This window comes from Geotrypetes seraphini, chromosome 1, assembly GCF_902459505.1.
Source record: "Geotrypetes seraphini chromosome 1, aGeoSer1.1, whole genome shotgun sequence".
In the NCBI taxonomy this organism is placed as follows: domain Eukaryota; kingdom Metazoa; phylum Chordata; class Amphibia; order Gymnophiona; family Dermophiidae; genus Geotrypetes; species Geotrypetes seraphini.
Window position 1 is genome coordinate 118,790,541 of NC_047084.1, and position 71,618 is coordinate 118,862,158.

The 71,618-nt window shown below is 46.2% G+C and overlaps 2 protein-coding genes across 3 annotated transcripts; both read left to right on the top strand.

Moving 5' to 3' along the window:
• The first annotated feature begins 952 nt into the window (after window positions 1-952).
• Window positions 953-20,382, top strand: RPS23 (ribosomal protein S23). Of its 2 annotated transcripts, none has more exons than XM_033936686.1 (4): window positions 953-1,070; window positions 2,997-3,156; window positions 10,559-10,679; window positions 20,196-20,382. In XM_033936686.1, the coding sequence occupies exons 1-4, from the start codon at window positions 1,067-1,069 to the stop codon at window positions 20,340-20,342; spliced, it is 432 nt and encodes a 143-aa protein (XP_033792577.1). In that variant the 5' UTR covers window positions 953-1,066; the 3' UTR covers window positions 20,343-20,382. The 2 variants fall into 2 exon arrangements, with proteins under 2 accessions (XP_033792577.1, XP_033792586.1); XM_033936695.1 differs by lacking the exon at window positions 953-1,070 and adding an exon at window positions 1,212-1,358.
• Window positions 20,383-27,776: 7,394 nt separating this feature from the next.
• On the top strand, window positions 27,777-60,627 carry GGT6 (gamma-glutamyltransferase 6). Its single transcript, XM_033929250.1, has 4 exons — window positions 27,777-27,898; window positions 52,500-52,894; window positions 54,326-54,439; window positions 58,080-60,627. The coding sequence occupies exons 1-4, from the start codon at window positions 27,807-27,809 to the stop codon at window positions 59,345-59,347; spliced, it is 1,869 nt and encodes a 622-aa protein (XP_033785141.1). The 5' UTR covers window positions 27,777-27,806; the 3' UTR covers window positions 59,348-60,627.
• The last annotated feature ends 10,991 nt before the right edge of the window (window positions 60,628-71,618 follow it).

The following is a 71,618-nucleotide window of genomic DNA, read 5'->3' on the forward strand; positions in this document are numbered from 1 at the left end:
ACCTTCATGGCTTCCAGATCAGTGGGTCGCATGCACGAGCCGCCAATTGTGGGTTCGTGAAGACCAGGGGACCATGTGCAAGAGCCATGTTGGGACATGGAAGGTGAGAGGAAGGAGATCTAAGAAAAGGAGAAATACATGACCATTATTGCGATGTAACAAATGTAATCAATGGGCTCCACAGATTATTAAATTAATTACTAACCCTGAAACATTCCACATTCATTCTCTCATATTTATATGTGGTACACACATTTGCCCACCAAAATGCGTAATTAAGTCTGTCATGGTTCTTCCAGTTATGTGTGACCATTTGGACAGCTATTCCCGTCATGATCAAGAAAAGACGGCTTTTATATTTGTCCAAAGTAGGCTTAACGTGTAGTAATGTACCACAAATTATGGCTTCATAGACTCAAGAATAAGATTTATTTCTCCCCAAATTGACCTCCAGAAATTATCAATGGACAAAAATATAACAGATGATCCAGTGTCCCTATATTAATATGATGACAAATGCCAGCATCTAATAGACTTAGAACTATCTAGTTTTTGTAATCGAACTGGGGTCCAAAAAGTCCTATGTAATAAAAATAACCATGTTTGTCTCATAGATGCTGATGCTGTACATTTCAACCTCCAAGTCCAAATTCGTGGCCATCGAGATACAGAAATATAGTGTCTGTAAGACTATTTTTTGGCTTCTTATTTAAAAATTCAGAAATCAGTTTGTTCCACTGGTCTGGTTTGTAAGTATGAGTTGAACGTAAGTTGAGCGTTCTTAAACCGGGGACTGCCTGTACTAGGCAAAGAAATCAAGCAAAGTGCACTAAAGTGCAGGCTGAGAAGTGGCGGGAGTAGGTGAGGTGGCGAAGTGAGGCACTTAGTTGTTGAGGGGCGAAGGCGCGCGCGCGAGGCCCACCGGGAGATGTAGTTCCCGCTCGCGCTTCCCCTCGGCTACGTGAAGCGGCGGCGTCAGGCGGCGGCGCGGGCAGCTCAGGCAGGGGTCCTGCCGCGGGGCACGTCGGGATCTCTTCCTTTCGGCTGCGGGCGCTGAGGCGACAGGATGGGTGAGTGCGGAGGGAGCGGCCGGGCCCCGGAGTAGTTCCCGCTCGCGCTTCCCCTCGGCTACGTGAAGCGGCGGCGCCAGGCGGCGGCGCGGGCAGCTCAGGCAGGGGTCCTGCCGCGGGGCACGTCGGGAGATGTAGTTCCCGCTCACACTTCCCCTCGGCTACGTAAAGCGGCGGCGTCAGGCGGCGGCACGGGCAGCTCAGGCAGGGGTCCTTCCGCGCACTGCTTGGCGCGGGGCACGTCGGGATCTCTTTCTTTTGGCTGCGGGTGCTGAGGCGACAGGATGGGTGAGTGCGGAGGGAGCTGGGCCGAGAGCGACGAGGGGGCGAGCGCGTGGCCCGGGCCTCTTGCTGGCTCGCGCAGGTTGCGGCGCTTCCGGCCCAGCCACGCGCTCCGGGGTGGGCGAGGGGCGGAGGTGGTTTTCTCTCCAGAAGAAGCCCTTTCAACCCCCATCCCCGGACTTGCGCGTGCAAACTGCTGCTCCCCGGCGCCCCCCAAAGGGAATGATGCGGACGAGCAGTGGCTCAGGCCCTTCCCCGCACCGTTAAAAGCAGGGGGAGGGGAGGGGGGGATTCCTGTAAAATCCCGACCCATAGCCCCACCTCCAGGCTCAATCTCGGAACACAAGAAAAGCCCAGTGACCAATTCGGCTCCCCAGTACCAGTGTCGGGACAAAGGCAGAATCCGACGGGGTTTTAACCCCCCCACTTTTTCCCTAAAAAACAGAGAAACAGTTAATGAGGGGGGTTACAACCCCCCACAACGCTGCCGTGATCTGTATTAAGTAAAGTGTGGGGGGGGGGTCCCCCATCAGAGCCCCTCAAAACACTCTTTTTCTTCGGCACGCCCTTCCGTCTTGCGCTCAGTTGTCGGCGCGCGCCTTTGTCCGTGAACCGTTGAGCCTAGTGAGTGTAGCTCAGGCGTATGGAAGGGCGCATGGCGTCATCCCGTCGATGTCCACGCATGTGTAAAGGCCCTGAGCCGCCAGTGGGGGCGCCAACAAGGAAGAGAAGGAGAGGAAGTCTGACTGTGTATTAGTTATTTAATTTCAATCTATCTAATATCCAATTGTCATAATAAATACATAACTACATTCATACCACAATATTACTCAATTAAATAATTAATTTAAATAGTGCTCAAGTGTAAAAACACACAACACCGGCTGCCATCAGACCATCATCGCACTATTATTGTCTACCACCGTTCAACAATCTAACATATTATTATATAAGGTTAACTTATCTTTTTATGGTAGTTGATATTCCTCCAATGGTCATAACAAAGGCAGCTTGGTGTGATAAAGTGCTCGTGCTGCTTCTAAATAACTACTACTCGAGTTTCGCCTTGTGCTTCCTCAGAAAGGGATTATCATAAAATCTCAGAAATCAGCCTCCAATGATGGACCCATCCAAGCTGCTCCTATCTGACATCAGAGAAACCACAAGGCAAAACTCAAGTAGTAATTATTTAGAAACAGCACGAGCACTTTATCACACCAAGCTGCCTATGTTATGACCATCAGAGGAGTATAAACTACCATAAAAAGATAAATTAACCTTATATAATAATATGTTAGATTGTTGAATGGTGGTACAGACAATAATAGTGCGATGATGATCTGATGGCAGCCGGTGTTGTGTGTTTTTACACTCGTACACTAATGGTTGTGGGTCTGAGCATTATTTAAATTAATTATTTACTTGAGTAATATTGTGATATGAATATAGCTGTGTATTAGTTATGCCATGTTTATGACCGCATTTTGTAAACTGCTTAGGTCAAAGCGGGTAAGACATTTTTAAATAATTTAATGATGCACATATTCTTTATGAAAGCCACAAAACTAGAGAGGGTGCTCTAAGCCCCCCTCTCCTGGTTGCTGTGTCTACAAGGAAATGTTTTATGTTCTGTTTGTCTTTTAGGCAAGTGCCGTGGTCTTCGTACAGCTAGAAAACTCCGTAACCATCGGCGTGAGCAGAAATGGCATGACAAGCAATACAAGAAGGCTCATTTGGGTACTGCCCTGAAGGCCAATCCTTTTGGAGGTGCTTCGCATGCCAAAGGAATTGTCTTGGAAAAAGTGTAAGTGCAAGAAGTGACTTTAAAATATAAAACCAATTGCAGGGCTAGTGTTTGGCTTGTCATCTTACTGTTATTCTTGGTCTTAGCATGTCTTTGTGTATCATATAGAAACATAGAAATAGACGGCACATAAGGGCCACGGCCCATCTAGTCTGCCCACCCCAATGACCCTCCCCTACCTTTCTCTGTGAATAGATCCCACGTGTCTATCCCATTTGGCCTTAAAATCAGGCACGCTGCTGGCTTCAATAACCTGAAGTGGAAGACTATTCCAGCAATCAATCACCCTTTCAGTGAAAAAGAATTTCCTGGTGTCCCCATGCAGTTTCCCGCCCCTGATTTTCCATGGATGCCCCCTTGTTGCCGCAGGACCCTTGAAAAAGAAGATATCTTCTTCCACCTTGATGCGGCCCGTGAGATACTTGAATGTCTCAATCATGTCACCCCTCTCTCTGCATTCCTCGAGTGAGTACAGCTGCAACTTATCCAGCCGTTCCTCGTACGGGAGATCCTTGAGTCCCGAGACCATCCAGGTGGCCATTCTCTGGACCGACTCCAGTCTCAGCACATCCTTACGGTAATGCGGCCTCCAGAATTGCGCACAGTATTCCAGGTGGGGCTTCACCATGGATCTATACAATGGCATAATGACTTCAGGCTTACGGCTGCCGAAACTCCTGTGTATGCAACCTATGATTTGCCTTGCCTTGGATGAAGCTTGCTCCACTTGATTGGCAGTCTTCATGTTCTCACTGACGATCACTCCTAAGTCTCGTTCTGCTTCAGTTCTTGTTAGGATCTCGCCATTAAGGGTGTAAGTCTTGCATGGATTTTGGCTGCCCAGGTGCATGACTTTGCATTTTTTTGCATTGAAGCTGAGTTGCCAGGACCTAGACCAACGCTCCAGTAGGAGTAGGTCGTGCATCATGTTGTTGGACATTGAATTTATGTCTGTTGTGCTTTTGCCCACTACATTGTTTAGTTTGGCGTCATCGGCGAATAATGTTATTTTACCTCGCAGCCCTTCTGCCAAGTCTCTTATAAAGATGTTGAATAGGATCGGGTCCAGGACCGAGCCCTGCGGCACTCCACTGATTACCTCTGTCATTTCGGAGGGGGTGCCGTTCACCACTACCCTCTGAAGCCTACCTCCAAGCCAGTTCCCAACCCATTTCGTCAATGTGTCGCCCAATCCTATAGAACTCATCTTGCTCAGCAACCTGCGGTGTGGTACGCTATCGAATGCTTTACTGAAGTCCAAGTATCAAGGGACTCCCCAACATCCAGCTTCCTCGTCACCCAGTCAAAGAAGCTGATCAGGTTGGATTGGCAGGATCTCCCCTTAGTAAATCCATGTTGACGGGGATCTCGTAGATTCTCCTCGTTCAGGATCGTATCCAATTGGTGTTTGATTAGAATTTCCATTAGTTTGCACAGTATTGATGTGAGACTCACCGGTCTGTAGTTTGCTGTCTCCATCTTGGAACCTTTCTTGTGGAGTGGAATGACGTTAGCCGTCTTCCAGTCCAACGGGACGTTACCCGTACTAAGGGAGAGATTGAAGAGCGCGGATAGCGGTTCCGCCAAGACATCACATAACTCCCTGAGCACCCTGGGGTGTAGGTTGTCAGGCCCCATTGCCTTGTTAATCTTAAGCTTTGACAGCTCGCAGTAGACACCGCTGGGTGTAAACTCAAAATTACTAAACGGGTCATCTGCGTCAATCCTTGTCTGTAGCTGAGGGCCGAGTCCTGGCGCCTCGCGGGTGAAGACTGAGCAGAAGTATTCATTTAACAGTTGGGCATATACAGTTGGGTTAAATATAGTCACTTCATTGGTTTGCATTATTCACACTTGCACAATATTTTAAGTGTACTACATAACTTAGAATTCATTCTAATTTCTGTGCAATTCTGAGGAACTATAATAAATTAATCCTTGTATTTAGTTGATTTGTAGTAAAGAGAAGAAACAGAAAAATAATGAAAGCAGCCCAGTCTGCTCATCCATGCCATCTAGAAACAGAGATCCTATGTTGTCCCAAGCTTTCATAAACACAGAAAGTGAAGGTACATAAAAGCTTTCATGGTTGTTCTTAAACATTATATGCACTATAAAGTCCATATAACATGACTCAATAAAACATGGTTTTGCTAATAGCACCACAAATTAATGCATATTATCTCAATATAATACAGATTTCATTTGTGATCAAATCTTTGACTCCAGCGTCCAACATAGTCATCTGTTGTCTAAACAGACTTGATCACAGTGAACAAGAATTAATAATTCTTAACAATTGAGTTTACTTCAAACAGTGCTTTAACTCATATTAGACCAACCAAACAGAGGCAGATACTAATCTAATCTTCTACACCATATCATCCCTAAAGAAATGAGGTTTGACACAATTTACAGTAAGACTAAAACCTAATAAACATCTTAAATAGTTTAAAAAAATCATCATTCCAAAAGGGTCTTCAGTTTCTTACAAAAGATTTGATAAGAAGTACAATTAGAAACCGTTTAGTTGTAGACGTCGAGATGTAGGTCATTTACCAGCCTCCTGATAAGTCCTTCTTCTTTCCTCATTGATTTTGACTTCTGATTCTCATTTCCTTTCCTCATCCTTGGTGACTTCAGCATCCATGGCGATGACCCCTCTGATTCCTATACTTCCAGATTTCTCGCTATAGTATCCTCATACCATCTCCAGCTGTGTTCAACCGCCCTACACACCAGAATGGTCACTGCCTTGGCCTTGTCTTCTCCACCAACTGTTTACCACCAAATTCTGCACCTCAACTCTTCCTCTCTCTGATCATCATTTTTTGACCTTCATAACTCATCACCTTCCCTCCCTAAACCAACCAATCACTACCTATACATTTAGGAACCTTCAGGCTATTGATCTTGACACTCTCCCCACCACTGTCTCTTTTCTCCCATCAACTACTATGTCATTAAAGTCAGTCAATGAAGCCATCTTCTATAACATCCTTCTCTCCTCTGCTCTAGATACTCTCGGTCCTCCCATTTCACATCTTTTAAGGCACGCCAGACCCCCCAGCCCTGGCTGACCTGTTCTTCTGTGTCCGATCTGCTGAACCACTTTGGCTTAAATCCTGAACACATACTGACTTCATACACTTCAAATTCCTGCTGACATCCAGTCTGCCCTCTCATTTGCCAAACGAGAATACTATGCTTATTTAACTAACTCTTATCTCTAACCCTTGCTGTCTCTTTGGCTCATTAAATTCTCTATTCAAAGTGCCCTCACCTTTAATCCCCTCTTCACTTTCTCCCCAGAGATCTATGATAAGATTCACCTTGAGTTACTACACTATTTCATCACTTCTGAAGTGATGAAATACATATGTAGCGCTGTACATTTTGACATTTAATAGACTGTCCCCCCTGTTTGGAAGAGCTTACAGTGTAATTCCCCTCACCCCCTTTCCAGCTGTCCACTCTTAGATAGATTGTGAGCCCACCGGTACAGAGAGGGAAAATGCTTGAGTACCTGATTGTAAAAAAACGCTTAGATAACCTTGATAGGTGGTATATAAAATCCTAATAAACTTGAATAAACTTCAACCTCTGCTACATTTTCCTCTTCTGAAATCACTGCACATCTTCTCTCCTCCAAACCCGCTACCTGCTCCTCTGAACTGATTTCTACCCACCAGCTCTGCGCTATCTCCCCCACTGTCATCCCTTCTATCTGTCACATCCTCAACCGTTCTCCACTGCAACTGTTTCTGATGTGTGACTATGGCATGTTTGAAGATCTCTCAAAAAAAACCCACCCTCACTATACCCTGTATCCTCCTCTAACTATCGCCCCATCCCCTTCTTCTTATCCAGACTACTTGAATGTGCTGTTCCCTGCCTTACCTTCAAGCTATTCTTGACCTTCTTCAATCAGGCTGTCGCCCACTCCATTCCACAGTAGCTGTCTTCTCTAATGATGTGTTCCTGGTCAGATCCAATGGCCTATACTCTATCCTCATCCTTCTTGATCTATGCCTTTTTATACTGTTGATCACCACCTACTCCTTGATAACGCTGTCCTCACTGGGATTCCAGAGCTATGTTCTCTCCTGGTTTTCTTCCATCGTACTTTCAGGTACGCTAGATCCACTGTCAATCGGTGTACCTCAGTGCTCTGTCTTGGCCCTTTCCTTTTCCCCATATATACCCACTCCCTCGGTGCACTGATCTCCCCTGGCTTTCAAAATCATCTCTATGCTGATGACTCCCAGATCTACCTTTCTAAACCAGATATCTCTACAGGAATCCAGACCCAGGTGTCAGCATTCCTGTCTGACACTGCCACCTAAAGCTGAATATGGGTAAGATTGAGCTCCTTATCTTTCTGCCTAAACCCCCTCTCCCTGTTCTATATTTCTGTTGGTAAAAGTCTCCTCCTCCCTATCCTGTCCTGCAACCTCGGGTGTCTCTCTCTCCACAGACTCCTTTCCTTCTGTCTTGCTGCGCCATATGCCTGGAACTGTCTACCTGAGTCAATATGTCAAACTCCATCTCTAGCAGTATTCAAATCCAAGCTAAAAGACTGTTTTTTTCAAGGCTGCTTTCAACTCCTAACTTCCACTCACCATAAGATAACTGTCCACCTTATTCTCTCTGCAAGAAACTCCCCAACCTTATATGTCTTGTCTGTCCAAATTAGATTGTAATCTCTTTTGAGCAGGGACCATCTTTTGCATGTTAAATGTACAGTGCATGTCTTTCAGCGCTATAGAAATGTTAAATAGGAGTAGAAGGAATAAGCACAAGTAGATCTTTGACTACTTTGTCTCAGAGATTCAGATAACTGACTATAAAATATTTTGAAAACCAAATGAGCACATTTAAGCTTCAACTCTAGATCGCAAAGGCAACCAATGATGAGTTCTCAAGAGGTGTAACATGTTCAAATTTTGTCTTATTAAAAATCAAGTGTGCAGCTGTATTGTATATCAACTGCATTTCCTTATGCCACAATAGAAACGTGATGGCGATAAAGGCCAAATGGCCCATCCAGTCTGCCCATCCACAGTAACCATTATCTCTTCCTCTCTCTAAGAAATGCCTATGCCACGTTTTCTTGAATTCAAATACAGTCTCTGTCTTCACCACCTCTTCCGGGAGACAGAATTGCAGTAATCTAATTGTGCCAAAATGACTGAACCATGATTGTGAAATGATGGTAAAATAAGGCACATACTTTAAGGAGCATAAACTCATTAATCTGCCGATGAAGAGAGAGTAGAATCCAAAATAATGCCTAGTTCTCTGGAAGATTTTTCAATAGGTAATAATGATTCAGTGGTATCCAAAAAGATTTTATTAGGAAGATCAGGGCATTCTGGTCCAAACCTCAATAATTTAGTTTTGGTAGGATTTAATTTCATCTGAGATCGGGATGAGCAATGGAATAATCTGGAAATACAGAAGCAAATACAGTGATACCTTAGTTTACAAGTGCACCGGTTTGCGAGTGTTTTGCAAGACGAGCAAAACATTCGCAAAACCGGCACCTCGGAAACCGAGCGTGCCTCGATTTGCGAGTGACGCCCCCCATCGATCCGGTATCCCCCGCCGCGATTGGGCACCCCCCCCGGCTTCTTACTGTCATCTGGGCCTGGGCACCAGCATCAGCATGTCCTCGGAGAGAGCGTTAATTCGCAGGCCTTGAGCATGCACAGATGCTCAAGGCCCAGCAAGAAGAGGAGGCCAATCTTCGGGCACCGGCACCAACGGGCCCAGATGACAGTAAGAAGCGGCGGGTGGGGGTGCCCAATCGCGGCAGGAGGGGGTGCCAGATCGCAGGGGGGGCCTTGAACCGGTTGATTCCAAAAGTTTAGTTAATATCAGAATATTGGTAATTGGACGAATCAGTAGGAAGAAGAGCTGTCTGAGGGGATGCTGATAAGTTTACTTTACCACAGTCTTGAAGAACCGCCATTAATTGGAGATCTGGAACCTATAAGTCTGTTTATTTTTGAGTACCAATGGTTCTGAGCAAGTTTCTGAGACGTTTTCCTATCTTTAAATTGAAATTGATCACTTGCGTTAACTTTTCTGCACACTCGTATATGTTTAGTTCGTATCATCCTGGGAGTTTTAAGGGTTAATGTAGAGTTATTAGAATTGCTTTTATTCCTTCTTTAACACTTATTCTAAAATATTGCAGTTAGTCACATCTGTTTTTCAGTAGCAAGGGGAGTGCTGAATCTTCTAACATATCCTATATACTCGAATATAAATGGGGGTCCGGGTTTATATTTGGGCCAACGGCCCCTCCCAGAATTTTTTTAGGCTGCCGTCACCACCACCAGCAGGCTCTGCCCCCTCCTTCTCCCCCCTGCCCTATCCTCATACCTCTGCCGATCCCTAGTGAAGGTGCAAGCTTTCCGAACTCCTGCCCCGCTGCTAACTGCGCAGATCCAGTTTCTTCAGCTGAGTGGCACAAACAGCAGCGCTGCTTCTCAGTGCCAAGCGGCTTCCTTACTGGCTCCCGTGAATATTTTGTCTTTACTTTTTGATATACTCTTGTATAAACATTTATATTTCTCCTAAGCCTTTTCTTCTCCGTAGGGAAGTCATCTCATTCTCTTTTTTTAAATCATTTTTCTCACACTTATGCACATTTTCTATTTCTGCTATCTTTTGAGATGTGATGGTCAGAATTGCACACAGTATTCAAGCTATGGTCCCCCCATGGAGTAATACATGTTTTCCATTCCTTTCCTAACATTCTATTTGCGTGCTTAGCCACCATTGCAAACTGAGGAGAGGGTTTCAACATATCACCAACGATGACTCCCAGATCCTTTTCCTGGGCATCGCATAGCTATAGTTCGGATTCCTCTTTCCCACATGCATCACTTTGCACTTGCTCACATTAAACGTCATCTGCCATTTTGACTCCCAGTCTTATCTCACAACTTGGAATAACTTTGTCATCAGTAAATTTAATTACCTCACTAGTTATTCCCATCTCTAGATCATTATAAATATGTTAAAAAGCAGTGGTCCCAGCACAGACCCCTAGGGAACCCCACTCTACCTTTCTCCATTGAGAATATTGACCATTTAACCTTGCTGTTTTCGAACCTTTAACCACTTTCCTCAGGAGTTGTTTGTGAGGTACTTTGTCAAATGCCTTTTGAAAATCCAGATACACGATATCAGCTTTATTCAGTGTCTTGGGCTAGTTTAAATTGCTCTGTTACTCTGTTATGTGGGCTGACAGTAGAGGGTTATTGGCAAATAGGTCACACTGCATAAAATGGGGCCTGGGAAGGACGTGTGACTGGCCCGTAATCTTGTATGTATTCATTTTTAAAGTTGATATTAGTTTGAAAACTTTTAATGTTTCTTTGTATTTTAGTGGTGTAGAGGCTAAACAGCCCAACTCTGCTATCAGGAAGTGTGTCAGAGTGCAGCTGATCAAGAATGGCAAGAAAATTACAGCTTTTGTTCCCAATGATGGTTGTTTGAACTTCATTGAGGTAAATCTTTTTCAAAACTGGCATGGCTATGGCTGCACTGATTCAATATTCTAGAATATATATATCTAATATAATAAAACCCTAAGCTGCGCAAGCGCACTCCCACCTGCGTGAGCCCGTTTTCTGTGAGCTGTAGGGACCCGCAGGTAGGAGGGCACATGCGCGCGGCAGCGCGGAGCCTGTCGGCCGTGGCGGCTCTTGCCGTCGGAAGGAAGGAAGGAGGAAACGGGATGCGATCCCCACCTGCGTCGGAAGTGCGATGCAGTCGGGGATCTTGAGAGGAGCCACCGCTGCGTACAGCCGGGACCGAAGGAGCCAACGGCAGAAATCTTGGAGAGCCGCAGCTCTGCCTCTTCCAACCCCACCGCTCCTCCTCTTCGGGCAGCAGCAGCGTTTAAAATTCGCTGCTGTTGCCGGCTTCAGGCCTTCCTCTCTGACGGGTCCTGCCTACTTCATGTTTTCATGAAGACAGGACCCGCCAGAGAGAAAGACCTGAAGCCGGTAACAGCAATTAATTGTAAATGCTGCTGCTGCTGCTGCCTGATGAAGTTCAACGAGGAAAGAGAGCAGAGGGGGAGAGAATGGTAGGGCATGGAGGTATGGGGGAAGGGGAGGAAAATGCTGCACAGGGAAGTGGGGTGGGAGGGAAATGTTGCAGCACAGGGAAATGGAGGGGCAGAAAAAGGAAGGGAGGCATACTGCTGGAAAGGGGGAGCAGGAAAAAGGGGTTGATGGACAGGGGAAGAGGTGCTGATGGACAGGTGGGGCAGAAAAAGTAAGGGAGGCGTACTGCTGGACAGGGGGAGCAGGAAAAAGGGGTTGATGGACAGGGGGGGGCAGAAAAATGAAGTGAGGCCTACTGCTGGACAGGGGGAGCAGGAAGGAGGTGATGACGGACAGGGGGGAGGTAAAACAAAGGGAGAAAGGCTGCTGCTGGATAAGGTGAGCAGTGATGGGGTGGTGGAGGACACAGGGGAGGTAAAAGGAAGGGAGAATGGACAGGGGGAGCAGGCAAGGGGTGGTGGTGGACAGCCAAGGAAAAAAAAAGAAATACAGAAAGCGGCTAAGGAGAAAGAAAAAGAAATAAAGACACACACACACACACATATATTCTAGCACCCGTTAATGTAACGGGCTATAAGACTAGTGTATATATATATAATTTTTTATTTTTTTTTTAAAGATGGTTATCCCAGGACAAGCAGGCATGATATTCTCACACATGGGTGACGTCATCTACGGAGCCCCAGCGCGGACAGCTTTTTCAGCAAACTTGCTAGAAGTTTCAAGTTTGCACACTGCACCACGCATGTGCTAGCCTTCTCGCCACTAGAGGGCGCATCCCCACCTCGTGGTCCTCAGTTCTTTTTCATCCGCGGAGCCAGAAGCCCTGTGGATAAATTTGTGCTATTTTTGCCTTCTGTCGCCGCGGCTGTGTTCGGAATTTCGACGCGGTCGCTGCGCTAACGTTGTTTTCTTTCTTTATTTTCTTTAATTCTCAAAAAAAAAAAAAAAAAAATACTCTTTTTTCGTTCGCTCCGGGGGCTCCCGGTAGCCGTGGCCGAGGAACCTCGTTTGTTCCCGGCCTTGTTTTGGGCCCATGTCCCGACCCGTTACGGGTTTTAAGAAGTGTGGTAAGTGTGATAGACTTTTGTCCATCACTGATCCTCACAGGTGCTGTATTCGGTGTTTGGGGCCCCATCACCCTACAGCATCGTGCCCTAAGTGTGCCACCTTCCAGAAACGGGCCCTTACTCGGCGCAAGGCCCGCATGGCGGATCTCTTTGCCGTCGACACCCCGACGGGGAAGGCCTCGAGCTCGGCTTCGGCCCCGGCCTCGACCTCGGCCTCGACGTCGGACCCCTCGGCTCCCGCGAAGCCGGTTGCCTCGCAGAAGCAAGCCCCGGGTAAGTCTCCACTTCCTTCCTCAGTTTCATCTGCCAGGAAGCCATCCTCGGGCTCGTCGTCGGCGGGACCGTCGATCTCGACCCAGCCCAAGGTGTCGAAGGGGTTAGCCCCGAGGGAATACTCGAAACCGAGGTCGCCCTCTGCGGAGCGCCCCCAGGTGTTGCCTCAGGGTCTCACCGTCCCGGCGTTCCAGGAGTTGCTTCGCGCTTTGATCTCCTCGGAGCTTTCCGGGGCCATTGAGACCTTGCAACAGGCTTCGGCCTCGTCTTCGGTCTCGGGGGCCCCGCAGGTGGTCACCTCGGCCTCGGGCACCGGCCTCTCAGCGGCCGAAGCTCCCTCGGCCTCGGCCTCGACGCTTCCCTCGGACCCGATCCGGGTGAGACAGCCCGAGGTCAGTGTGCGATCCCGAGACAAGCAGCGCCGGGTACGCCGGATCTCCTCCTCCTCGTCCCCGAGGTCGTCACGGGGTTCCTCGCCCTCGAGTAAGCCTCGGGCGAAGCACCGTCTTAAACGGTCGAAGCGGTCTCGAGCCTCGCCTCTGAGGAGCCGTCACTCGACTCCGCCCGAGACCGGAGCCTTGCGGGTCGAGGAACTCCGCCTCGACAACCCAGATCTTTTACGGTCCCCGATCAGGGAGAGTTCCCGTGCCTCCTCACCGAGACGGAAGGGACGGGCCTCTATACCCCGTACCCCGGGGGGTTCCCCACGGGGGTCCCTTCGCCGGACGGTGTCCCCGACTCCTTCGAGGTCACGGGATCGTGCCTCTTGGGGTTCGGGGTCCGGGGGTCAGGTCGGGTATTCTCGCCAGGCTTCTCCTTTCGGCTCGGTTGAGAAGTCTCGGTCACCCTCCCCGCCTGCACGGACATCTTCTTTTTCCAAGTTTGTCCATGACATGGCGAAGGCTTTGGGGGTGGACCTGTCGGCGGGCTCGCACTATACCTCAGAATTTTTGGAGGAACAAGATTCTCCTGCCCCTCAACGGGAATCTCCCCGCCTCCCACTTCACAAGGTCCTCCTTCAAACCTTGCTGCGGAACCTTGAGACCCCTCTTACAGTGGCGGTAGTGCCCACCAAGATGGAATCCAAATACCGGACCCTTCCCCCTAAAGGGTTTGAAAAGGGGCAACTCTCCCATCAGTCACTCTTGGTGGAGTCGGCTCTTAAGCGCACGCAGCCTTCTAGAGTCTCGGCTGCGGTCCCCCCGGGGAGAGAGGGTCGGACCCTTGATAAATTCGGCCGTCGGCTGTACGCGAATTCCCAGATGGCCTCAAGGGTCCTCAATTATGCTTTCGCCTACTCTTCCTACCTCAGGTCCATGGTCAAGGATCTGCCGGATTTTCAGGGAGTGATTCCGGAGTCGCACAAGGTTAAATTTGCCACCTTTGCGTCAAACCTGTCCCAGCTCAGATTCTATCTGTTTCATGCGGTCTATGACGCTTTTGAGCTTGCCTCGAGGGTCTCGGCTTGTGCGGTAGCCATGCGCCGGCTGGCGTGGCTACGGACCCTCGAGATGGACCCCAACTTGCAGGAGCGCTTAGCCAATTTACCCTGCATCGGGTCGGAGTTATTTGACGACTCCCTGGATGCGGCCACCAAGAAGCTTTCGGAGCAGGAACGCTCTCTGGCGTCTCTGGTTCGCCCAAAGCCTAAGCCGCCGGCTCAGAGGCCTTTTAAACAGCCGCCTAGGCGGTACCCTCAAAAATCTACACCGGCCTTTTCGAGGCCTCCACCCCGTCGCCCTACCCAACAGGGTAGAGGGGGACCCGCCAAAGCAGCTGCGCAGGGGGTGTCCAAACCGGCGCCGTCTTTTTGACGGGATGAGCGGCCGGGGGCTGGCCCCCGCCGCGAGGTCGCTCAACCCCCTACCCATCGGGGGTCGGCTCACGGCTTTTGCCGAGACTTGGTCTGGGATTACGTCAGACGCATGGGTGCTCCGGACCGTCTCAGAGGGCTATTCGTTAAACTTCTCCAAACAGCCTACAGACAGGCCCCCCGGGGCGTGCCCGTCCAATCGAAGCCAGTTGACCCTTCTTCGAGAGGAGGCCGGGGCCTTGTTGAGCCTTCGGGCGGTCGAAAGGGTGCCTCCCGACCAGCGAGGCAGGGGATTTTATTCCCGTTACTTTTTGGTCCCCAAAAAGACCGGGGACCTGCGCCCCATTTTGGACCTTCGGAAGCTCAACAAGTTCCTGGTCCGGGAGAAGTTCCGTATGTTATCGCTTCCGATTCTATATACCCTGTTGGACGAGGGGGATTGGATGTGCTCCCTCGATTTGAAGGAAGCGTACACCCATGTTCCGGTGCATCCCGCCTTTCGGAAGTTTTTGAGATTTCAGGTCGGGGATTTGCACCTCCAATACCGTGTACTGCCCTTCGGTCTGGCTTCGTCCCCTCGGGTGTTCACGAAATGCATGGTGGTAGTCGCGGCTGCTCTGCGTTCCCGGGGGTTGCAGGTCTTTCCCTATCTGGACGATTGGTTGATCAAGGCCCCGACAAGGGAGGGGGTTATTTCAGCGACCCAACAGACTATCACGTTTCTTCAGGGTCTGGGGTTCGAGGTGAACTTTCCCAAGTCGCACTTGCAGCCGACTCAATCCCTCCAGTTTATAGGGGCCGTGCTGGACACGGTTCTCCTCCGGGCTTTCCTTCCTTCCCCGCGACTGGAGGCCCTGCTCCACCTGGGCCGACAGGTTTCGCAACTGAAAGTAGTGTCGGCTCGACGCATGATGGTGCTTTTGGGGCACATGGCGTCGACGGTCCAGGTGACCCCATTTGCTCGGTTGCACCTGAGGATCCCTCAGTGGACCTTGGCCTCACAATGGCGTCAGGACCGCGACCCACTGTCTCGACGCGTGACGGTGACTCCGTCTTTCAGACGCTCGCTCCGTTGGTGGACCAGCTCTACCAATCTGTCCGGGGGATTGCTCTTTCGCGTTCCTCCGCATTGCAAGGTCCTAACCACGGACTCTTCGGAGTATGCGTGGGGGGCTCATCTGGACGGTTTACGAACGCAGGGCCTATGGTCGGCCGCAGATCGTCTGTGTCACATCAACGTGTTGGAACTTCGGGCCATTTATCTGGCCGCTCGGACCTTCAGTCACCTCCTGCACGATCGAGTGGTTCTCGTTCGAACAGACAACCAGGTGGCCATGTATTACGTCAACAAGCAAGGCGGGACGGGCTCTTGGCCTCTGTGCCAGGAAGCCATGCGGCTTTGGACATGGGCCGTCTCTCAGAACATTTTCTTGCGGGCGGTTTACATTCAGGGGGAGCTGAATTGTCTGGCAGACAAGCTCAGTCGTCTCCTCCAGCCGCACGAGTGGTCTCTGCACTCCCGAGTTCTACGCGAGGTCTTCGACCGATGGGGGACTCCTCAGGTGGATCTGTTTGCTTCACCCGAGACTTGCAAACTACCCCTCTACTGCTCTCGGATGTACTCCCAGGACCGTCTCGAGGCCGATGCTTTTCTTCTCGACTGGGAGGGGAGGTTCCTTTATGCATTCCCTCCTTTTCCTCTGATTTTGAGAACGCTGGTTCATCTGAAATCGACCAAAGCCACTATGATTCTCATTGCGCCTCGTTGGCCAAGACAACACTGGTTCTCCCTGCTTCTTCAACTCAGTGTCAGGGAGCCTCTGCTTCTACCTGTCTTTCCCTCTCTGCTGTCTCAGAGTCGGGGTTCGCTGTTACATCCCAATCTTCAGTCGTTACATCTGACCGCTTGGTTCCTTTCCACTTGACTTCGATTCCGGTGTCTCACTCAGTGCGGGAAATCTTAGAGGCCTCTCGCAAGGTCTCGACTAGGCTTTGTTATTCCCAGAAGTGGACCAGATTTTCTTCTTGGTGCTCCACCAACCACCTGGATCCGGATTCAGTCCCTGTGACTTCGGTACTGGAATATCTGTTGCATCTGGCGAATTCTGGTCTGAAGACGACTTCTATTCGAGTGCATCTTAGTGCAATTGCTGCATTTCATCATCATCTCGAGGGTCGTTCCCTCTCCTTACATCCTCTGGTTTCTCGTTTCATGAGAGGTCTTGTGAATGTTCATCCCCCTCTCAAGCCTCCCCCTGTGGTTTGGGATCTTAATGTGGTCTTGGCTCAACTGATGAAACCTCCCTTTGAGCCTATCGATAAAGCTCTTCTTAAATTTCTCACTTGGAAAGTAGTCTTTTTGATTGCGCTCACGTCCGCTCGTCGGATTAGCGAGCTGCAGGCTTTGGTGGCGGACCCTCCTTTCACGGTGTTTCATCATGACAAGGTGGTTCTTCGCACCCATCCCAAATTTTTACCTAAGGTTGTGTCTGATTTCCACCTCAATCAGTCCATTGTTCTTCCGGTATTTTTTCCAAAGCCCCATTCTCATCATGGTGAAACGGCGCTTCACACGCTTGACTGTAAGAGGGCGTTGGCTTTTTATCTCCAACGTACTAAGTCTCATCGGAAGGTTCCTCAATTATTTTTGTCCTTTGATCCTAATCGGATAGGACATCCGGTTTCCAAGCGTACCTTGTCCAATTGGTTAGCTGCTTGTATCTCTTTTTGCTACGCTCAGGCTGGTCTCCCGCTCTCGGGTCGAGTCACGGGTCATAAGGTCCGGGCGATGGCAGCTTCGGTTGCTTTCCTCCGTTCTACTCCTATGGAGGACATATGTAAAGCTGCCACCTGGTCTTCGGTTCATACGTTCACCTCCCACTACTGTTTGGACTCCTTGTCCAGGAGTGACGGCCGGTTTGGCCAGTCGGTGTTACGTAACCTGTTTTCTTAAATTGCCATCTTCCCACCTGCCCTATTTCTGGTTGGCTTGGAGGTCACCCATGTGTGAGAATATCATGCCTGCTTGTCCTGGGATAAAGCACAGTTACTTACCGTAACAGGTGTTATCCAGGGACAGCAGGCATATATTCTCACAACCCGCCCACCTCCCCGGGGATGGCTTTTCTTTGCTGGAATATGGAACTGAGGACCACGAGGTGGGGATGCGCCCTCTAGTGGCGAGAAGGCTAGCACATGCGTGGTGCAGTGTGCAAACTTGAAACTTCTAGCAAGTTTGCTGAAAAAGCTGTCCGCGCTGGGGCTCCGTAGATGACGTCACCCATGTGTGAGAATATATGCCTGCTGTCCCTGGATAACACCTGTTACGGTAAGTAACTGTGCTTTTCTTGCATAAGAACAGTAGACTGATCTTTGTATATATATATGTATTTAAATTTGGTGTATTGCTGAATGAGGCCCAGAGGCAAAGCTTTCTGTGGCTGTAAGAATCTTAAAGCAGCCTTAATGTCACGAAAAGCTCTCCTGCAGATGTACAAAAGGGTTCTCTGATGGCTACCAATTGTCTTAGCAGCCGCTAAGTACCCTATGCAAATGCATTGCATGAGCTCATTAGTATTTAAATAAGTTCTTCTTGCAATGCAAAAAAGGGACCCTCCCCCCCACACTTTTTTTTTAGGCAACATTTTGCCGGCAGGGTGCCTGTTATGCATGTGTTGTGTGCATAACAGCTGCTCCCCTTAAAAAAAAGAAGAAGCCGTTGTTCTTCCCTCTCAGCTGATGACCAGCAGAGGGGAGAGCGGCAGCAGTCAAATTAGCTGATCAGGATTTTCACTGCTGGCTCCAAAGCAGGGACTGGCAGGGGGAGCCCTGATCAGCTGATAGGATGCTTGCCCCTGAGATCCCCTCCCCCTTCCCTCAGGCCTTCAAGAATAGCCACACACACACACAGCAAAATCCCTGGTGGTTTAGTGGGCTGGGTCAGGCCCCCCTCAAGGACATGGGCCCTCTCAAGGAACTGCCCCCCAGCTCGACCTTCCCTCCCACTTGACTGTTGCCCAGGATCCCCTTGACATCCACGACCCCCCTTGAATGCCCTCCTGTACCTTATTTAGAAGATGTGCAGGAGAGATGCCCACTCCCTCCTGCCTCAGAATCTGCTTCTTCAAAATGGTGGCTCCACCCGTTGCATCCTGGGATGCATTGGGAGGGGCCTAAATACCTTTTCTGAGCGTTGATTGTCTGATGGTATTTATGCTTTTCCAGCACATTCCAGGATGCAGGGGCAGGGGCCTGCTTCAGAACTGGTAGCTCCGGAGCTGGTAGGGAAAGCTATGAATCGGCTGATTTGGCAGCTGCCACTTTCCTCTGCCAGAAACCACAAGACGCAGTAAAAGGTCTAATGAACTCACAGAACGACCTGCACCGTCTAAAGCACCAAATATAATTCAAAAGTCAATATAATATATATTAAGTATTATAATAACAAGTGAAGGAGAGGGTCCTCAGTGTGAAGGATAAGCGAAAGGAGAGTTTCTCCAGCGCTTTACACACACTAGTGAAGGTACAATAACCTCCACCTGCACACCATCACTGGACCCCTCCTGTGTGCCCAAAATAATCACAAACAGTGAACAACTAATTAAGTAACAAAAATCACAGCAAAATGGTGCTCAAAAAGACAGAGCAGGACGCTCTGGGAGTTCCCCAGCCAACTCCTAGATAGAAAAAAGTAACTTAGCTTGCAGGCATGGTCCAGAAAGTTGGAAGGCAAGAAGGACTAACGCCGGAGTGAATTCTACCAAGCCCGGTTTCAGAGACTAGGTCCCTTCCTCAGGAATCTATAAAACAGGACGGACGGCGATGATAGGCCATGAGCGGCACCAGCAAGTCAGCCAAGGAAAGAAGGAGGAGCTAAAAGAGCAGAGCGCAAAGCATGCTTAAAAACTGAGTCGTCAATAAACAGCCAATCATATTCCCAACAGCAAAAACTAAACAATAGTGTTCCACTCCATACCTTCATTGAGGCCGTGGGGATAAACAGCATTAAGCTCAAAAATACAGAATTGCTTACGAAGCTGGATACGAGCAAATTTGTCCCCTTTAAAATCCACAGGCAGTTGTTCAATAATAAACCAAGTAAGATTAAAAAATGTATGGCCTCTTTCCAAACAGTGGGGGACCATGGGAGAAGACATGGTAGAGGTGTTAACACGACTCGTGTTCAGCAAGTCTGGTTTAATTTTACGACAAGTTCGTCCCACATAAAGCAAGTTACATGGACATATGATGACACAGACTACCCATTGGGATAGACAAGTAGTATGTTGTCGTAGCTTGTACTCACTTGTTTTATTTGGGACGGACTGGGCCTGAGTGGCTCAGTGACATGCTGTTATGAAGAGGGTCCTGGCTTTGATTCTTGGCTGAAGTGTTATGCTTACTGGGTTGAGTGGGGGTGGGGTAAGGGATTGTAGTCATTGTGCACTGATAACACCTAGTGGCCTGACTCGGGTCCTTGATTCTTCAGTTCTGCAAAAGGCTTTGGCATGTGGCTCTAGCTGAGGAAATAAATAAATATAATGAGGGAAATCCCTAGGTAGTTTCAAACGAAGGCACAAGGTATCCGGTCCCACTTCAGTTTCACTTTGAGCTGGAAGCATACGTGAATAGGAGGATAGCTGCTGGGTCAAAAGCCTACATTTAGCAGAAGTGAAGCTGCGTTGAACAGGGAAAGTACTTGAAATACAATTGTCTCCATGCAGAGCCAGACCAAACATTTAAAATATTTCCTGAAGTGACACTAAAGTGTTTGTTTGTTTTTGATTCTTATTTTAGGAAAATGATGAAGTTCTGGTTGCTGGTTTTGGCCGTGCTGGTCATGCTGTTGGTGACATTCCTGGTGTCCGGTTCAAAGTTGTGAAAGTGGCTAATGTTTCCCTGTTAGCCTTATACAAAGGCAAGAAGGAGAGACCAAGATCATAAACTAATTTTCATGCTAATAAAACTCTTTCTTTCATGAATATTTGTCTTTGGTTTGGAAATACTTATTTAAGGTTTATTTTATTTGTGTTCTCAAAAGTTTTAATATAGCTGCAGCTAACTTTTCTCAATGTATGAAACTTTGCTGCCTCTATGTTCCTTAGTCACTTAGGAGGAAATTCTGTAAAAGGCACCTGAAGTTAGGGGCCTAATTTGACTTCAATAATGAGCGTTAACAAACTCATGATTGAAAAAACTAAACTTTAATTGGGAGATAGGCGTGATTCTATAAAAATAGGTGCTTAACATCTAAATAGGGGTTGAGAAAGACCTAGTTGCAATTCTCTACAGGACTTATGTGAACATAAGAATAGCTTTACCAATGGTCCATCTAGCCCAGTATCCCATCTTTGCAGAGGCCAATCCAGGTCACTAGTACCTGGCAAAAAATCCCAAATAGCAGCATTCCATGCCACCGTCCTTTGTCTGTCTAAACAGCAGACTATGGACTTTTCCTCCAGGAATTTGTCCAGCCTTTTTAAAACCAGCTACGCTATCCACTCGTACCATAACCATGTGTTCCAGAGCTTAACTGTTCTCTGTGTGAAAAAATATTTCTTCCTATTGGTTTTAAAACTATTACTCTGTAACTTCGAGTGTCCCCTAGTCTTTGTAAATCTTGATGCAGAAAAAAATTGCTCCACTTGTACCCATTCTACTTCACTCAGGATTTTGTAGACTTAATCATATCTTTCCTCAGCTGTCTCTTTTCCAAGCTGAAAAGCCCTAACCTCTCTAGTATTTCCTCATACAAGAGGAGTTCCATCCCCTTTATCATCTCGGTCAAACTTTTTTGAACCTTTTCTAGCATCGCTGTATCTTGAGATAAGGAGACCAGAATTGAGTGCAATACTACAGATGAGGTTGTACCATGGAGCGATACAGGGGCATTATTATAACATTCAATAATTCCTAGCATCCTGTTTTCTTTTTTGGCTGCCGCTGCAAATTGGGTGGAAGGATTAATTGTATTGTCTACGATGACACTCAGATCCTTTTCTTGAGCGCTGACCCCCAAGGTGGTCCACAGCATCCAATAACTATGATGTGGATTATGTTTCCCAAAGTGCATCACTTTGCATTTGTCCTCATTGAATTTCATCTGTCGCGTGGACGCCCAGTCTTAGAACATAGAGAAACAATATAAGATATGAGAGCTCTAAACAATTCAAACAACTATTTAACAGAAAAGGCTTAACGTGATTCCACCCTAGCTGGGCCCGGACGGAATCCACCCTAGAGTATTGAAAGAACTAAAGGATGAAATAGCGGAACTACTACAGCAGGTTTGTAATCTATCCCTGAAAACGGGTGGGTTGGAGGATTGGAAGATAGCCAATGTTATGCCCATCTTTAAAAAGAGATAGAGAGGTGACCCGGGGAACTACAGACCGGTAAGTCTGATCTCTGTTCCGGGGAAAATGGCAGAAGCGCTGAAAAAAGATAGCATCAAGGAGTATTTAGAGAGGCATAAACTTATGAAAACAAGCCAACATGGCTTCTGCAAGGGAATATCGTGCCTGGTGAACTTATTGCACTTCTTCGAAGGAATTAAACAGATGGACAAAAGGGACCCTATAGATATTGTATACTTAGACTTCCAAAAAGCCTTTGACAAGGTACCTCATGAACGCCTACTTCGGAAACTAAAGAACCATGGGGTGGCAGGAGACGTACACAGATGGATCAGGAATTGGTTGGCGGGTTGAAAGCAGAGGGTAGGAGTGAAGGGTCACTACTCGGACTGGAGGAAGGTCACGAGTGGTGTTCCGCAGGGGTTGGTGCTTGGACCTCTGCTATTCAATGTATTTATAAATGATCTAGAAACAGGGATGAAGAGCGAAGTAATAAAATTTGCAGATGACACCAAGTTATTCAATGGGGCTAGGACTAAAGAGGACTGTGAAGATTTACAAAGGGACCTAAACAAACTAGGGGAGTGGGTGACGAGATGGCAGATGAAGTTCAATGTAGAGAAATGCAAAGTCTTGCACGTAGGAAACACAAACGTAGGTACAGCTACCCAATAGGAGGGCTGTTATTGAGAGTTCCCAAGAAAAGGACTTGGGGGTAATAGTGGACATGACAATGAAGCCATTGGCACAATGCGCAGCGGCTGCTAAGAAAGCAAATAGAATGCTAGGAATAATCAAGGGTATTACAAGCAGAACGAAAGAAGTTATCCTGCCGTTGTATCGTGCGATGGTGCGCCTGCATCTGGAGTACTGCGTCCAATATTGGTCGCCGTACCTAAAGAAGGATATGGCGATACTCGAGAGGGTTCAGAAGAGAGCGATGCGTTTGATAAAAGGTATGGAAAACCTTTCATACGCTGAAAGATTAGAGAGATGAGCTTTTTTCACTGGAGAAGCGGAGATTTAGAGGGGATATGATAGAGACATAAGATCACGAAGGGCATAGAGAAAGTGGAGAGGGACAGATTCTTCAAACTTTCGACAACTACAAGATCGAGAGGGCATACGGAAAAATTAAGAGGGGACAGATTCAGAACCAATGCTAGGAAGTTCTTCACCCAACGGGTGGTGGACACCTGGAAGGCGCTTCCAGAGGGAGTGATAGGACAGGGTACGGTATTAGAGTTTAGGAAGGGATTGGACAATTATCTGAAGGAAAAGAGTATAGATAGAGGGCTAATATACAGGTCCTGGACCTGATGGACCTCAGGTCTGAGCCAGCAGAGGCATGGCTTATATTCTTATGTTCTAAAACATTCCTAGCTAATTTCTTATAAAGTAGGAAAACTAAGATATTTTCCTCGTGTCCAAGAAACTTCAAAGTTGCTCTAGTATAAAAAAAACCATTTAGTCTTGGCATATCTAATGAGACATTTGCATGGATAGTTTAACTGGAAGGTAACTTCTAAGTTTTTTGCCTCATCCCTCATGTGCAAAAACAACTTTCTATGGTCCTGAGTAGATTTAGTAACATCTGGGAATATCCATATTTTTTATACAGATTGAGATCTTTAAGTCTGTCCCCATATGCCATTTTAGTATCCTTCCTCTGGACCGACTTCATCCTTTTTATATCTTTTTGAAGGTGCGGCCTCCAGAATTGCACACAATATTCTAAATGAGGTCTCACCAGAGTCTTATACAGGGGCATCAATACCTCCTTTTTCCTACTGGCCAAACCTCTCCCTTTGCAACCTAGCATCCTTCTAGCTTTCGTCGTCATCTTTTCAACTTGTTTGGCCACCTTAAGATCATCACCTATAATCACACCCAAGTTCCGCTCTTCTGTCGTGCACATAAGTTCTTCACCCGCTGTACTGTTCCCTCAGGTTTATGCAGCCCAAATGCATGACCTTGCATTTGGTATCATCCGCAAAGAGGCAAATCTTACCTGACAACCCTTCAGCAATATTGTTTATAAAAATGAAGAACAGGCCCAAGAACAGAACCTTGAGGCACACCACTGGTAACATCCTTTTCCTCAGAGCGATCTCCATTGATTACTACCCTCTGTCGCCTTCCACTCAACCAGTTCCTGACCCAGTCCGTCACTTTGGGACCCATCCCAAGGGTACTCAGTTTATTTATTAGACATCTGTGTGGCAGAAAAAAGTATTTCATTCTGAATGTATTAATTGGAATGTTTGTGTGGAAATCTTGCCGCAGTCCTGTTATCTTTTCTCACTAGGTGTATTAATGTTTAAAATGTTTTTATATACAACTATTCTAAAACCAAAGCGGTTTACAATCAGACCGGAAAACTAAACTACAAATTGAAAGTTTGAAAAGGGAAGAAGAAGATAGAGAGGGAGGAGCTAACCACTAAAAGGATAAATGAGGGTGAGGTTTATCTCAAGCGTAACAATCTCAGCCATCCCATCCAAAAGCGAGCTTGAACAGGTAGGACTTTAATAAGCTACGAAATTTAACATAGGTGTTTTAAGACCTGGTTTAATACTTACAGTGCATTTTTCACACACAAGGTTGTTGCATTTTGAGTCCTGGGAGTTAGTGATAAGGTTACAACTTTTTTTTTTTTTTTTGCACAAGTGTGTGCATGGAGGGGCACAATTGAAAGAAACGTCCAAATTTGATTTGGACGTAGGGCACTAGTCACCCAGTCGGCAGTCTCAAAAGGTTCATTCTTGAAAAGTACGTTCCAAAAATTTTTTCCCCCAAAATCGTCTACCTGTGCATCCAGGCATTTAATCGCCCAGATCGCCATTACGTCTATCTCTATACCACATTCTCGACCAAAAATTCATCCATGTCCCAAGCACCCAGAACAAGACCTTTTAGATGTGGAATGCCCACTTCTTCCTGCTAGAACCCCTGAAGCTTCCCCCCACTCCCAAATGTCCGCAGCAGGAGGAGTGCCCAACCTGGCTGAGATCACCCTGTCTTGGGGTGAGGTGGCAGGAGGAATTGGGCACTCCTCCTGCCGCAGACATTCAGGGGTGGGGAGCGGGCTTCCCTATAGAAGATTAAATAAATAGTATGAAAAGCTTTACTCTCTGGTAACCAGAATGGTATTGTGATATCATAATGCCTCATTCCACCAATAGGAGCCAACCTCATCAGTGATGTCACAATGGTTTCATTGTCCTAGACTTACTTCACTTTTACTACATTTTGATTTCTAGAGTAGTGCTGTGGTTAAAGCTACAGCCTCAGCACCCTGAGGTTGTGGGTTCAAAGCCACGCTGCTCCTTGTGACCCTGGGCAAGTCACTTAATCCCCCCATTACCCCAGGTATATTGGATAGATTGTGAGCCCTCCAGGATAAATAGGGAAAAGTGCTTGAGTGCCTAAATGTACACCAGTTAGGTTATAAATGCTAAAAATAAATACAACATTTTTCTGTGTTTTAGAACAGGCTGTACAGTGGCAAATTCTGTTTTAAAATGCTGATGAAACTTAAGCCTCACAGACCTGCATGCAGTGGCATAGTAAGGGGATGGGGTGGAGGTGGAGGTGGGCAGTCCACCCCAAGTGCCGTTTTTGGTGAGGGCGCCAGCACCCACCCTCCACTCCTCCCCCACCGCACGCACACCTTCACTTTCCCCCCCCCCCCCCATCACACCTCTTATCTCTTCACAAGCAGCATTGGCTCTCCCTCTGACATCACTTCTGGGTCCCCTGCCTAGGAAGTGATGTCACAGGGAAAGCCTACACAGATGCGAGCAGCGAGTTGGCAATAGTGCTTGCACCGGGGAAGTTCAAAGAGGTACAGGGTAGGGAATGGCTGCATGCCCATAGCAGGGGACGTAGGGAGGGGGCAGAGGGCAGGGGAGGGGTGCCTCTCCCTCGTGACGCCACCGCCTCCTTTTAGGACTTGTCTAAAATGGGTTTGTTAAAGTGGCAGGCAGAAAAGGGGAAGCGCTGCTCCCTCTGTCACGTTATACTGTTCTGCCCCCCAGTCCTAATCACCCCCTGCTCTCTTGGTCACTACCTCCCCCCCAGTTTCCACTTACTTGAATCTGACTCCCAGACTCCCTTGCTTTCTAATCCCTCCATCATCTTTTGGCCAATCTCTCATTAATTGAAGCTGCGCCATCAAAGTATTGGATTATGAGAATTTCTGTTGCAACCATAACAGTTTCTGCCTGTGTCTTGCAGTACTGTAAGTGGAGTTTTATTGCATATAATCTCGTGGCATCTGCTGGCCTTTAGGAGTGAAACTTCCTAGGGAAGCTGGCACAGGGAGCCACAGACAGTCACAGATAAGAAGTTCTGTCAGGAGTTTCTTGCTGATGGCAGCAGAGAATAAGGACTCAAACCCTACCTCACCTGGCAAGCAATGTCCAACGTAATAATAACCTTGGTACTCTCAATCTTCGACTACTGCAATGCAATCCTACTGGGCATTGCAAAATACACGATTAAGCAGATTCAATGGCACAAAACGCAGCAGCAAGATTTCTGCTGGGAAAATCGAGGAAGACAAGTGCCACCCCGCTGATGAAAGAGTTTTACTGGCTCCCGATTAAAAGCAGGGTGAAATTCAATATCCTACTTCTGACGCACAAAATCATTCATCTCTCTGAACCACAATATCTATCGGCACACAACAACACGTGCACTACGCTTGAGCCAAAATCACCTGCTGGAAATTCCCTCCTTCAGAGACATCAAATACAAAAGCGTCAGGAAAAGAATGTTCTCGGTGATGGCTCCAAGGTGGTGGAATGCCCTTCCGAAGGAACTAAAACTAGAAAAGGATACCGGAAAGTTCAAGAAAGGGATAAAGACCATCCTCTTCGTAGACTACTTTGGCCAGTAAGACAACATAGAGGAGACAGTTGGCTAGTCCCCCCCTTCCCCCCCAAAAAAAAAAAAATTCAGGAACACATAGGATATAAATAGACCAAGGGCTGAAGCCCAGAAAACTAGACTGAGGAAGATAATACTTCAAAGATAAACATAAAACTTGATACAGATATGTGTATACAAAATAGATTATACTTAGTTAAACTGGCCAACCTCCTTAGCAGGTGTGTAAATATTGTGTACTTTGCAACAGTAAAGCTAGGATTATACGTGTATATACGTAGGACGACTGATTTGATAATTATAAACGTGTGTATATCAGTAGGATGATCAATTTGCCGGTAAATAGAATGATTGACTATGGCATAATCATGCTGGTATTAATAACTCCGTATTGTAACACCTTTACAGAAGCTCCTGCAAACCGCTCCGAATTGACTCCCCGCTCATTAGTGAGCAATAAGGTGCAGGTGGGGGCAAGGTGGATTCCCTAATCCAGTCCTGGGTTTAGCCACTAGATGCGGGACTTGTAGAGTGTATCTGATCTCCCTGAGAAAAGCAAGACTGCATACAAGTTTCAGCATGCAGTGGGGTAGTCCTAGGACTGGATCAACCTGTCGGGTAAGCCCCTGTCTTTCTTTCTTCAGTCCATGAAATTTGATTCAAAAGTTTTGAAAGTACAAATATAACCAATACAGATAACATCCAGTGCAGTAACTGAAAATAAAGCCAGGCATGGTTCAATTTACTTATTTTTCATTGCATGAAAAAAAAAGTGCCACTCAAAGGTCGGTTAAACTCTACCAATATATATAAACATTGAACCCAAATGATTTATTATCTTGTAAATATGTTTGCAAGGCAGACCATATTTCCATTTTACGCACAAGGGAGGAGAGAGTATACCTTCTTTCAGTGTGCCCCTCTTCGGAATTAGAAATGCAGAACTGATCAGGTTGTCTCAGGTGAGACATGTAACCTTGGCAATCAGTTAAGCACAGAGAGATGTGGCACTTGCTCTTGCTTGTACTGGATCCACTGGTCCTGGGCTTGGTGGCTCCTCCTTAGCCAGGGTGGAGTTACCTGGTGACTGTGGAGATGGCACTGCCCGGTGCGGGATAGCATTGGCAGAGTGTGCCCAAGAAGACCTGCAGGGGTGCAAATGGAGCCCTCTCACCCAGCCATTCATTACCAGAAGCTGCAGATTAGTGACAGCGAGGAAGGAGAGCAGGAAGTGACCGTGCACTTGCCCCGGTGAGTCCTTGAGACATCCCCTAGTCCTGCCATCTCCCCGGAGGACGTCTGTTTCCTTGTCTCATGTTCGATCTTTTTCACTTCTACTTGCACAGGGATGTATGTGCAGCTCTGAAAATGCATGTGTATAATTTCACAGGGTAGACGCGTAGCCTGGGAGGCATGCATGTCTGACGACTGGTGTAGCATTCGGGAAAGCTAGTTTATAGTTACACAGGTGCAGTCCCTGTCCAGGTGGCTTCTCCCAAAATGATCCTTGGAATAATGGACACATTGTGTCATACCTTTAGAGTTGCCTGAATCCAGAAAATCCCCCGGGGAGGGGGCAAGGAGACAAAGAAAGGGGCTGCATCTATTTACATGTATTTCTAAAGGGAAAGGGTTTGGGACGTGTAGTTTCACGACCACATTCGGTGCTTCAAGCATTTTCCCCGTCTGTCCCAGGGTGGGCTCCCAATCTATCTAATGCAGTGGAAGATCAAGTGACTTGCCCAGGGTCACATGGAGCAGCACAGGGTTTGAACCCACAACCTCAAGGCGCTTGAGCTGTAGCTCTAAGCACTGCACTACACTCTCCTAGTAATACATTTACAGCTTAAGTTAAAGAAGAAAGGAGAGGAAAAAAAAAAGCCAGAAGGTAAATGATTTACAAAGTAGTAATCACAGCAGCAAAGTAAAAGTGACAAGTTCAGTAATGAAACATTTTCCCAGGTTCTGGTACTGGTTCCAATTGTCCCTGGGCAGGTCCTGTTTTGCTGCTCTTAAGAACCTAAGAATAGCCTTCCTGGGTCAGACCCATGGTCCATCAAGCCCAGTAGCCCGTTCTCACGGTGGCCAATCCAGGTCCCAAAACCCAAGGAGTAGCAACATTCCTTTCAGAATCCCCAAAGAATAGCAAGATTCCGGAATCCCCAGAGTAGCAGCATTCCATGCTACCGATCCAGGGCAAGCAGTTGCTTCCCCCCATGTCTTTCTCAATAACAGACTATGGACTTTTCCTCCAGGAACTTGTCCAAACCTTTCTTAAAACCAGCTATGCTATCCGCTCTTACGAGTTCCAGAACATAAGAATAGCCTTACTGGGTCAGACCAATGGTCCATCAAGCTCAGTAGCCCGTTCTCAGGGTGGCCAATCCAGGTCACTAGTACCTGGCCAAAACCAAAGATGTAGCAATATTCCATGCTACCAATACAGGGTAAGCAGTGGCTTCTACCATGTCTCTCTCAATAACAGACTATGGACTTTTCCTCCAGGAACTTGTCCAAATCTTTCTTAAAACCAGCTACGCTATCCGCTCTTACCACAACCTCTGGCAAAGAGTTCCAGAGCTTAACTATTCTCTGAGTGAAAAAATATTTCCTCCTATTGGTTTTAGAAGTATTTCCCTGTACCTTCATTGCATGTCCCCTAGTCTCTGTAATTTTTGATGGGGTGAAAAATTGATCCACTTATACCCGTTCTACTCCACTCAGGATTTTGTAGACTTAAATCCTATCTCCCCTCAGCCATCTCTTTTCCAAACTGAAGAACCTCAACCTTTTTAGTCTTTCAAAGAAGTCAAGCACTTTCCTTTGCTTTGATTTTCTCTGTGGGCAGATAGTGGGGAGAAGAGCATTGAAGAGGAGAGGGAAAGGTTGGGAAATAGTGGGCGAGTGACTTTTCCTGATGAAGAAGGGGTGAGCTGGTTTTTCCTGCAGAACTGCAGCTCTTTTCTGAGGAATCTGAGTCACCTGCAGCAACCTTTGAGCCCTCCCCCCCCTCTCCCCACTTTCCTATTATAGGGGCTGTGGTGTCCCTTTGAAGAAGGTAGGCAGGGAGTGGCTCTGTTTCTTGCCGGCTGCCTCTGTTCTCAGCCCCTGGTTTTCCTCTCCTTTGGATTCTAATGATTACAGTACAGGGACCACCAGTGTTAATATCTATTGTATGTATAGACTTATTTGGCAAAAGTTAAGTTACATCGTGCTGTACTGAAAGACTGAACTCAACAGCACGAGATTCAGACAATAAAGTAGAAACCTAAGTTACTGCAAAAATCATGTTCATTGGCTCCTCTTGCTTAGTGTCCAAGCCACAACGCAGCCGAAGCAGGCGGCGGTTGAACTGCAAACCCCCTCGTTTCATCCCTCCCTTCCTTACCCAAAGCGGCAGCCGGTCAGCAGGAGACAGCGCTCAAAACAGGCTGCTCACAGCCTGCCCCGGCAAGAAGTGGTGCATCAGAGGAAAGGCCCTGCCGGGGCGGGCCGCGAACAGTCTGTTCTGAGCGCTGCCTCCTGCTGACCGGCTGTGCTTTGGGTAAGGAAGGGAGGGATGAAGTGAGGGGCTTTGCAGCTCAGGACCGCCACCTGCTTCTGTTGCTTGGGGGAGGGAGGGAGGTGGGGTTTGCAGTTCAGGACCGCCACCTGCTTCTGTTGCTTGGGGGAGGGAGGGAGGTGGGGTTTGCAGCTCAGGACCGCCACCTGCTTCTGTTGCTTGGGGGAGGGAGGGAGGTGGGGTTTGCAGTTCAGGACCGCCACCTGCTTCTGTTGCTTGGGGGAGGGAGGGAGGTGGGGTTTGCAGTTCAGGACCGCCACCTGATTCTGTTGCTTGGGGGAGGGAGGGAGGTGGGGTTTGCAGCTCAGGACCGCCACCTGCTTCTGTTGCTTGGGGGAGGGAGGGAGGTGGGGTTTGCAGTTCAGGACCGCCACCTGCTTCTGTTGCTTGGGGGAGGGAGGGAGGTGGGGTTTGCAGTTCAGGACCGCCACCTGATTCTGTTGCTTGGGGGAGGGAGGGAGGTGGGGTTTGCAGCTCAGGACCGCCACCTGCTTCTGTTGCTTGGGGGAGGGAGGGAGGATTTGCAGCGTTGGTGCTTCGGGTCAGGAGGGAGGTGGGGTTTGCAGTTCAGGACCACTGCCGCTGGTGCTTCAGGGGACTTTTTTCCCCTGCAATTTTTTTGCCGGTTGGGTGAGAGTGCCGGTTAACCAAGAACTGGTTAACTGAGACTCTACTGTATATAAATTTATGACTAAATACACAAAATTAAATACTGCTATTATTCTAAATAACAAAAGTAACGTTGATATTATCAAGGGCATAATCAAAGCTCTTGGACGTCCAAGAACCATAATAATAATAACTTTATTCTTGTATACCGCATTACCATGGAAGTTCTATGTGGTTAACAAATGAAGAGACTGTACATTTACAGCGAAATTACATTTTTGGCGATGCTACATTTACAGTGAAGTTACATTTGCTGTAAGTTACATACAGCGGTATTACATACAGCAGTGTTACATATGGCGGTGATACATACTGCGGTGTTCAATAAGGCAGAGCAGAGGCATTTAGTATGGGGAGTAACGAAGACGGGATAATTAGTTGGATTGAGTAATCCATTTTGTTAAGCCATTTAGTGGCTTAAAAGATTGGAGGAGTCGGAGAGTCTGGAGGTAAGTCGACCACCCAAAGCGTCCAAATGCCGATTTTCAAGACCAACTTTCTGGGCGTTTAGCTATAAGTCTTGAGTTCCAGTGGGCATATTGGGAGGTGTGTTATGGGCAGGATTAGATCCGGACATTACGTAGCTCTAATCGACTGTTTTGCAGGACATCCTAGATCAGTGTCTCTCATTTTCAGCTCTGGCACACTAAATGCAGCAAATGTTTTTTGCAGCACATTATTGAAATTATAAAATTGCAAAACCAACAAAAAATAAAATGTGAGCGTTATTTATTTAAAAGTCTTTAAGCTACATATGGGTAATTGTAACAATGGTGAAACTAAAGTAGCTAGAATAGAACTGTGAATCGATGCAATGGATGTGCTTGTTTTTGAATGCAAATTAACTCAAAATGTGGCTCGATAGTCGACAAGCAAGTCCGTATTTCATCATCCGCCATCTGCAGTTATTCTCTTTTTTTTTAAATTTAATTTCTGTCAGAGCTGAAAATCCAAGTTCGCAAAGATAAGAAGATCCAAATGGTTACAAAGCCTTGACTGCTGTGTGCTCAAGTTAGGATAACAACTGCATAAAAAAATAAAACTAAAATGACTTGTCATTAGATTTCTTGGACCAATCACATCAAAGAATGATGCTTGTCTGGGTGGTTGTATCCATCACGTACACAGATGCTTGCAGCATTGACAAGACTCTTGCATACACAACGTACATGTCATCTCTTCTAGTGTATGCTTATGAAGGGAATTTTTTAAAATAAGGTAAAATTCTGGAATCTCGCATGGCACACAGTTTGAGAGACACTGTCCTAGACAGAACTTAGACAGTCTAAGTTTATTCAGTACTGAGTGGAGTCAAACGGGTACAAGTGGATCGATTTTTCACTCCGTCAAAAATGACAAAGACTAGGGGACACTCGATGAAGTTACAGGGAAATACTTCTAAAACCAATAGGAGGAAATATTTTTTCACTCAGAGAATAGTTAAGCTCTGGAACGCATTGCCAGAGGTTGTGGTAAGAGCAGATAGCGTAGCTGGTTTTAAGAAAGATTTGGACAAGTTCCTGGAGGAAAAGTCCATAGTCTGTTATTGAGAAAGACATTGGGGAAGCCACTACTTGCCCTGGATCGGTAGCATGGAATATTGCTACCCCTTGGGTTCTGACCTGGATTGGCCACCGTGAGAATGGCTATTAAGCTTGATGGACTATTGGTCTGACCCAGTAAGGCTATTCTTATGTTCTTATCAAGAAATACCTGGGCTAGATCTGTTTTAGACATGTGCAAGTACTAAAAAGGTACCCAAACTAACTAGGTGACCACTGGGGGGATTAAGTAATGAGCCCCCCCCATACACCCTCAGTGGTCACTGACCCCCTCCCATCTCCCCAAAGATCTGAATGAAAGAGTACATACCTGTCTCTAGAACAACAGCGTCTGCTATGGGGAAGCCTAGTAGAACTCCACACAGGTGTCTTAAGTAGCCTGGGGAGTGGGCTAGTGAAGCATAGAGAGGAGAGACCAGGCCCATAAGACACTTTAACCACTACTTTTATGGTAAAACCCTACTATACTGCCATATAGGTGACATCTGTAGCCATAAGGGTTATAGAGGTGGTAAACGAGTGGGTCTAGTCGGTTTTAGGGGAATTTTGGAAGGCTCTGCATAAATTATAAGGAGGTTCTGGTGAGATATATATTTGGCACCAGGTGGAGTTCATAGCAGTGTCCTCTAAGGTATCCCACTGCTCTGATGGCAAGTCCGTCACACTGATGGCCACGCCCACATCCAAATGGTTGGACTTGGATGTTTTTGGGGTTGAAAATGGGGTATAAAGTTGGATGTTTTAGTGGCCTAGATGGCCAAGTAAACAATTAAAAAAAAAAAAAAAAAATATATATATATATATATATTTTATGTCTAGCGGTTCGGCTGTCAAAAATGGACAGTTTTGTGTTTCTGACTTTGGACGTTTAGCGGGAAGTGTCCAAATCACACTTAGACGTCCTTTTTGAAAATGGTCGACCACGTTACTTCAATAACCTCAGTTTTTGTTCCTACCATTTCTGCTTTTGAATCGGATTTAAAAATAGAAAGGGGAAGGCACGTGGAACATGCCAGGCTATTGGCTGGTACAGTTTTAAAACCGCTGCATCTTTAAATTAAATGTCCTCCTTTCCTATTACAACTGGTGTTTCTTTTTCTGTTGTATTTAAGAACATAAGAAGTTGCCTCCGCTGAGGCAGACCAGAGGTCCATCTCGCCCAGCGGTCCGCTCCCGCGGCGGCCCATCAGGCCCACTGCCTGAGCAATGGTCCCAGACTATCCCTATAACCTACCGCTACTCTTATCTGTACCCTTCAATTCCTTTATCCTCCAGGAACCTATCCAAACCTTCTTTGAAGCCCTGTAACGTGCTCCGGCCTATCACAGCCTCCGGGAGCGCGTTCCATGTGTCCACCACCCTCTGGGTGAAAAAGAACTTTCTGGCATTTGTTTTAAACCTGTCTCCTTTTAATTTTTCCGAGTGCCCCCTTGTACTTGTGGTTCCCCGTAATCTGAAAAATCTGTCCCTGTCTACTTTTTCTATACCCTTCAGGATCTTGAAGGTTTCTATCATGTCTCCTCTAAGTCTCCGCTTTTCCAGGGAGAACAGCCCCAGCTTTTTCAGTCTGTCAGTATATGAGAGGTTTTCCATACCTCTTATCAGTTTAGTTGCTCTTCTCTGGACTCCCTCAAGTACCGCCATGTCCTTTTTGAGGTACGGCGACCAATATTGGACACAGTACTCCAGATGCGGTCGCACCATTGCACGATACAGTGGCAGGATGACCTCCTTTGTCCTGGTCGTGATACCCTTCTTAATGATACCCAACATTTTGTTTGCTTTTCTTGAGGCTGTGGCGCACTGTGCCGACGCCTTTAAAGACGTGTCCACCATCACTCCCAGGTCTCTTTCAAGGTTACTTACCCCTAGCAGTGATCCTCCCATTTTGTAGCTGAACATCGGGTTCTTTTTCCCTACATGCATGACCTTGCATTTCCCTACATTAAAGTTCATTTGCCATTTTTTGGCCCATTTTTCTAGCGTCGTTAGGTCCCTTTGCAGATCTTCGCAGTCTTCCATGGTTTCAACCCTGCGGTAGAGTTTGGTGTCATCCGCAAATTTAATAACTTCGCAATTTGTTCCCGCCTCCAGGTCATTAATAAATATATTGAACAGGAGCGGTCCCAGCACCGACCCCTGCGGAACTCCGCTCGTGACCCCATGCCAGTCTGAGTAATGGCCCTTCACTCCAACCCTCTGTTTCCTGTCTGCCAGCCAGTTTTTGATCCATCGGTGGACCTCCCCTTGCACCCCGTGTCTCCACAGTTTTTTAAGCAATCTTTCGTGCGGTACCTTGTCAAAGGCTTTTTGAAAGTCAAGGTAAATGATGTCAATGGATTCTCCTTTATCCACCTGTCTATTTACTCCCTCAAAGAAGTACAATAAGTTTGTGAGGCATGACCTACCCTTGCAGAAGCCGTGCTGGCTCGTCTTTAGCTGTCCATTGTTTTCTATGTGTTCACAGATACTGTCCTTAATCAGTGCTTCCATCATTTTTCCCGGGACCGAGGTCAAGCTCACCGGCCTGTAGTTCCCTGGGTCCCCCCTTGAACCCTTCTTGAAGATGGGCGTGACATTTGCAATTTTCCAATCCTCCGGGATCTCTCCAATCTTTAAGGATAGGTTACATATTTGGCGAAGTGGCTCTGCTATTACGTTCCTTAGTTCCTTTAGTACCCTTGGGTGAATGCCGTCCGGACCTGGCGATTTGTCGCTCTTTAGTCTGTCTATCTGCCTGAGGACATCCTCTTGGCTTACCTCTAGTTGGACCAGCTTTTCATCCCGATCCCCATTTACGATGTCCTCCGGTTCCGGAATATTGGATGTATCCTCCCTCGTGAAGACTGACGTGAAGAACTTATTTAACCTGTCTGCTATCTCTTTTTCCTCTTTTACCACTCCTTTTTTGTCTCCATCATCCAATGGCCCCACTTCTTCCCTTGCCGGTTGCTTCCCCTTCACATATCTGAAGAACGATTTGTTTTATTTATTATAAATTGCTGAGCTCTGATTGCACCAAGAATTGGTAATCCATTACATTTTTAAATAAACATAAATATAATCCAGAGATTTATCCTTCCATGACCATAAGAAAGGGGGAAAAATCTAGAGGCCAAAAAAATCAGTGAGGAACATTCAGCTGGAAAGCCTTACACCAACTATGAATTTGAAAAGCGCAACATACAATCTGGAAAACAGGGCAACAGAAATCCTGAAGAAACTATGAAAGACCCTCCTGAGTTAAGCTGTTTATGCAATGAGCTGGGAACCCAGAGCCATTCCAGTCTGTGGCCCACAGCAAGTCAACAAACTGCTACTGCATTTTGGACAAGTTGAAGGGTCCCTTATGTGCAAACTGGAGTCCTAGAAAAAGCACATTGCAATCAACCAAGGGGGAATGAAACAGAAAAGAGGCAACATTGAACTATAGTAATGTTTGCTTGTAGGTAATAGTGTGGCCCAGTGGTTGGAGCTCCAGCCTCAGCACCCTGAGGTTGTGGGTTCCCTTGTGACCCTGGGAAGCCACTTCATCTCCCCATTGCCCCAGGTACATTGGATAGGTTGTCAGTCCATCAGGATAGACAGGGGAAAATTCATGTAAACAGTTCCGAGCTCCTCTAGGGAGAATGGTATAGAAAATTGAATAAATCAATAGTGTGAAAAGCTTCAGCCTCTGATAACCAGAGCTAGTATTGTGACATCATAATGCCTCATTCCACCAATGCCTAAGAGCCAACCTCAGTGATGTCACAATGGCTTCATTGTCCTAGACTTGGTTCACTTTTACTACATTGTGATTTCTAGAGTGGTGCAGTGGTTAAAGCTACAGCCTCAGCATCCAGAGGTTGTGGGTTCAAACCCCCACTGCTCCTTGTGACCCTGGGCAAGTCACTTAATCCCTCCATTGCCCCAGGTACATTAGACAGATTGTGAGCCCCCCTGGGACAGACAGTGGAAAATGCTTGAGAACCTGAACAAATTCATGTAAACTATTCTGAGCTCCTTTAGGAAAATCGAATAATATAGTAACTGAGAGCAGATAAATTCAGGATTAAATGATCTTCTTTCTGTGATATTTTGGGACCGGAGACTATAGAAGTCCGTCTGGTACTGTCCTTAGCTTCAAAGATTACTCCAGCCTATCCAAACCATGTCGTCATATGCGGGACATAGACTGTAAAGGTTTGCCCAGCAAATTTTCCCAAGCTAAAGGTGCAAGTACGCAGCTTTAACTAAAAAATGTTTTTAAAAATTCCAAAACCAGAAAGAAAAATAAAATGTTCTGTATGTCCTCAGAAATCAATAGAAATGAAAGCCTCTTTCTTCACCGGCTCACTGCTCGCTTGCGGTGGGCTTCAACGCCAAGAAATGTAAGGTCATGCATCTCGGTAACGGAAATCCTTGCAGAACTTACACCCTGAATGGAGAAACATTAACAAGGACTACGGAAGAACGAGACTTGGGAGTAATCATCAGTGCTGACATGAAAGCAGCCACTCAAGTGGAGAAGGCTTCATCTAAAGCACGGCAGATGATAGGTTGTATCAAGAGAAGCTTCGTCAACAGGAAACCTGAAGTCATGATGCCATTGTACAGAGCCATGGTGAGACCTCATCTGGAATACTGTGTGCAATTCTGGAGGCCACATTACCGTAAGGATGTGCTCAGAATTGAATCGGTTCAGCGGATGGCCACCAGGTTGGTCTTGGGGCTAAAGGGTCTCCCGTACGAAGAAAGATTGAGCAAATTGCAGCTCTACACTCTCGAAGAGCGTAGGGAGAGGGGAGACATGATTGAGACTTTTAAGTACATCACGGGACGGGTCGAGGTGGAAGAGGATATCTTTCTTCTCAAGGGACCCTCGACCACAAGAGGACATCCGCTCAAAACTCAGGGGAGGGAAGTTTCGTGGAGACGCCAGGAAGTACTTCTTCACGGAGAGAGTGATTGAGCATTGGAACAAGCTTCCAGTACAGGTGGTCGAGGCACGCAACATCCCAGACTTCAAGAACAAATGGGATACCTATGTGGGATCCCTACGAGGTCATGCCAAGGGATAGGGTCACTAGGACTTGAATTGGCGGGTCAGTAGAATGACAGTATAATTATTGTACTTTAGGGGTCAGTAGACTTAAGAGGGTGGGTAAATGGTGTGGGCAGACTTAATGGGCTATGGCCCTTATCTGCCGTCATCTTTCTATGTTTCTATGTTTCCTTTCAGACCAGGACCAAGAGGAACAGTAGCTTCAGCAGAAGAGTCACCCTCCCTCATAAAAATCCATTTAAATAAGGCCCTTTATGTCTTTGCAGTGTAATCTTTGTTGAAGGGAGGCCTAGTCGCGTTCAAGGAGATTTTCGACTAGCAGGGCTTGGGGGATCCCCACCAGGCGCAGTGGGTGTGCTGGAGCCCAAAGAGGGTGGGTCCCTGTTCACCCACATCAACCTGTGGCTATGCTATTGACCTGACCTTTAAATAATAAGTGACAGCAGATAAAGACCTGAATGGTTCATCCAGTCTGACCAACAGTCATGATTAAATTGTCTTTCTTTCTTTGGGCCATAGATCGTAGAAGTCCGCAGGTTCCAAATTTCTGGAATTCCCGTCAAAGCCCTTCCCTACTTATGATCAACCAAATCACTATATATGGGACACAGATTGTGCAAGACCTCCCAGAATCAGCCGTAGTTTGTTTTATGCCATTCATTTTCTGATTAGAGATCCCACGCTTGCTTAAATTTCATCACCACCTCTCTCGGGAGGACATTCCTGGCATCAACCACCTGCTGTAGGTGGATGTGGCTGTGCAGAGTCCGACTCATCGATGCAGGCGATTCAATGTCGAAACACACGCTTATGGGCAATTACTAAGAAAAAGTCTGGGCACACCCAGTTTTGGCTTAAGGCTGGAAGGTGTAGCTCTCTGGGTAGAGCTGCTGCCTCTGCAATCAGAGGTTGGGCTACTCCTTGAGACCTTGGGCAAATCTCTTAATCCTCCAGTGCCCACCGCTTTGAAATGCCAAAGCCCCCAAAAGGCCACCATTTTACACCCTTATATGTAATAAAATTGTGTTGTGCCAACTGGCTTTCCCATTGCTTTATTTTTGCTCCCCCAATGGCTGCAGCATCTCCTGGAAATCATCAGAGGGAATTTACCATCACGAAAGGTGTGAAAGCCACCGTTTCTAAAAGGCAGGTGAAAAAAAGTGACAAATATAATTCCCAAATGTCCTTCCTCCTAAATCAGAGCTCCATTATGGTTTTCCGAGGATTTAAGAGCACACTCTGATAAAGGCAGAGGTTGTGTCTCGATTGAACCATGTCCTGGACCCCTTTTCCTTGTTGGCTGGAGATGTTTTGCCTTTACTCCCTGTCTCACATGCACATAATTATTCATTTCTGTAGCCTGTCCTCCCAAAGGAGCCCAGAACGGGTCACAGGAGTATGGGTAGGACAAACTTAGTGAGAAATACACACTTTACAGCATTTACAGTAAAGACATAACAGACTTAGTAGGCATAGGGTGGATTAAATTGCAGCGTTGACTGTGTAGATAGAACATGGAGGTGGGTGTATCTTTGTTGTCGGAGAATGTGGTGGTAATTCAGGTTATATTTACGGTGGCCTGTGAGTTTAGAGATGGCGTTTGGTGTATTAGGCGGTGCCTTTGAGATCCATCCCTTGCCTTGGCGTGTGCTCGGTTCATGGTGGCTCACAGCTGATGTGGGTTTTCTCCAGTGATGCAGCTAAACCCTGCTGCTATCCTGTGCAGTATTTCTCTGTGTGATCAGCAGTAATTGACTCTGGAAAGAAGACATATGTCTGTCCCATGAAATCTGTGTGTTTTACTCCAGTCTGACTCACCAAGGGCGTGTTCCTGCCCTGCTGAGCTCTGTCCCATTCTCTTGGCAGTGCAGCAGGAATTAATGCTCTGGATCCTGTCAGAATGCGGATTGCACACCTCCTGTTCAATTGATACGCCAAAACCTCATGTGTAAGCCACAGAAAAGTTTCTCACAAACAACTCCTCCCTCAAAGTGCCAGGTAACACAGTAACACAGTACATGACGGCAGATAAAGACCCAAACGCTCCATCCAGTCTGCCCATTAGTTATACCCATTGAAAAAATACATGATTAGTTTAACTTGTCTCTTCTTTGCTATTTCTGGGTCATAGACTGTAAAGTCCACCTGGTCTTGTCCTGGGTTCCAAATGCTGAAGTTGCCATCTAATCAAGCCATTGTGACATCACTGCTGAGGTTGGCTCTTAGGCATTGGTGGAATGAGGCATTATGACATCACAATCTCAGCTTTGGAATGTTGCTACTCTTTGGGTTTCTGCCAGGTAACATAGTAAATGACGGCAGATAAAGACCTGAACGGTCCATCCAGTCTGCCCATTAAAAATACATGATTAGATTAACTTGTCTCTTCTTTGATATTTCTGGGTCATAGACTGTAAAGTCCACCTGGTCTTGTCCTGGGTTCCAAATGCTGAAGTTGCCATCTAATCAAGCCATTGTGACATCACTGCTGAGGTTGGCTCTTAGGCATTGGTGGAATGAGGCATTATGACATCACAATCTCAGCTTTGGAATGTTGCTACTCTTTGGGTTTCTGCCAGGTAACATAGTAAATGACGGCAGATAAAGACCTGAACGGTCCATCCAGTCTGTCCATTAAAAATACATGATTAGATTAACTTGTTTCTTCTTTGCTATTTCTGGGTCATAGACTGTAAAGTCCACCTGGCATTGTCCTAGGTTCCATCTAATCAAGCCATTGTGACATCACTGCTGAGGTTGGCTCTTAGGCATTGGTGGAATGAGGCATTATGACATCACAATCTCAGCTCTGGAATGTTGCTACTCTTTGGGTTTCTGCCAGGTAACATAGTAAATGACGGCAGATAAAGACCTGAACGGTCCATCCAGTCTGCCCATTAAAAATACATGATTAGATTAACTTGTCTCTTCTTTGATATTTCTGGGTCATAGACTGTAAAGTCCATCTGGTCTTGTCCTAGGTCCCAAATGCTGAAGTCACCGTCCAAGCTCACTCCAGCCTATCCAACCATCCTGTTTGCAGAATATCTGGCCAGTAACATCCTCATGCTCCAAATTAGTGGAGCTCCCTGCCTTCCCCAGCGCATCCTACACCAAATCATCACCTATGGGACACAGACCGTGCAAGTCTGTCCAGTACCGGCCTTAGCTCTTTCATGTACATTCTTCGTTTTGTAATTAGAGATCCTCTATTTTTATCCCATGCTTTTTTGAATCCCATCACTGTTTTCCTCTCCACCACTTCCCTTGGGAGGGCATTCCAGGCATCTACCACTGGCCTATTTTCTGGAGAATGTTTTCTTTCTCTGGCACATGTGTTTAACAAAGAAATAAGAAGCTGTGAGCCACAGGGCCAGCAGTGGTGACTAACATGATGCAATGGGCTCCTGGGCTGTGGCTGCTGACCCTCCCTTCTTGCTAGAATTTGTGGTATAGAATAAACTTTCCCACCCTCTCTTGAAGAGCTAGAGGAAGACCAGAGTAGGGTGAGGTGGGAGAAGGCCAGGCCACACTATAGGAAAACACTCAGGCCTCACCCCTCTATCTTTCCCTGTCTTCTGCTCCCCCAGCCAGTGCCACTGTGGCTGACATCATTACCTCTTGTCACTTTAAAGCTGGGTGAAAATGCCTCCCCAGCCACAGGCCGTCTCAAGGCTGACGCTGGCAAAGGACGTCACCGAGATGCCAGAGGCTGAATCCCAGCATAGTCCAAACTGCACACGATGTCCCTCATCTTCATTGAAATGGACAGAGCACCAGCTGGGCACAAGGAGATCTAAGAGGGTTTGGCAGGACCCAGAGTGGCAAAGACAGGTTTGGTGAATTCGGGGGAAGCAGGGAAGAGGTGCTGCTGGAAAGGGGGGAGGTAAAACGAGCAAATTACACTGACCAGTTATCAGGTGAAGAAATACAAAATCAAGACTAAATAATACTAAAATCCTGCAAAGTCTCTCCTGGCTAAACCTACAAAGAACCTAAAGAACAGGTTTCTTCCCACAGTTGTTGATCGAGTCGTATTTATACAATAAACAGAAGAGCTCACTGGCATTATTCAATTCTCCTCCCTTTAGATCCGAAAGCAAACAGTCAAAACAGTGCAGAGAAGAGATGCATCACCTGGGCCTAAACCAGAGCCTCCCAAACCTGCCCTGGACCCATGAATATAGGGTTACCATATGGCTCCAGAAAAAGGAGGACGGATTGAGACATCTGGGTTTTACTTCTACTGAATGCAATGGAAGTAAAATCCGGATGTCTCAATCTGTCATCCTTTTTATGGAGCCATATGGTAACCCTAAATATACATGAGATAGACTTCACACTCCACCTCTCTTGTCTGTACATCTGTCTTGTGGATATTCTGAACTCCCAGCCAGCTGTGCGGTCCCCAGGACAGGTTGGAGAAACGCTAGACCAGACACTGTAGTAGAGAGGTTGACTTAGCATAATGCCGTCATGCATTCGTGGTAAATTGGAGATAAACAGCAGATGTTGTGAGGAACTGAAAGAATGACTTTGTGTTTTAAAAAAATGCAAACAAAACACGTTCTCAAGGATGCAGGCTCAACCAGACTAGCAAGCTTGCATAGGTTCCCACAAAGATCTGTTGGTGGTTTAATCAACACAGCTGCTGGAAAGGGTCCACTGGCCCAAGAGGGTGATGACCTTCAGTGCTGTGTTTTCCGCAAATCGCCTGGCCATATGGAGTGATCAGCAGGGTGGACAGATGTAGAGATGCTGGGCCCAGGGCGCAGGGGAGAACAGGAGAGGAAGGAGCAAAGGGGGAAGGGCAGAGGGTGCAAGCAGAGGGAAGAAAAAAAAGTAAGAGACTTGGACCAAAGGGGAGGGGAAAGACCCTGGACCAAGGAGAGAAGTAGGGAGAGAGGAGAGAGAATGCCAGACCATAGGAAGGGAAAGAGAGAGAGAGAAAAAAAAATACATGGAACGAAAGTTGTGGAAGGGGAAGAGATGCTAGTCCTGGGGAGAGAGATACTTGGACCAAAGGGGAAAAGTAGATATGGAGTAGATGCTGCACTGATGAAGACACTGGGGAGGGGAGAGAGGGAAGAGAGACGCTGGATCAGGGAGGCAGGCTTAGTAGTAGAGGTGCAGGAAGAAGGGGAGGGATGTGGACACAAAAGAAATGCTGGGTACAGAGGCAGCAGGAGGACAGGGATGTGGATAGAGGGGGATGCTGGATAGAGTAAGAAAAGAGGGCAGCTGCTGGATAGGGAGAGATGATGGAGACACTGAAAAGGCAGATGCTGAAATGAGGGGAGACACTGGACATGACGAATAGGGATGTGGAGGAAAGGTGGATATTAGAGCGAGAGAGGAAAGAAATGTCAAAAGGACAGGAGACTCTGGGATGAGAGCTCAGAAAGGGACAGTGGGACCACAGAATGCAGAGGTTTTATGTCAGTTTTGGAATGTGTTTGCCTTTTGCGAGGTTTGTTTCCTGGAGTGCTGAAATGATGACTCATCTCGTCCCCTCTTCCTGGGCACCCACCACTTTGGCAGCTGGGGGCCCGTTAAGTTTCTCCTCTGCCCCGGTCACGCCACTGTTTCTGTGGAGCTCTTGGATTGTACAGACCCCACATTACACAGAGACCCTGGGCAGTGCAGCAGTTCATATCCTCTGCCCCTGCCTGATGGCCCCAGGTGACTGCCTGCCTTTCTCACCCCTTCCCACAGCCCACTTTCCAGAGTCCACTCGTAATCAGTTTCTCCTTAATTTAGGAGAAAAAATAATTGTGAGGCTTTATAAACCTCCCTCGTTTTAATAAATTGTTTGCTTTAGTTAGTTAGATGGCAGGTAAAACACACAATGAAAAGTTCCTGTTTAAAGTGTTTGAAAGTTTCTCTAGCTCAGCCCCCCCCCCCCCAACACAGACACAATATGAGAATCAATAAATCATGGAGGGATGGGAGAGAAGTGTTGCATGCCGTATGGGTACGTGTGAAGCAGGAATACAGCACGGACAGGTGTTGTGTAGCCATAAAAGAAGATAACACATCTACATTCCTCAGATGTGTAAATCTAAGACAAAAGAAAGGTGAACTGAGAATAAGAGCAAAAGAGATGTTTGAAGAGATGATACCACCTTTAATTTGCCTGTCTTCATTCTTTCACGCTTTCTTGGTCTCAGGTATGAGGTTAGTTTCTGGTTCTGTCCACATTGCGTTATTACAAACATCCACTGCATTGGGACGCTTCCATCATTCAATTTGGCAACCCCTGTCATTTGAGATGCTTCTGCAGTGCTGACAAACAGCATGGCGCAACCTCACCGAGAGTATTGCGTTCAATTTGGGTCTCCTTATCTCAAGAAAGATATAATGGCGCTAGAAAAGGTTCAAAGAAGAGCGACTAAGATGATAAAGGGGTTGGAACTCCTCTCGTATGAGGAAAGACTAAAACGGTGAGGGCTCTTCAAAAATTACAAAGACTCGGGGACACTCGGAACGCAGGACCCGGTCGACATTATATATCTGGATTTTCAGAAGGCGTTCGATAAGGTCCCGCATGAACGACGACTTCAAAACATGGCGAGCCATGGGATTGAGGGTGAAATACTCACATGGATCAAAAACTGGTTGGCGGATAGAAAACAGAGAGTGGTGGCAAATGGACAATACTCGGACTGGAAAAGCATCACCAGTGGAGTGCCGCAGGGTTCGGTGCTCGGGCCTGTGCTTTTCAAATAAATTTATAAATGACCTGGAAATTGGAATGATGAGCGAGGTGATTATTATTTTTTTTTTTATATTCAGTTTAAAACTGACAATAAGTGCAACATAATATAGAAACATTTTACACTTTAACAGCACTTAATATTCTATCAAATTATATTTCATATCAACTATCTATATCAAAACCCCCTCCCCCCAGTATATACCCAGCAATTGCCCTCAACCATAAGTAAAACAAAGTATCCCCACCCCCACCCACCTTGGACGTGTATATTGGACAAGCGAGGTGATTAAATTTGCAGACGATACGAAGTTATTCAGAGTAGTGATGACGCAGGAGGATTGTGAAGACCTGCAACAGGAAATAAACACGCTCGAGAAATGGGCCGCGACATGGGAAATGAAGTTTAACTTGGATAAGTGTAAGGTGATGCACGTCAGTAACAAAAATTTTATATACACGAATACAGGATGTCCGGGGTGGTACTTGGAGAGACTCCCTAGGAAAGAGACCTGGGAGTACTGGTCGACAAATCGATGAAGCCATCCGCGCAATGCGTGGCAGCGAAGAGAGTGAACAGAATGCTAGGAATGATTAAGAAGGGGATCACGAACAGATTGGAAAAGGTTATCATGCATCTGTACCGGGCCATGGTACGCCCTCAACTGGAGTACTGCGTCCAGCAGTGGTCGCCATACATGAAAAAGGACACGGTACTACTCAAGAGGGTCCTGAGAAGAACAACTAAAATGGTTAAGGGACTGGAGGAGTTGCCATATAGTGAGAGATTGGAGAAACTGGGCCTCTTCTCCTTTGAAAAGAGGAGACTGAGAGGGGACATGATTGAAACATTCAAAATACTGAAGAGAATAGACTTAGTAGATAAAGACAGGTTGTTCACCCTCTACAAGGTAGAGAAAATGAGAGGACACTCTCTGAAGTTAAAAGGAGATAGATTCCGTACAAACGTAAGGAAGTTCTTCTTCACCCAGACGTTCTTCCAAAGGCTGTTATAGGGGAAAACACCCTCCAGGGATTCAAGGCAATGTTAGACAATTTTCTGCTGAACTAGAATGTACACAGGTAAGGCTAGACCAGTGATGGCTAACCTTTTTGAGCCCGAGTGCCCAAACTGCCGCACAAAACCAAAGAATTTCCTCAAAGTGCCAGCACGTCAATTAAACCTTAATAACAAGATTTTAGTATTTAAAAACTCTTTATAAAGTTGCCTGAACTATGTAACATCATTTTTAAAGGTTGGAATCTTTGTATTGTCAGAGAATCAATTTGATTCACAATCCTTTGGTTTTCATTTCAATTTATTGGCAATTTATAATGTTTTAATGATTTCATTCATGGGCCGAATACACACATACTTTTCTCTGTCGCCGCACTCTTTGACCAAAAGATTTGTAAGCCTGCAACCACGTCAAGATAGACTCTTTCAGCAGCTCCCCTCCCTCCCCCTTACCTTTGTGGCCAAGTCAAAATGATCTACCAACAATAAAATTTTAAAAACACAAAGCACGCTGTACGCAGAGAAAATGTTAATTATCATTTATATTCCGCGGGTTTTCAAAGAGGTCAAGGCAGATGACTTTATGCAATGTCACCTCAGTAACAACTATACAAAAATAGACAAATATTCCCCCTCCCTTTTTACTAAACCGCGATAGTGGTTTTTAGCGCAGGGACCTGCGCTGAATGCCCCATGCTGCTCTTGAAGCTCATAGGCTACCTGCGCTAAAAAACGCTATTGCGGTTTAGTAAAAGGGGGCCATAGTGCAAAATATAGACAGCATATATAAATTCTCAAAACGGACACATTTTGATCACTAAATTGAAAATAAAATCATTTTCCTACCTTTGGTAATTTCATCAGTCTCTGGTTGCACTTTATTCTTCTGACTGTGCATCCAATATTTCTTCCCTTTTTTCAGCCTCCTGTATGCTTCCTCTCCTCCAGACCTCATTCCCTCCCCAAACTTTTTCTTTGTTTCACCCTGCCCCCTTCTTTCTTTTTCTCTCTCTCCATACCCCCTTTCATTCTGTATGTCTGTCTTTCTCTCTCTCTCCGTGCCCCATTTTTCTTTGTTTCACCCAGCCCTCTTTCTTTCTTTTTTTTTCTGGCTCCCTGTCCCCCCCTTTCTTTCTTTCTCCTTGCCCTCCCCTATGCCACCACCATTGGGAAAATGCTGCCACCGCCACTGGGGAATAGGCTGCCACTGCCGCTATCGGGAACAGGCCGGCGCCGAGTTCGCCCTGCTTCTCTTCCCCACGGGGCCGACCAACTCTCGCCACTCGACGTCAATTCTAACATCGGAGAGGACGTTCTGGGCCAGCCAGGCAGCGATTGGCTGGCCCAGAACGTCCTCTCCGACATCAGAATTGACGTGGGTGGCGAGAGTTGATCGGCCCCACAGGGAAAAGCAGGGAGAACTTGGCACCGGCCTGTTCCCAATGGCGGCGGTGGCACTCAAGTGGCTAAAGAGACGTAGTTTGCCAGCCTAGGGAGAACACTGGAGGGTGGCCAGCTGTGCACCCCCTTGGGGTGTAAAACCGGGGCAGACCGCCCCCACCCCCACCTTGGTATGCCACTGTCTGTACCTCACTCCCTCCCTATGACCAAAAATTCTCCTTTCTTCTATTCCCCGTGTACACAACCATCTCTTTCCCTCCCTTCCTCTCTCCCAAGTCCTTGCCTTCTATGTCCAAAAACACATTCCCTCCCCCACCTCAGCATCTCTTTCTCTCCCTTCCTCTCTCCCAAGTCCATGCCTTCTGTGACCAAAAACCCATTCCCTCCCCCACCTCAGCATCTATTTCCCTCCTTTCCACTCTCCCAAGTCCATGCCTTCTGTGTCCAAAAACCCATTCCATCCCCCACCTCAGCATCTATTTCCCTCCCTTCCTCTCCCAAGTCCATGCCTTCTGTGTCCAAAAACCCATTCCCTCCCCCACCTCAGCATCTCTTTCCCTCCCTTCCTCTCTCACAAGTCCATGCCTTCTGTGTCCAAAAACCCATTCCCTCCCCCACCTCAGCATCTCTTTCCCTCCTTTCCTCTCTCCCAAGTTCATGCCTTCTGTGTGCAAAAACCCATTCCCTCCCCCACCTCAGCATCTCTTTCCCTCCCTTCCTCTCTCACAAGTCCATGCCTTCTGTGTCCAAAAGCCCATTCCCTCCCCCACCTCAGCATCTTTTTCCCTCCTTTCCTCTCTCCCAAGTCCATGCCTTCTGTGTGCAAAAACCCATTCCCTCCCCCACCTCAGCATCTCTTTCCCTCCCTTCCTCTCTCCCAAGTTCATGCCTTGTGTCCAAAACGCACTCCCTCCCCCTTTTGTGTTCCCCGTTTGTCTCCCAGCCCATCTTAGCAACTTTCTCAGCAAAATGTAGCTCGAGCCGCGTAGGCTTGTCTTCTATTTCCTGCCTGTCCCGCCGCGCACACATAGCCGATTGGAAATATTCCCCGACTTCAACGCTGACGTCGGAGGGCGGGCTTTGCTTAAGCCCTCCCTCCGACGTCAAAGCTGACGTCGGGGAAGATTTCCGATCGGCTGTGTGAGCGGCAGGGCAGTCGGAGTAAAAGATGAGCCTCGCGGCTCAAGTTATATTTAATCCCGCGGGTCCCCCATCGTCCCCGTTCAGCTCTCTCTCCTATGCACCCCCTGGTAGTACTGCCCTGATGGCGGCCCTGCGTGTGCCAGCTGCAAGGCCTTCGCGTGCCACAGATGGCACGCGTGCCATAGGTTCGCCATCGCTGGGCTAGACTCAGTTAGGGCACTGGTCTTTGACCTAAGGGCCGCCATGGGAGTTGCCTGCTGGGCACGATGGACCACTGGTCTGACCCAGCAGCGGCAATTCTTATGAAGTTCCAGGGAAATACTTTAAAAACCTATAGGAGGAAAATTTTTTCCATTCAGAGAATAGTTAAGCTCTAGAACGCAATGCCAGAGGATTTGTGGTAAAAGCAGATAGCGTAGCTAGTTTTAAGAAAGGTTTAGTCAAATTCCTGGAGGAAAAGTCCATAGTCTGTTATTGAGAAAGACATGGGGGAAGCCTCTACTTGCCCTGGATTGGTAGCATGGAATGTGGCTACTCTTTGGGATTCTGGAATCTTGTTACTCTTTGGGATTCTGGAATGTTGCTATTCCTTGGGATTCTGTATGGAATATTGCTACTCCTTGGATTTTGGCCAGGTACTAGTGACCTGGATTGGCCACCATGAGAACGGGCTACCGGGCTTGATGGACCTTTGGTCTGACTCAGTAAGGCTATTCTTAAGTTCTTATCTCTCCACCTCTTTTCATGTTCATTAATTTGGAGTTTTGTGGGAAGATATTATGTGGTAACTTCAGATAACTATCTCTTTTAGCTGTGTGTTCCATGCCATATAGTGTATTCTAAACACCACATGGACCCTCCCCCTCCCCCCCCCCCCCCCACACACACACTGCTGTTATTGTCCGTCTATAGTTTGTGCTAGGGTCTGAGCCAATGAAGCCTAGTGTTACACAGTGCCAGGGGCAGAAGTGCTCAGAACAGCTATTTCTCACCTTCAGTGCGGGGGTCACCATCTAGGAATCCAGGTATAACCCAGCAAAGGAGGGGGATTGATTCACTTCCTCCAGAGACTACAGTGTATGTTGGAAACTGGTACTACTCTGTCCTGTTTGCTTGTTACCCAAATTAACTGCTCATTCCTCACACCCGGCCCTGCAGCAGAATGCCAGCTCTGAGCCGGGCCCTGCCAACTGCTGGCACAGGGAGCCCAGTGAGTGGAGCAGACAGTGAAGCAACAGAGCACAGGTTGCCCTCTGAACCTGGTTGCTTTTATGGTCAAGGGTTAAGCAAGCGATTAGGGGTATCTAATTGCACCAGGGTTCTTTATAAAAGCAGAGGGAAGAGCAGCAGCTCACTCACAGCACGGAGGAGTGGTTTGGTGGTTGAACTGCGACCTTTGACCCAGGGCAGTCACTCCGCCCTCTTTAGCCTCAGCTGCAAACTTCTGTACAAGTCCCAATCCCTATCCTTACCTGAATGTAACTCACCTTGAGCCTGGATTTGAAGACGGAGGGGGGCTAAATCCACAATGCCAGATGCCTGAACAGAATGCACATGGACATTAATAAGGAAAAAAGAACATATGAATTAGGCGTACTGGGTCAGACCAGTGGTCCATCTAGCCCAGTATCCTGTTCCCACAGTTAAGTTAGGCAGCGGTAGGGTTACCAGATTTTCCCAAAGGAAAATCCAGACCCATGGCCTTGCCCCCAGATGGCCTCCGCACATGCGCTGACGTGACACAATCACATCACGCACACGCATGCTTATGCGGGATATCACCGCGTTACGCTATCCCCACGCAATTTTGTCGAGAAGATTTCAAACCTGGACATGTCTGGGGAAATCCAGACGTCCGGTAACCCCAGGACACCTACTGCCATGTAACCTATGACTCCATTTGGAGAATTTGGCCCTTAGTGGAAGGTAATAAGAACATAACTGGGATAGACTAAAGAGATGGTTAACAAGTAGAGAATGACAAGGTGACATAATTCATCACCGTTCCCATCCCCACGGATAACCGCGGGAAACAATCCTGTGTCTATCTCAACCTCAATCCTTCTACACCAACATTCTTCAATGCAAGGCTTAAGGGTCTGTGGTTGAGCCCATTCATACTCTTGATTCTTCCCTCTCTCTTTGAATAATGACATCGAGATGGCTTCCCACAGTTATCCACGGGGACGGGGACGGTGATGAATTTTGTCACCGTGTCATTCTCTATTAACAAGACTAAGAATGTTATAATGCCCCGTATCGCCTGGAGTATTGCATTCAATTCTGGTTTCCTTATAAAAACATAAGAATAGCCCTACTGGGTCAGACCAATGGTCCATCAAGTCCAGTAGCCCGTTCTCACAGTGGCCAATCCAGGTCCCTAGTAACTGGCCAAAACCCAAGGAGAAGCAACATTCCATTCTGAATCCTAAAGAATAGCAAGATTCTGGAATCCCAAAGAGTAACAAAAGATTCTGGAACCCCATAGAGTATCAAGATTCCATACAGAATCCCGAAGATTAACAAGATTCTAGAATGAGAACATAAGAATAGCCCTACTGGGTCAGACCAATGGTCCATCAAGCCCAGTAGCCCGTTCTCACAGTGGCCAATCCAGGTCCCTAGTAACTGGCCAAAACCCAAGGAGAAGCAACATTCCATTCTGAATCCTAAAGAATAGCAAGATTCTGGAATCCCAAAGAGTAACAAAAGATTCTGGAACCCCATAGAGTATCAAGATTCCATACAGAATCCCGAAGATTAACAAGATTCTAGAATGAGAACATAAGAATAGCCTTACTGGGTCAGACCAATGGTCCATCAAGTCCAGTAGCCCGTTCTCACAGTGGCCAATCCAGGTCCCTAGTAACTGGCCAAAACCCAAGGAGAAGCAACATTCCATTCTGAATCCTAAAGAATTGCAAGATTCTGGAATCCCAAAGAGTAACAAAAGATTCTGGAACCCCAAAGAGTAGCAAAATTCCATTCTGAATCCTAAAGAATTGCAAGATTCTGGAATCCCAAAGAGTAACAAAAGATTCTGGAACCCCATAGAGTATCGAGATTCCATGCAGAATCCCGAAGACTAACAAGATTCTAGAATGAGAACATAAGAATAGCCTTACTGGGTCAGACCAATGGTCCATCAAGCCCAGTAGCAAGTTCTCACAGTGGCCAATCCAGGTCCCTAGTAACTGGCCAAAACCCAAGGAGAAGCAACATTCCATTCTGAATCCTAAAGAATTGCAAGATTCTGGAATCCCAAAGAGTAACAAAAGATTCTGGAACCCCATAGAGTATCAAGATTCCATACAGAATCCCGAAGACTAACAAGATTCTAGAATGAGAACATAAGAATAGCCTTCCTGGGTCAGACCAATGGTCCATCAAGCCCAGTAGCCCGTTCTCACAGTGGCCAATACAGGTCACTAGTAACTGGCCAAAACCCAAGGAGTAGCAACATTCCATGCTACCAATCCAGAGCAAGCAGTGGCTTTCCCTGTGTCTTTCTCAATAACAGACTATGGACTTTTCCTCCAAGAACTTGTCCAAACCTTTCTTAAAACCAATTACGCTGTCCGCTTTTACCATATCCTCTGGCAAAATTTCCTCCTATTGATTTAAAAAGGATTTCCCTGTAACTTCATCGAGTGTCCCCTAGTCTTGGTCATTTTTGACGTTGTGAAAAATCGATCCACTTGTACCTGTTCTACTCCACTCAGGATTTTTTAGACTTTATTTGGTTTTCCATCCTTTCCTCTCAGGAGTGCTCAGAACGAGTTATATAACATGACAAACATGGTATGGTATGACCAGTGGAGGCCCTATAATGAGGCCAACTGAGGCTCTGTAGGGAGCGGCAAATTTTTACTTCCCTCCTCTGAATCTCTCCCTCTTTAATCAGGAGCTTCAGCCGACACCTCTGCTGAACCCCTCCCTCAACATCTGTCTCCCTCGTGACCGAGAGTAGTATTTCTCAACTCAGTCCTGGAGTCCCCCCTTGCCAGTCAGGTTTTCAGGATATCCACAAGGAATATGCATGAAAGAAATTTGCATATAATGGAAGCAGCGTATGCAAATCAGGTTTATACAGATTCATTGTGGATATCCTGAAAACCTGACTTGCAAAGGGGCACTCTGGGACCGAGTTGAGAAAGATTGCACTGGATGAGGGGGCTTCAGGCAGTGGTTTTCAGCCTAGTCCTCAAGAGCCACCTGACCAGTCAGGTTCTCAGGACATCCACAATGAACATGCTAAGAGACATCTCATGCATATTCATATTATGGATATCCTGAAAACCTGACTGGCCAGGTGGCTCTTAAGGACTGGGCTGAAAACCACTGGCCTAGGGTCTCTGCATGTTCAAGTTTACAAGTTGGATTTGATATACCGCCTATCAAGGTTATCTAAGCGGTTTTTACAATCAGGTACTCAAACATTTTCCCTCTCTGTCCCGGTGGGCTCACAATCCATCTAACGTACCTGGGGCTACAGAGGACCAAGTGACTTGCCCAGGGTCATAGGGAGCAGCGCGGGGTTTGAACCCACAACCCCAGGGTGCTGAGGCTGTAGATCCAACCACTGCGCCACACACTCCTCCTGTATTTCTTTACGCTTTTATTGCATTACCAGATGTATCACATCTACCTAAAGTGAAACGAGGCAGGGACCCAGGATCCATCCGAGGACAGTGGCCAACTGCAGGCTCTCACCTGGTTTTTCCTCTCTTCACAGCCCTTCAGCAAAGAGGATCGTTCAGCAGAAGCAGAAAGAGACCTGTTGCCGCGTCTGTGCTGCCCTGCTGCTCCTGGCCGTAGCCCTCTCCTTTGTTTTCTTTGAGATTTTTTATGGGGGCCTGGGACGATCCCAGGGACAGACAGAGGTACTGGAGGACTGGAATAGTACAAAGGAGGGAGAGCTGGGAATCCATCGTCATGGAGAGGAAGGGGGTGGGCACCACCAAGGAGAGGAAGAGGAGGAAGGAGGTGGGCACCACAAAGGGGAGGAAGGAGCTGGGCATCACCACGAAGACGAAGAGGAAGGAGGTGGGTCACATCATGAAGAGGAAGAGCAAGACCACGTCCACGAACAGGGAGTATACCATCATGCCACTGTCATCACCGAGTCAGGTTAGTCTCAGAGCTGGTTTGTGGTCTGATACAGGGGAAACCACTGCTTGTCCTGGGATATCCCCTACCTCTAGTCCCTTATACAATAAGAAAGAGAGGTACTGCATGGGGGGGGGGACAAGGAGGGAAAGGGGTGCTGCAAGGAGGGAGAGAGGTGGTGGATAGGGAGGTCAGATAGGGAAGAGATCCAATAAGGGAGATTGAAGAAAAAAGGGGGCGCAGAGAGAGAAAAAGATACTGGATATGTGGGGGAGGTCAAGAAAGGAGAAAAGTTCCAGGACTTGGAGGAAACAAGGAAGAGAGAGAGGTGCTGGATCTGCAAAGGGGAGACAGAACAGGAGCGAGAGAAGAGAAAGGAATACATGCTGGACCCGGGGGGTGGAGGGGGGGGTATTCAGATGGAGGGAAGAAAAAGGGAGAGATGCTGGCACATGGCAGGGGGTATAGGGACCATACCAACATAAGAATCGCCCTACTGGGACAGACTGAAATTCCATCAAGCCCAGTATCCTGTTTTCAACATTGGTCAACCCAGGTCCCAAGTACCTGGCAGAAACCCAAAGCTGAGATTGTGATGTCATAATGCCTCATTCCATCAATACCTAAGAGACAGTGATGTCACAATGGCTTCATTGTCCTAGACTTGGCTCACATAAGAACATAAGAATTGATGCACTAGGACAGACCGAAGGTCCATCAAGCCAAGTATCCTGTTTCCAGTAGTGGCCAACCCAGGTCCCAAGTAACCAGCTAGATCCCAAGTAGTAAAACAGATTTTATGCTGCTTATCCTAGGAATAAGCAGCGGATTTCCTCAAGAATGGCCTTTTAGGAAATTATCCAAAGCTTTTAAAATCCTGTTAAGCTAACCGGTTTCACCAACAAATTCCAGAATTTAATTACATGTTGAGTGAAGAAATATTTTCTCCAGTTTGTTTTAAATCTAGTACTTAGTAGCTTCATCGCATGTCCCCTAGTCCTAGTATTTTTAGAAATAATAATTATGTTGAGATGTGAGATGCTTAACATAGCAGGAAGACTTGTTGGGGGGGAGGGGGGATGCAGAAGGAATGGATGGTGGACATGAAGAAAAAGAAGTGCCAAATGGACGAGGGGATTCTGTCAAGACAGTTAAGAAAAGAAAGAGGAAAGCAGAAACCAGAGACTAGAACCAACACAATACTAAAAATAAATGACCAGACAACAAAGGTAGAAAAACGAATTATATTTTCTATTTATTGATTGGAATATGTCAGTTTTTGAAAAGCGTATCTGCCGGGGCCCATGAGAAAAAGCTCACTCATTGGTCTTGGGATGGGCCGCCCTTGGCGACTCTGGCTTATAAATCTTTCTTTCCCATTGGCTTGCTGTTGTTGGGGGAGGGGAGGGAATTCTTTTGGCTCTAACGTTTCCCTTTCATCCTCTTGTACAGAGCTCTGCTCTACTATGGGGAAGGATGCACTGATAGCTGGAGGGAATGTCATCGATGCTGGGATCTCGGCCATGCTCTGCCTTGGGATTGTCCATCCACACGCTGCTGGTTTAGGTTAGTACCACCTGGAGCTGGACTCTGACAACTCATTTTCTTCGGTGCAGTATTACCATAAGGCTGATCTTGCCTTTCGGGAAAAGGGGTGGGGCTTAGTGTACCTTTCTGTGGTTACAATAAAAGCAGTTTATTTATTTAAAATAGGGTTACCAGATGTCCGGATTTATGTCTGGGGGGCCCAGACGGCTTTTCAAAACCCAGCACTTTGTCTGGGTTTTGAAAAGCTTAGAACAAATCACCATTGGGCAGGAGGGCATCCGTGCATGAGCGGATGCCATGCGATGATGTCACACGCACATGTGTGTGATGTCATCACGTCACATCCATGCATGCACGGATGCCCTACTGCCCGACGAGAGCAGGCAGTGGGAGACGGGTCTGGGTGGGGATTTAAGGCGGGACTGTGTGCAATTCTGGAGGCCACATTACCGTAAAGACGTGCTTAGAGTTGAGTCGGTTCAGCGGATGGCCACTAGGATGATCTCGGGGCTCAAGGGTCTCTCGTACGAAGAAAGACTAAACAAATTGCAGCTCTACACTCTAGAGGAGTGCAGGGAGAGGGGGGACATGATTGAGACATTTAAATACATCACGGGACGTGTCGAGGTGGAAGAAGACATCTTCTTTCTCAGGGGACCCTCGGTCACAAGGGGGCATCCATTCAAACTCAGAGGAGGGAAATTCGATAGTGACATAAGGAAGCATTTCTTCACAGAAAGGGTTGTAGATCACTGGAACAAGCTTCCAGAGCAGGTGATCAAGGCCACCAGCGTTATTGACTTTAAGAATAAATGGGACGTCCTCGTGGGATCCCTACGAGGGTCGAGTTAAGGAACTAGGTCATTAGTACTCAGACTTAATGGGGTGGGTCAGTAGAGTGGGCAGACTTGATGGGCTATAGCCCTTTTCTGCCGTCATCTTTCTATGTTTCTATGTTTCTATGACTGCGGTGTAACGGGGCAGGGACGAGTGGAGCCTATGGGTGGGGCCAGGGGGGTTTCAATTTTCCAAACAGAAAATCAGGTAACCTTAATTTAAAACATTTATATCCTGCATATTTAAAAAAAAAAAAACCCCACACATATATAAAACACCAAAATGCTGCATCCAAATTAAAACATCCTAAAAATATATAAATCAACATAAACCTACCTACAAATATTCAAAAAAATGAAATAAACTATATCTAATGCTTTTCATAATTTAGTACCTAGGACAAGGGAGGGTTAAGTGACTAACCCAGAGCCACAAGGAGGTGCAGTGGGAATCGAGCCATTAAGCTACCTGCCTAGCTAGATTTTGTTGCTGTTGGTTTGGTCTAGCTCTGGGAAGACTCTCGGCTGTGAGTCACTGAAGTATCAGCCACTATTACTGTGGTCCACAATGCCTACCAGGACAATGCATGGCCCGACCCATTAGCATCACCACCCTTAACTCCCAATCCTCCTGACTGCCCCATTTCAGCCGTGATTTTGGCTGCTTTTCTGATGCTGTATTATAGAGGCATAGAGACACGTTGTATGTTTAGGAACCTGCTCCAAAGTTCCTTATAGTTTGTACCCCAACGGATTCTGAACCACTCATCTTACCCTCATCTAATATCTGCACTTGGTCTCTCAGTTATGTATTGCAGAAAAGCATCAGCATCTTATCTGTTATCTGAATGCTCTGGTAGAGAATGACACGGGGACAAATTTATCCCAGTCGTCGTGGGGACTCATTTTCCTGTCCTGCCCCCGTAAGTTCTTTTCCTGTCCCTGCCCCATTCCTGCAAGCTCCGCCCTCATCTGCACAAGCCTCAAACGCTTTAAAATCCTAAGTGGCAACATTCTAGAGCTGAGATTGTGATGTCATAATGCCTCATTCCACCAATGCCTAAGCTCCGTCCTCATCTGCACAAGCCTCATAACATAGTAGATGACGGCACATAAAGACCCGAATGGTCCATCCAGTCTGCCCAACCTGATTCAATTTAAATTTTTTCTCCTTAGCTATTTCTGGACAAGAATCCAAAGCTTTACCCGGTACTGTGCTTGGGTTCCAACTGCCGAAATCTCTGTTAAGACTTACTCCAGCCCATCTACACCCTCCCAGCCATTGAAGCCCTCCCCAGCCCATCCTCCACCAAACGGCCATATACAGACACAGACCGTGCAAGTCTGCCTAGTAATGGCCTTAGTTCAATTTTTAATATTATTTTCTGATTCTAGATCCTCTGTGTTCATCCCACGCTTCTTTGAACTCAGTCACAGTTTTACTCTCCACCACCTCTCTCGGGAGCGCATTCCAGGCATCCACCACCCTCTCCGTAAAGTAGAATTTCCTAACATTGCCCCTGAATCTACCACCCCTCAACCTCAAATTATGTCCTCTGGTTTTACCATTTTTCTTTCTCTGGAAAAGATTTTGTTCTACGTTAATACCCTTCAAGTATTTGAACGTCTGAATCATATCTCCCCTGTCTCTCCTTTCCTCTAGGGTATACATATTCAGGGCTTCCAGTCTCTCCTCATACGTCTTCTGGCGCAAGCCTCCTATCATTTTCGTCGCCCTCCTCTGGACCGCCTCAAGTCTTCTTACGTCTTTCGCCAGATACGGTCTCCAAAACTGAACACAATACTCCAAGTGGGGCCTCACCAATGACCTGTACAGGGGCATCAACACCTTCTTCCTTCTACTGACTACGCCTCTCTTTATACAGCCCAGAATCCTTCTGGCAGTAGCCACTGCCTTGTCACCCCAAGGTCCCTCTCCCCGTCCGTGCATATCAGCTTCTCTCCTCCCAGCATAGAGCTCAGATTGTGATGTCATAATGCCTCATTCCACCAATGCCTAAGCTCTGTCCTCATCTGCACAAGCCTCAAACGTTTTAAAATCCTAAGTAGCGACATTCTAGAGCTCAGATTGTGATGTCATAATGCCTCATTCCACCAATGCCTAAGCTCCGTCTTCATCTGCACAAGCCTCAGACCCTTTAATATCATAAGTGTTCAAGGCTTGTGCAGTTAAGGCAGAGCTTACAGGAATGTGGCAGCGACAGCAACAAAAGTCGTGGGATACGGGATGGAGAAATTGAGTTCCTGCGGGGACAAGGACAAATTTGTCCCCGTGTCATTCTCTACTCTGATGTGTGCTTATTGAGTATTGCATAAGTATTATGCTGACACTGTATTATAATCTCAGCTTTTTGAATTTCGGTGCTGTTAAGTATATTTTTGAAACTCTTTCATTGTAGTCCTATTATTAAGTTGCAATTTGCTGATTTTGAGTTTACCTCAAACATTGTATTTATGGTTACGTTTGGTCTTTTTACTACTGTTATGCTAATCTAATCTAATCTACGATTTGTGAGTCGCCTTTATGCCTAAACAGGTTCAAGGTGACGTACAATTCGAGTAAAGGCAGAGAAGCAGAGGGAGGAGAGGAGACGAGACAGGAGGAGGAGAGGGAGGGAGGAAGGTTTTCTAGTGGTATTGAAATCTCAGCTGCTAACAAACGTGTAAGTTTTACGTTGAACTGTACATCATCTCAGTGAATCTCTTCATAAAGACGATTAATAAATCCCAATAAATAAAATGACCCTTGTAGCGGGATCTTACTGACCTGACCATTCTAACAATCTCCTTTATATCTGCAGGTGGCGTGTTCTCAGCCATATTTCATAATGCAACATCTGGCATCACCATGGCCCTGAATGCTGTCCCTACGCTGTCCCTCACCCTGAAGTATGGGGTTCCACTGACCCTGCAGGGTCTCTACTTACTGCATCAACACTATGGCCAGCTTGGATGGTCAGAGCTCTTGGAACCTGTTGTTCAGCTGGCACAGGGCGGCTTCCACATTGACCATGTCCTCGCTCAAGCGCTGAAGGAGAATGAAGAGCAAGTGAAGTCTTCCCTCCTCCGTAACTTGTTCTGCAGTGTAAACGGTAGTGTGAAGGATGAAGGCTCGTTAGTTGTCAGCCCGCAGCTGGGTGGCACGCTCCAAGTGGCTGGATCCATGATGGCTGCGGCAGTTTTACCGGAAGAATTGGTGAAAAATTTAACCCAAGACCTTCCACCCCAAGAGGGAGAACTGCTCTCAGATGCCATTGGTAGATCCAAAGTGGCACTAGAGAGTCCTCTGGACCTTAAGTTGAATGGGTTTACATTGTATAGCGCACCTCCTCCAGCAGCTGGAAATATCGTAGCTGATATTTTAAAAGAACTTAACTCACAAAAGGATGTTCTTCCTGAGCAAGGCCTGAGTGATATTTATTATCAGATTCTCAATGCTTCACAGCATGCATACGTTAGAGGTTTTGGAGAACTTTTTCCCTGGAATGCTTCCCTGGAGACCTCAAGACAACTGATGTCAAATCAAAGCTTCCTACACTTTCATTCAGCTGGGGTTGGCAGCCATCTGACCACAGCAGACAGTAAGGGCAACATATTAATGATTTCTACCTCTCTCAACAGCTCGTTCGGCTCCTACGTCCTATCCCCCACCACAGGTATCCTCCTGAGTGATTTTACCATGGGTATAGACTCAAAACCACTCTTCTGGGCATGCCCTGTGTTGGTGAAACTCGATGATGATGATGAAAATGATGACATTGTGGGCGTGGGAGCAGTGGGTGGGGGTTCTGTTCCTCTGAACATTGCCCAAGTCATTATCAATCACATCTATTTTGAGAAGTCCTTGAATGATGCAACAAATGGTCCCTTTTTACACCTGGTCCTCGGAGAGGATGGTGTCCCTTGGAGTCCTGTCTCTGGGGCTTTCAATGCTTCGAGCCTGTTTGAGAGCTTGTCAAAGACAGAGCCAGGGGATGGTGCCACTTCCATTCTACTGGTAGAGTCTCATGCTGAGCATGTGAGAGCCTTTGGGTCACCACCCCAGTGCTGTCCTTCCAATGGCTTCTAGAACATACAGCTCAGATGCTCAGAAACACAGATTAGGGACATTGTGGATCTGGGACCACTTTCAGGTCTTCTGTTCTCTCAGTGGCACACCCTTTCCTCTTCCAGCAGGACTGGTCAGATGGAAGATCTTGAAACTTTGGTCGTGTCCACTAAAGTGCATAGTATTTTGGGAATCCATCCAGAGTCTGCAATAGATCTGCCTAGAGAATCCTGAGCAAGAAAGAAAAAAATGTGTCCACCTGTACGTCCTTCCATTCTCTCAAGAAACTGACAGATAGAAAGGCATATCTACTGCTATTTACAGCTAAGATTTGTTGTACAGTCTTTGTGTAGAGCTTCAGATTGCTATTCATTTACCAGTATTACTTTTCTGATTCTAGAAAAATCCAGCTGGGTATCGTAAATTGTGCACACCAGTTTATTCTGTAGAATGGTGGTTGGAGTTCCTTGCCATATAAGCTGACCATTGCATGCCAGATGTAGAACCGTGCTACGCATTAAAGCAATACACTACATATCCCAGGGGGTAGGGAGCATAAGCACAGGATGGAGAGAGCCTTTTCTGAGGGATCCAGAGCCATCTTCATGGTTCTGTACATCACTATGAAAAAAGCAGAAGTGGGAAGACCACAAGGAAATCAACCAAATGTATTAAAGACCAAAACAATACATTTGGTGGTTTTCCTTTCAGCCTCTCAGCATCACTTGTCCATGTTGATTTCTACTTGGGATGTGTCTGTCTTTGCAGCTGATGCAGACTAAACCTCATTGAGCATGGGAGGTTTGGCATCTGGCACCACTATGTAGCCTGGCAGGACTCAGGGAGACTTTATGATACTATCTTGCCCTTATCTTTGGGGCTTATTCCTAGCACTGCCTCTATTTGTTTTTGCTCTGATACCTTTGAAGAGCCATTTTCCAATTGTCTCCCTTAGAACAAAGTTTGCAAGTACATTTTACTCACAGATTTCTGTCAGGTATGCATGCACATTCATTCACTTTAAAACTTGTCAAAGGTCCCAGCGACATTCATATCTCCTTTTTATGCATGAATATTAACACTTCTAGGAGAAAATTTGATAAATGGCACTGAAAAATGGGCACGAAAAGATTGGCACTTCACGCTGGTTTCCACGCCCAACTCTGGTGCCAGACTTACGCCTGATGAAACCTGGTATAAATCCTGGCATCCAAGCTGGGTATGGAGACCCATTATTCCATAACATTGTGCACAGCTTTTAGGAATGTCCATGGCCCTCCCATAAGAACAAGGTCCATCTAGCCCAGTATCCTGTCTTCACAGTGGCCAATCCAGGTCACAAGTACCTAGCAAGATTCCGGAACCTGAAACAGTAGCAAGATTCCAGAACCCCAGATAGTAGCAACATTCCACGTGGAATCCCCAAAGAGTAGCAAAATTCCAGAACCCCAGATAGTAGCAACATTCCATGTGGAATTCCCAAAGAGTAGCAACATTCCACGTGGAATCCCCAAAGAGTAGCAACATTCCATGTGAAATTCCCAAAGAGTAGCAAGATTCCAGAACCCCAAAGAGTAGCAACATTCTATGTGGAATTCCCAAAGAGTAGCAACATTCCACGTGGAATCCCCAAAGAGTAGCAATATTCCACGTGGAATTCCCAAAGAGTAGCAAGATTCCAGAACCCCAAAGAGTAGCAACATTCCATGTGGAATTCCCAAAAAGTAGCAAGATTCCAGAACCCCAGATAGTAGCAACATTTCATGTGGAATTCCCAAAGAGTAGCAAGATTCCAGAACCCCAGATAGTAGCAACATTTCATGTGGAATTCCCAAAGAGTAGCAAGATTCAAGAACCCCAAAGAGTAGCAACATTCAATGTGGAATTCCCAAAGAGTAGCAAAATTCCAGAACCCCAGATAGTAGCAACATTCCATGTGGAATTCCCAAAGAGTAGCAAGATTCCAGAACCCCAAAGACTAGCAACATTCCATGTGGAATTCCCAAAGAGTAGCAAGATTCCAGAACCCCAGATAGTAGCAACATTCCATGTGAAATTCCCAAAGAGTAGCAAGATTCCAGAACCCCAAAGAGTAGCAACATTCCATGTGGAATTCCCAAAGAGTAGCAAGATTCCAGAACCCCAGATAGTAGCAACATTCCATGTGGAATTCCCAAAGAGTAGCAAGATTCCAGAGCCCCAAAGAGTAGCAACATTCCAGAACCCCAGATAGTAGCAACATTCCATGTGGAATTCCCAAAGAGTAGCAAGATTCAAGAACCCCAAAGAGTAGCAACATTCAATGTGGAATTCCCAAAGAGTAGCAAAATTCCAGAACCCCAGATAGTAGCAACATTCCATGTGGAATTCCCAAAGAGTAGCAAGATTCCAGAACCCCAAAGAGTAGCAACATTCCATGTGGAATTCCCAAAGAGTAGCAAGATTCCAGAACCCCAGATAGTAGCAACATTCCATGTGGAATTCCCAAAGAGTAGCAAGATTCCAGAACCCCAAAGAGTAGCAACATTCCAGAACCCCAGATAGTAGCAACATTCCATGTGGAATTCCCAAAGAGTAGCAAGATTCCAGAACCCCAGATAGTAGCAACATTCCATGTGGAATTCCCAAAGAGTAGCAAGATTCCAGAACCCCAAAGAGTAGCAACATTCCAGAACCCCAGATAGTAGCAACATTCCATGTGGAATTCCCAAAGAGTAGCAATATTCCAGAATCCCAGATAGTAGCAACATTCCATGTGGAATTCCCAAAGAGTAGCAAGATTCCAGAACCTCAAAGAGTAGCAACATTCCATGTGGAATTCCCAAAGAGTAGCAAGATTCAAGAACCCCAAAGAGTAGCAACATTCAATGTGGAATTCCCAAAGAGTAGCAAAATTCCAGAACCCCAGATAGTAGCAACATTCCATGTGGAATTCCCAAAGAGTAGCAAGATTCCAGAACCCCAGATAGTAGCAACATTCCATGTGGAATTCCCAAAGAGTAGCAAGATTCCAGAACCCCAGATAGTAGCAACATTCCATGTGGAATTCCCAAAGAGTAGCAAGATTCCAGAACCCAAAAGAGTAGCAACATTCCATGTGGAATTCCCAAAGAGTAGCAAGATTCCAGAACCCCAGATAGTAGCAACATTCCATGTGGAATTCCCAAAGAGTAGCAAGATTCCAGAGCCCCAAAGAGTAGCAACATTCCATGTGGAATTCCCAAAGAGTAGCAAGATTCCAGAACCCCAGATAGTAGCAACATTCCATGTGGAATTCCCAAAGAATAGCAAGATTCCAGAACCCCAAAGAGTAGCAACATTCCATGTGGAATTCCCAAAGAGTAGCAAGATTCCAGAACCCCAGATAGTAGCAACATTCCATGTGAAATTCCCAAAGAGTAGCAAGATTCCAGAACCCCAAAGAGTAGCAACATTCCATGTGGAATTCCCAAAGAGTAGCAAGATTCCAGAACCCCAAAGAGTAGCAACATTCAATGTGGAATTCCCAAAGAGTAGCTAAATTCCAGAACCCCAGATAGTAGCAACATTCCATGTGGAATTCCCAAAGAGTAGCAAGATTCCAGAACCCCAGATAGTAGCAACATTCCATGTGGAATTCCCAAAGAGTAGCAAGATTCCAGAACCCCAAAGAGTAGCAACATTCCATGTGGAATTCCCAAAGAGTAGCAAGATTCCAGAACCCCAGATAGTAGCAACATTCCATGTGGAATTTCCAAAGAGTAGCAAGATTGCAGAACCCCAAAGAGTAGCAACATTCCATGTGGAATTCCCAAAGAGTAGCAAGATTCCAGAACCCCAAAGAGTAGCAACATTCAATGTGGAATTCCCAAAGAGTAGCAAAATTCCAGAACCCCAGATAGTAGCAACATTCCATGTGGAATTCCCAAAGAGTAGCAAGATTCCAGAACCCCAGATAGTAGCAACATTCCATGTGGAATTTCCAAAGAGTAGCAAGATTCCAGAACCCCAAAGAGTAGCAATATTCCATGCTGCTGATTCAGGGCTGCTGATTCTCCCCCCACCTCTGCCTTGATAGCACACTAATGCCCCTGCCATGGCTATACTCCCTTTTGGGTTGCGTGATATGGGATTTAGATGCCCGATGTTATAGAATAACATGTATTTAGATACATTTGCAGATCCTAATTTGTGGCAATTAACATCGTAACATAGTAAATGACGGCAGATAAAGATCTGAATGGTCCATCTAGTCTCCCCATAAGTTATACCCATTATAAAATACATGATTAAGTTAACTTGTCTCGTCTTTGATATTTCCGGTCCATAGACTAAAGTCCATCTGGTATTGTCCTAGGTTCCAAATGTTGAAGTTGCTGTCCAAGCTCACTCCAGCCTATCCAACTAGCCTGTTGTTTGAAGAATATCTACCATAAAGTCTGGCCAGTAACATCCTCCTGTTCCATATTAGTGGGGTTCCCATTGCCCATCCTACACCGAATCACCATATGAAACACAGACTGTGCAGGTTCTTAGTTCCTTATCGTCCTTAGTTCCTTACTTTACATCCTTCATTTTCTAATTAGAGATCCTCTATTTTTATTCCATCACCATTTTCCTCTCCACCACTTCCCTCGGTGCATTCCAGGCATCTACCACCCTCTCCGTGAAGAAGAATTTTCTAACATTGCTCCTTTCATGCATATATCCTCAAATTTTCTGCTCTGGAAAAGACTTGGCTGTATATTAATGCCTTTCAAGTACTTAAATGTCTGTGTCATATCTCCCCTGTCCCTTCTCTCCTCCAGAATACATATATTTAGGACTTCCAGTCTCTTCTCATACTTCTTTTGGTTCAAACCTCTTACCGTTTTCGTCACCTTCCTTGGTAATTGTTAGCATCCAACTGTTGATGGTTAATGACTCATTAGCCAATTAAGTTGCCCGCACATCTCAGCAGCATATGTTAGGAAATTCTCTTCAAAATCACGGGACTTTGGAACAACCTCACTATCCCACTGCAGAACCTGGGCTCCCTTCAATTATTCCGCAAACAACTGAAAACCTGGCTTTTCTCTAATATATAATACCATTTCCTCCCCCTTTCTCTTCCCTCTATATATATGCTCATGTAAACCTTTCCCCTCTCTTTTATTTTTTTAAGCTTGTAAACTGTGCCGAGCTCCACTTCCGTGGAGATGATGGGGTATACAAACTTAAGGCTTAGTTTAGTTTAGTTTAGTTTAACATACCCAAATCTGGGCACCCTAGACAGAATCTGGGAGATAGAGCTAATCTATTGCATGAATTTTCTCTCCCCGGCTTAAACGAGTCGTAATGTAGTTAAAAGTCTTCACATTCTAGAGTAGAAATATAGAAACATAGAAAAGGGCCACGGCCCATCTAGTCTGCCCACACTAATGACCCACCCCCTAACTTCCTCCATGAAGAGATCCCACATGCCAATCCTATCTTTTCTTAAAATCTGGCATGCTGCTGGCCTCAATTACCTGTAGTGGAAGATTATTCCAGCGATCAACCACCCTTTCGGTGAAGAAATATTTTCTGGTGTCGCCATGAAATTTCCCTCCTCTGATTTTCAATGGATGCCCTCTTGTTGCTGTGGGTCCTTTAAGAAAAAAGAGATCTTCTTTCACCTCGATACGGCCCATGACATATTTGAACATCTCGATCATGTCTCCCCTCTCTCTGCTTTCCTCCAGTGAGTATAGCTGCAACTTACCCAGCCGTTCCTCATACGGGAGATCCTTGAGTCCTGAGACCATCCTGGTGGCCATTCGCTGAACCGACTCAACTCTCAGCACGTCTTTTTGATAATGTGGCCTCCAGAATTGTACACAATATTCCAGATGGGGTCTCACCATGGATCTGTACAACGGCATTATGACCTCGGGCTTATGGATGACGAAGCTTCTACGGATACAACCCATGATTTCTCTGGCCTTGGATGAAGCTTTCTCCACTTGATTGGCAGTCTTCATGTCTTCGCTAATGATCACCCCCAAGTCACGTTCTGCTACAGTCCTTGCTAGGATCTCACCATTTAGGGTGTAAGTCCTGCATGGATTTTTGCCGCCAAGGTGCATGACCTTGCATTTTTTGGCATTGAAACTTAGTTGCCAAGTCTTTGATCAATGCTCCAGCAGGAGTAGGTCCTGCGTCATACTGTCGGGCATTGAACTTTTGTCGGGCACTGTGCTTTTGTCTATTGTGCTTTTGCCTACTATGTTGCATAGTTTGGTGTCATCGGCGAATAATGTAATTTTACCTCGAAGCCCTTTAGCCAAGTCTCTTATGAAGATGTTAAATAGGATCGGGCCCAAGACCGAGCCCTGCGGTACTCCGCCGATCACCTCCATCGTATCGGAGAGGGTACCATTTACCACTACCCTCTGAAGTCTACCTCTAAACCAGTCCTTAACCCATGCAGTTAACGTTTCACCTAATCCCATCGAACTCATCTTGCTCAATAACCTGCGGTGTGGGACACTATCAAACGCTTTGCTGAAGTCCAAGTACACGACGTCCAGGGACTCCCCTATATCCAGTTTTCTTGTTACCCAGTCGAAGAAGCTGATCAGATTTGATTGGCAGGACCTTCCCTTCGTAAAACCATGTTGATGGGGATCTCGTAGATTCTCCTCGTTCAGGATTGCATCTAATTGGCGTTAGATTAGTGTTTCCATAAGTTTACTCACTATCGATGTGAGACTCACCAGTCTGTAATTTGCAGCCTCCGTCTTGCATCCCTTTTTGTGGAGTGGAATCACGTTAGCCGTTTTCCAGTCCAAAGGGACTTTTCCTGTACTTAGGGACAGATTGAAGAGTGCGGATAACGGTTCAGCCAGGATTTCACTCAACTCCCTGAACACTCTGGGGTGTAGTTTGTCTGGCCCCATAGCTTTGTTCACCTTGAGTCTTGATAGCTCATAGTAGACACTGCTGGGCGTAAACTCGAAATTACAAAATGGGTCTTCCGAGCTTTCCCTTGTCTGCAGCTGAGGGCTGGATCCCGGCGCCTTGCAAGTGAAGACTGAGCAGAAGTATTCATTTAAAAGTTTGGCTTTATCGGAATCCGATTCTACATAGTTCCCGTCGGGTTTCCTAAGGTGTACTATCCCATCTGTGTTTCTTTTTCTGTCACTAATATACCTGAAGAAGGATTTATCGCCCTTCTTGATGTTTCAAGTTTCAAGTTTCAAGTTTACCTTTATTTGATGAATCGCTTATCAAGATATCTAAGCGATGTACAGTTAAAAAACCATCAGAGTGTGGTAATACAATTTAGGTTACAAGGTCACTTAAAAGACAGACATACATTTAATTTACTAAATTCACTTTTAGGACAGACGAAGATTGACAAACAAGAAAGGGTGGGAAGGGAGGGAAGAAATTACAATCTTATTATTTGTTAGAGTTTGACATCAAAGGATAAAAACAAATTAGGTAGTAATGGGTTAAGAGAAAAAAGAAAGAAAAATACAGAAATCTGTTCTTCGCTAGATTCTCCTCCATTCAGAGTTTGGCTTCTCTGACTGCTGTTTTGACTGCTTTAGACTTGGCCAGATAGTCTTCCTTAGATTCTTGCTTCCCTGATTGTTTGTAGAAGATAAACGCTCTTTTCTTCTTTTTTTTGAGGTCTGAGATCTCCGCAGAGAACCACTGTGGTCTATTGTTTCTTCGCCGTTTACTTACTGATTTTATGTAGCGGTTGGTTGCTTTGTGTATGGTTGATTTCAGAGTTGACCACATTACTTCTACAATATCTGTTTCAGCTTGGTTTTGCAGTGCCCGATGGACGAAATCTCCCATGCTTTCAAAGTTTGTGCCGTTAAAGTTGAGGACCTAGGTTGATATGTTTGACTTAGTGAACCCTTTCCTGAGGTTGAACCATATTATGTTGTGGTCACTGGAGGCCAACGTATCACCTACCGAGACCTCTGTGACACTTTCTCCATTGGTGAATATCAGGTCCAGTATCGCCCGGCCCCTAGTGGGCTCTAATACCATTTGTCTGAGTCTTGCTCCCTTTATAGAGGTTAATAGCCTCCTGCTGCTGCTGGTCGTAGTGGAAAGTTTGTTCTAATCCACATCAGGCATATTAAAGTCTCCTAGCAATACTGTGTTTCCACGCAAAGTGATATTCTCTATGTCTTTGACCAATTCAATATCCATGTCCTCCTGTTGTCTTGGAGGTTTGTATACTACTCCAAGATACAGGCATTTGTCCTTTCCCCTTGCCAAATTCACCCAAAGGGATTCCCTGGTGTACTTGACATCTGCGATTCTGGTAACTTTGATGTCCTCTTTAGTGTATAGTGCTACCCCTCCTCCCATTTTGCCCTCTCTGTCTCGAAGAAATAAGTTGTATCCTGGTATAGCCATATCCCACCCATGGGAGTCTGTGAACCAAGTCTCGGATATCGCCACCACATCTAGGTCGGCATTCCTCATTTCCATCTCTAATTCCAGAATCTTATTGCCCAAACTGTGGGCATTAATGTACATAGCCCTCCATACCTTATGTTTGCTATGACTCTGTATAGATATTCCTGCTTGAACTAATTGGACTCCTATAGTATTGTTTACAATGTGTGTACTTACCTCTGACTCGGAAATGCAGTTTGTACTTACCTCGGACTCAGAAATGGATTGGCAACTTACCTCGCCAGGTTGGTTATTTGCGCCAGCACGTGAGGGGTACCCTCCCCCAACTTACCTAGTTTAAAGCCCTACGAAGTAGGCGGGCTAGTCGGTGTCCAAAGACATTCTTTCCTCTTCTGGTCAGGTGGAGTCCGTCTGGTCCCTTGTAGTCCTTGCAGCGCCTCTCCATGGTTCAGGAATCCGAAGTTCATCTCCCTGCACCATCCGTGCAGCCAGTCGTTTGTCCTTTGGATATGATCCTCCCTGGCTCTTCCCTTGCCCTTCACTGGAAGGATCGAGGAGAAGACTACCTGCGCTTCCATCCTCCTCAGCTTATCACCCAGGGCTCTAAAGTCTTCATAGTTTTATTTGGATCAAGGGAGAACAATTTTTGGACTGCCTTTGTATAGACACATGTAAACTGCTTTATACCTGTATGTTCTGAAAATTACCTGCCTCATTTTTCAAGACTGAAGATACAGTATTTATGAAATGAAAAATACGCAGTCTTCATTGTGGTAGCACTCACTTCAAGTTCAAGTTTAAGTTCTATCTATTTGATATAACGCAAAAATAAAACCAAGGTTAAAATCGAAGCCTTGCCACAGCTGGTTGTGTTCTATTCATACATTATGAGGGAACACAAGAAGTTGCCATAATAGGACAGACTGCAGATGGATCCATCAAGCTAACAGTAGCCAATCCAAGTATCTGGCAAGATCCCAAAGAATAAAACAGATTTTATGCTGCTTATCCTAGGAATAAACAGTGGATTTCCCCAAGTCCATCTTCAAGTTTTATAAGGATTTTATATAGCGCCTATCAAGGTTATCTAAGCGGTTTTTACAATCAGGTACTCAAGCATTTTCCCTGTCTGTCCCGGTGGGCTCACAATCTATCTAAAGTACCTGGGGCTATGGAGGACTGAGTGACTTGCCCAGGGTCACAAGGAGCAGCACGGGGTTTGAACCCACAACCCCAGGGTGCTGAGGCTGTAGCTTCAACCACTGCGCCACATACTCCTTCTCTTTTAGAAAATTATCTAAACTTTTTAAGAACCCGCTAAGCTAACTGATTTCACTACATTCTCCGGTAATGAATTCCAGAGTTGAATTACACGTTGTGTGAAGAAATATTTTTTCTGGTTTGTTTTAAATCTACTACTTAGTAGCTTCATCGCATGTCCCCTAGTCCTAGTATATTTGGAAAGAGTGAACAAGCGATTCACATCTATCCTTTCCACTCCACCCATTATTTTATAGACCTCTATCATATCACCCCTGAGCCGTCTCTTCTCCAAGCTGAAGAGCCGTAACTGCTTTAGCCTTTCCTCATAGGGAAGTCGTTCCTTCCCTTTTACCATTTTTGTTGCCCTTCTCAGTACCTTTTCTAATTCCATTATATCTTTTTTGAGATACTGCGACCAGAATTGCACACAGTATTCGAGGTGTGGCCTTACCACAGAGCGATACAAGGGTATTATAACATTTTCATCTTTGTCTTCCATTCCTTTCCTGATAATTCCTAACATTCTATTTGCTTTCTTAGCAGCCGCTGCACATTGAGCAGAGAGGGTTTCAACGTAGCCTCAACGATGACACCTAGATCCTTTTTCAGGGCAGTGTCTCCTAACACAGAACCCAGCATTACATAGCTATAGTTCAGGTTCCTCTTTCCCACATGCATCACTTTGCACTTGCTCACATTAAACGTCATCTGCCATTTTGATGCCCAGAATCCCAGTCTCACAAGGTCCTCTTGCAATTTTTCACAATCTTCTTGTGATTTAACAACTTTGAACAACTTTGTGTTATCAGCAAATTTAATTATTTCACTAGTTATCCCCATACCTATGTGCACGACAGAGGAGCAGGATTTGGGTGTGATTGTATGTGATGATCTTAAGGTGGCCAAACAGGTTGAAAAGATGACAGCAAAAGCTAGTAGGATGCTAGGGTGCACAGGGAGAGGTTTGGCCAGTAGGAAAAAGGAAATATTGATGCCTCTATATAAGACTCTGGTGAGACTCATTTAGAATATTGTGTTCAATTTTGGAGGCCGCATCTTCAAAAAGATATAAAAAGGATGGAGTCAGTCCAGAGGAAGGCTACTAAAATGGTGTGTGATCTTCATCATAAGGTGTATGGGGACAGACTTAAAAATCTCAATCTGTATACTTTGGAGGAAAGTGGGAGAGAAGAGATATGATAGAGATGTTTAAATAGCTACATGATATAAATGCGCATGAGTTGAATCTCTTTCATTTGAAAGGAAGCTCTGGAATGAGAGGGCATAGGATGAAGTTAAGAGGTGACAGGCTCAGGAGTAATCTAAGGAAATACTTTTTTACAGAAAGGGTGGTAGATGCGTGGAACAGTCTACCAGAAGAGGTACATAAGAACATAAGAATTGCCATCTCCGGATCAGACCTTGGGTCCATCAAGTCCGGTGATCCGCACACGCGGAGGCCCTGCCAGGTGTACCCTGGCATAGTTTTAGTCCCCATATCACTGTATGCTTCTCAAGGGAGATGTGCATCTAATTTACCCTTACCCGTATCACTCTATGCCACTCTTAAGGAGATGTGCATCTAGTTTACCCTTAAATCCTAGAACGGTGGATTCTGCAATTACTTCCTCTGGGAGAGCATTCCAGGTGTCCACCACTCGCTGCGTGAAACAGAACTTCCTGATATTCGTCCTGGACCTGTCCCCCCTCAGCTTCAGTCTATGTCCTCTTGTCCGTGTCACATTGGACATTGTAAATAACTGCTTTTCCTGCTCCATTTTGTCGAATCCTTTCAGTATTTTCAAAGTCTCGATCAGATCCCCTCGCAGTCTCCTCTTCTCAAGGGAGAACAACCCCAGTCTCCTAAGTCGTTCCTCGTAGTCCAGGTTCTCCATACCTTTCACTGGCTAGGAAGTGGAAACAAGAGACTGTGTCTGAATTCAAAAGGGCCTGGGATAGGCATTTGGGATCTCTTAGAGAGAGGAAGAGATAATAGTTACTGCGGATGGGCAGACTGGATGGGCCATTTGGTCTTTATCCGCCATTGTGTTTCTATGTTTCTCTACTTTTTTCATCTGCACTGTGGAATGCCCACTCTTTCTCCAACAAGATTGTTTAAATCCAAAATCTCTTTATCTCTCATTCCTTCCACTTGCATGCTCTGTCCCGAAGACTCTGCCCTATGTCATGGAAGTTATCTTTTCTCTCATATGTATTGCCCAGTTAGTTGTGGAGGTGGGGTTAGGCTGTTAATAATAATAATAATTTATTCTTATATACCGCCAAACCATCAGTTCCAAGCAGTTCACAACAAGAAGACGCTGTACAAACAGTAAATTACATATATGAGCATATCAAATAAGCTTGGCAATTAAATAATATATTTATTAAAGAGGTAAGTTTTAAGAATTCTTCGAAATAGATAATAAGGCTGAGTTTGGGGAATAAGAGCATTCCAACATGAATTCATTGCACTAGTCTGAAATGCAAAAGTTTTTCCTAAGAATCTTTTGCTGCGACATGCTTTTACCAATGGGAACTTAAACCAATAGGTTTTTCGTGTATTCTTATGTGAAATAAAAATATTCAAAATGGGAAGCGAGGTAGGTTGGAATCAATCCAAATAAAACTTTTTAAACAG

Bases quoted from the DNA above. Each gene is read 5' to 3' on its own strand.
- RPS23 (XM_033936686.1), top strand. The intron at 3,157-10,558 runs GTAAGTGCAAGA...TTTGTATTTTAG, and splicing joins GGAATTGTCTTGGAAAAAGT to TGGTGTAGAGGCTAAACAGC. The intron at 10,680-20,195 runs GTAAATCTTTTT...TTCTTATTTTAG, and splicing joins GTTGTTTGAACTTCATTGAG to GAAAATGATGAAGTTCTGGT.
- GGT6 (XM_033929250.1), top strand. From the start codon at position 27,807: ATGGAGCCCTCTCACCCAGCCATTCATTACCAGAAGCTGCAGATTAGT. The intron at 52,895-54,325 runs GTTAGTCTCAGA...CCTCTTGTACAG, and splicing joins CACTGTCATCACCGAGTCAG to AGCTCTGCTCTACTATGGGG. The intron at 54,440-58,079 runs GTTAGTACCACC...TTATATCTGCAG, and splicing joins TCCACACGCTGCTGGTTTAG to GTGGCGTGTTCTCAGCCATA.